The sequence below is a fragment of the Aythya marila genome, assembly GCF_965140915.1.
Source record: "Aythya marila genome assembly, chromosome: 17".
NCBI lineage: Eukaryota > Metazoa > Chordata > Aves > Anseriformes > Anatidae > Aythya > Aythya marila.
In genome coordinates this window covers 2,747,772-2,802,456 of record NC_139058.1, presented here as the reverse complement: position 1 = coordinate 2,802,456, position 54,685 = coordinate 2,747,772, and the positions used below count along the sequence as shown (strand labels likewise).

At 46.2% G+C, this 54,685-nt stretch overlaps 4 protein-coding genes across 7 annotated transcripts; 2 read left to right on the top strand and 2 right to left on the bottom strand.

The window, feature by feature from the left end:
- The first annotated feature begins 395 nt into the window (after positions 1 to 395).
- On the top strand, positions 396 to 11,575 carry LOC309884893 (calcium release-activated calcium channel protein 1). Of its 2 annotated transcripts, none has more exons than XM_082774338.1 (2): positions 396 to 691; positions 10,962 to 11,575. In XM_082774338.1, the coding sequence occupies exons 1-2, from the start codon at positions 578 to 580 to the stop codon at positions 11,526 to 11,528; spliced, it is 681 nt and encodes a 226-aa protein (XP_082630464.1). In that variant the 5' UTR covers positions 396 to 577; the 3' UTR covers positions 11,529 to 11,575. The 2 variants fall into 2 exon arrangements, with proteins under 2 accessions (XP_082630464.1, XP_082630465.1); XM_082774339.1 differs by lacking the exon at positions 396 to 691 and adding an exon at positions 3,159 to 3,270.
- A 2,795-nt stretch (positions 11,576 to 14,370) lies between these two features.
- MORN3 (MORN repeat containing 3) lies at positions 14,371 to 25,520 on the bottom strand. 2 transcript variants are annotated; one of them, XM_082774337.1, is made up of 7 exons: positions 25,159 to 25,276; positions 21,846 to 22,081; positions 20,702 to 20,857; positions 20,044 to 20,201; positions 18,348 to 18,507; positions 15,761 to 15,945; positions 14,371 to 15,386 (listed from the first exon to the last, which is right to left on the bottom strand). In XM_082774337.1, exons 3-7 carry the CDS (start codon positions 20,844 to 20,846, stop codon positions 15,318 to 15,320), a joined length of 717 nt encoding a protein of 238 aa, XP_082630463.1. In that variant the 5' UTR covers positions 20,847 to 20,857; positions 21,846 to 22,081; positions 25,159 to 25,276; the 3' UTR covers positions 14,371 to 15,317. The 2 variants fall into 2 exon arrangements, with proteins under 2 accessions (XP_082630463.1, XP_082630462.1); XM_082774336.1 differs by lacking the exon at positions 21,846 to 22,081 and having other exon boundaries at positions 25,159 to 25,520.
- Positions 25,521 to 27,398: 1,878 nt separating this feature from the next.
- TMEM120B (transmembrane protein 120B) lies at positions 27,399 to 40,907 on the top strand. 2 transcript variants are annotated; one of them, XM_082774334.1, is made up of 12 exons: positions 27,399 to 27,556; positions 29,876 to 29,994; positions 31,464 to 31,580; positions 32,553 to 32,612; positions 33,209 to 33,304; positions 34,373 to 34,462; positions 36,461 to 36,526; positions 37,382 to 37,443; positions 37,691 to 37,783; positions 38,229 to 38,293; positions 38,465 to 38,533; positions 39,455 to 40,907. In XM_082774334.1, the coding sequence occupies exons 1-12, from the start codon at positions 27,488 to 27,490 to the stop codon at positions 39,566 to 39,568; spliced, it is 1,020 nt and encodes a 339-aa protein (XP_082630460.1). In that variant the 5' UTR covers positions 27,399 to 27,487; the 3' UTR covers positions 39,569 to 40,907. The 2 variants fall into 2 exon arrangements, with proteins under 2 accessions (XP_082630460.1, XP_082630461.1); XM_082774335.1 differs by having other exon boundaries at positions 38,465 to 38,537.
- A 138-nt stretch (positions 40,908 to 41,045) lies between these two features.
- Positions 41,046 to 53,796, bottom strand: RHOF (ras homolog family member F, filopodia associated). The gene is made up of 5 exons (XM_082774340.1): positions 53,562 to 53,796; positions 53,168 to 53,255; positions 46,015 to 46,124; positions 45,134 to 45,268; positions 41,046 to 42,932 (listed from the first exon to the last, which is right to left on the bottom strand). The coding sequence occupies exons 1-5, from the start codon at positions 53,715 to 53,717 to the stop codon at positions 42,768 to 42,770; spliced, it is 654 nt and encodes a 217-aa protein (XP_082630466.1). The 5' UTR covers positions 53,718 to 53,796; the 3' UTR covers positions 41,046 to 42,767.
- Positions 53,797 to 54,685: the final 889 nt, after the last annotated feature.

Here is a 54,685-nt window from a genome sequence, read left to right as displayed (position 1 = left end):
CAAGCTTTTTGGGAAGGGAGGCTGGTGCGTGAGGGAGGGCTGGGGGGCTGCGTTCTGAGGGGGGGCGGCAGCTACCCCGTCCCTTTTTCTGTTTTGTGTGGATTCACCAGGAACGAGCGGAGGGGGCTGCAAGAAACTTCCTCACAAACCACAGTTCCCCTAGAATTAAGCTTTTCTTTCTTTTTTACCGAATTAAACAGCAACCTCCTCAGCGCGACTTCGCCTCAGGGGCCCGCCGTGAGGGCGGCCGTGGCGGGCGCGCTCCTCACCTCAGCGGGGCCGCCTCAGAGCCGCCCTCGGGCCGCCGGGAAGCGGGAGCGGGGCGGTGGCGGAGGAGGAGGAGGAGCAGGGCCCCGGGGCCGGGCCCCAATGAGGCGGCTGCGGGGCGGCGCTCGGCGGGCGCAGGCTCAGGCTCGGCGTGGCGGCAGGCGCGGCCCCGGCAGCAGCAGCAGCCGGCGGGCGCCATGGGGCGTTAGCGTAGCCGGTGCCCTCACCGTGCTGTAGGAAGGAGCCGCTGCAGCCGCCGGGTGCCTGCCGAGCCGTTCCTCCGCCCCGCTCCCTCGCCGCCCGGAGCCCCATGAGCCTGAACGAGCACTCGATGCAGGCGCTGTCCTGGCGGAAGCTCTACCTGAGCCGCGCCAAGCTGAAAGCCTCCAGCCGCACCTCCGCGCTGCTCTCCGGCTTCGCCATGGTGAGCGCCCGGCGGGAGAGGGGCGCTGAGGGGCCGCCGGGGCTCGGGCGGGAGAGTTGGGGGGGGGGGGGAGGCGAAGTGTGGCCGCCGTTTCCCCTTTTTCTGACCCAGAACGAAGCCCTGAGGCGACAGCGCTCCTTCCCCGGCCCTTCCCCGGCCTCCTGCCCCCGGGGCTCGGCGCTGAGGAGGCGCCTGAGGGCAGGGGGAGGCCCCGGGAGCGCCCGGCCGCGGCCCCGCCGGGTTTTGAGGTGCTCAGCGCTCCCCGTGGCTCTGCTTCGGGATCCTTTTTAGTTTTATTTTCCCCCTTCTTTGTGCTGGGTCTTACAGCAGGCGGTGTCCCTCCAACTTCTTTCGCTCCTCACGGGGCTTTTGCAGCGCCGCTGTTTCAGAGAGTGTGGAGGAACTCGGGGGCTGCTCGGTGCCCTGGGGTTTTGGGCGTGTTTTGGGAATGCCTCCTTGGTCTTGGTGTGCTTGGGGTCTGCTACAGGATCACAGCCTGGTAACTAACTGCCTCAAGTGAAAGCTGGATATGATCATAAATACGGTCGTTTATGGACTCCATCGCGTGTCCGGTCCCCTGACCTACCAAGCTGCCACCTGTGCGTCTGTGAAAATACTTCATATTCGTGCATTGGTTCTAGGATGATTTATTTTTGCCCCTCTTTCAGCAAGGCGCTGCCTGCCGTGCGATGTACCCCTGCCAGACCACTGCTCTAGCTGGAGGATGCTGTTTCAAAACACAACAGCCGCTCCGCAGCCGCCTTCTGACGGTCAAATAAATGTCACTGCCCTTCTTGGATGGCTAAAAACAGCCGCAGCTCCTCGGGGTGGCGGTGCCTGGGGCTCGTTTGACTGACAGGCAGCTGTGTTGGTGCAGCGGCATGTTGGGCTCGGGTCTCCTAGGGTGACACGCAGCTCACACGCTGCTGCTGCTGCTGGGTTTCCCTCATTGTGCGCTCCTCCTGTGTCAGAGCGGTTTGCCAGGCTGGCTGCTCGAGTCAGGATTTCTCACTGAGAGTGAGAGAGAACAGAAGGGGAAAGCTGTAGTTTGCACTGTGCTTTTCTCTAAATACCTGTTCTGTGGGCTCTTAGTGTCCTGTGGATGTATGAGGTGAGGCTTCTGCTGCTTTCCTCTCTGCAGCAGATCTGGGAGCTCGGAGTCCTGCAGCTGGAAGCATCTGCTTTTGACTTGCTCAGGGTAGTTCAGGAAAAAGCCACTTTGTTCTGATTAGCAAAAAGCTGTAGTTGGAAGGAGTGTTGCCTGTGAATACTCATCCCATTCTAATTTTTTTCAAGTTACCCCCTCAAAAGTTCAGCTTTGATGTCCAGTGTGACCTTGTTAAAGAAAAACAAACTTGTAGCCTCCTTGGTTTGGCAGCTAAGAGATTGTTGTCTGGCTGGGACTTCCTCATCAGTTTCCAGAAGAGCTGACTTGACTGTCAAATATTTTTAGATTTCTTTTTAATAACTTTGCTTATCTGCTGAAGTTGTTCTCAGCGATTTCTGCATTGAAAAGCAGGGCCTTCTCCCTGCCGCCACGCCTGTGCATTGTTTACCAGCTTCAGCAGATTCCTCAGCACCTGATAACTGAACAATAGGCTGCTCAAGTACAATCTAGTCTTGGATCTAAAACTTAGTACAGCAATTAAGTGTCATTGTTCCTCCCTTTTCCTTATCAAGGCAGGGAAGAAAGAGCCTAAAAGACACATTCAGGACCGCCCAGCAGATCGGTGGGAATTGTCAGGAGAGGAATGTGCACGTCTCCACGCCTGCTCCATTGATCCTTGTTCTTGTATTAAACAGCCTTTGCGTCCTCTAGTATGAGCTAAGTGTGTCCCCGCTAAACTGGTCCTTTATTGTTGGACTAATCTCGTATGTAACAGCAGCCCTTTTCAGAGCTCATTCCCTCAAGATTAGTTAAGCTTACCCCAGTTAAATGATGCATGCCAAAGTCAAGAGATTGCACAGGGCAGTGACGTGTAGAGCATGAAATGTCAGGTCGTGCTTCCACAGAGGAAATTTATTAAAAGCTTGCTCTGTGATCGGTTTTGTTTTAGAGCCTGCAAATCTGTATTTTATACTTAGTGTTAACCTCAGGGAGAGGGGTGCAGCGTCTGGTGGCTGCAAACTGATGTTAGAGCCACGCTCCCAGGAGTAAAACTCAGCATTTACTTCGGGCAGCTTTTCCTGTATTCTATCATCCAGTGCCATATGCCTAAACAGAGATCTATGAAATTTACAATGCTGCATCTAGTACGTTTTTCCAATGTATGGGGCCACTGAGTAATATCAGCCCCCAAACCTTTAGGGGTAAGGAAAGAAACTGGGGTGCTTACGTAGTCCGTGAAGGGAAGGAATGAAGTGTTTCCTCTGTATGTAGCTACAGGCATTGAGTATTTCTCACTTGTGTTTCATCTTCTAGATCTTGATGTCTGACTTTCTTTTCCGCATCTTTGTCTTAACCCAGTCTTATCTCAGGGCTGACCATCACCACCAGGAATACTTTGCAGAACATACCCAGTGCTGCTAATGCTGTCTCATCCACACCTGTAGTGGCAGTATCAAAATCTCCAGTGCAGGTGGGTTGCTGGCAGGTTATTTTTGTTGGAATAATTAAGCAGATGTGTTAGCATCATTTTGTCACCACAGTTGCATTGCAGTAGTTTGATAACTCCATGATGCTGGAGTTGCAAAGATGAGGGAAGCTGTTAAATCCCAATAGCCATCAAACTGGAAAAATCAATCATCACTCCCTACCCCTAAAAAAAAATAATAAAAAAAAAATTGACAGGCTTGGGTATTTTCATAGAGCTAAATTAGGGATCTACGTTATACAGCCATGGTAGTTGATTTAGTTATGTTTAGAATTTGGAGGATGTTACTTACGAGACAGCACACTTAACTTGTAAATGCCTCTCATGATTCAAGCTGGGCAGAGTGTCGTAAATAGTAATATATAAGCTTCAAATACTGGATATCGTCAAAGAGCTGTCAGCTCGTGCCTTTGAAATGTAGCCAGTACAATCTTCTGCAAAGAGCTTCAGTCATCTTTTGTAGAAGATCGACTGCACTGATACATGTTATTTCAGTATCAATTATTATGGAAATATTTAAGGTAGGATCCAGACCCTGCTGCTGCCAGCATTGAGCCGATAGCAAAGTCCTTGTCTAGTGAGGGTTACTCTGCTGTTCTGAATTACTCTGCAGTGATCTCTCTTCAGGAATTGTAGCTGTAGTTAACCAGGATTCTGGTAGAATAATGTGTAACAGCTGTGTTTTGTACCCTCCAGTAAAGCCTTACAGACCTGGTCTCATGGCTTCTGCCACCACTTGCCTTTTACGTTGCTGTTGTACCTGGAGGTTATGGCTTGCCTGGAAGAATCTTGTCTGTGTGAAAGGTTTCTTCTGTTCGCTTACAGTCATGAAAGCCACATTGTGTTGCTCCTTTGAGCATCCCTGTCTCAGGTTATAGATGAGGAAGGCAGCAGCGAGGAGTGCTCAGGGCTCTAACAGCAGCTGCGGGTGGCTGCTCTGATTTGGAGGATGTCAAGGTGACATTAAGCCGCTGTTTCTTCTCCCTGCTGTGCTGTCTAATCTGACCTTGTACTTATAAACTAAATTTATCGTAAGTTATGCTGTGTGGAGATGCTGCCGCCTTAAGATGTGTTTATTCCTCTTACGTGGGTACTGCATTTTCATGTTTACCAACAAAATAAAATTAAATCATGCACTTCTGTTCCAGTGGTGAGTTAGTGATTGTTGAGGCTTTGCCATTCTGCAGCATAACAAGCCACAGTCATGATTCTAGACAGTGCATAAAGGAAGCTCACTTTCTCTTCTGTGTAAAAAAAGCAGTAATAATGTTGTTATTTTGGCTCTTCTTTTTAAATTTCCTGTGACTCTGTACAGGCCAGAGACAGTCTTTGTATGAGTTGTTTATAGCTTGTAATGAATGGTGCAGAGACTCGGTGGAGAGCCTGGCTTTGCGCCTCTGCCTCTGGGAACGAGCAGCGCTGTCAGGAACAGAGACCGACCACTCCGGAGTGGGGAAAGCCGAAGGAGTGTGAGTTCCCTGCGATCCCATCCTGATCCCATCTCCTCCCTGCGGTCCCACACATAGACAAGCTGTGGGCTAGAGGGTGGGATTTGTTATTGAAATAACCTAGTGATCTGAGCCCGAGGCTTGGAGAGACCTCTCCTGTAGGGGGGCTTCCCGCTCAGAGCCGTGTGTGTTACGGAGTCACCAGTGCATGGAAGTGTTTGGACAGCTAGATGCAGCCAAGCTAGTCAGAGCTGCAGCAAGTGAATGAAAGAAAATATTTCTGCAGGTAGGTGTTGATTAAAATATTTTAGTGATTGCTGTGTGTAATTTTACTGGGGTATGTTCTGGCATGGTGAGGTGGAGGTGCCGTAGCTCTGGTGTGCTTCTCCAGGTCAGGTTTGCATCTCCTTGTGTGGATGAACCCTTACAATATGCAACCAGGAAGCTTTCTTAAAAACCATTCTTAACATACCAGGCTGTATAAAAATTGTCATCCTCTGAATCAGTTCCTTATCTAGGAACGGTAGCTGTGGCCAGGGAAGAGAAGGTAAGAGCAATCCTGTGAGGTTGTACAGGTAATCCTAGACTCGGACTCAGTAAGTGCCCTTAGTAAGACTGAAGTTTGAAGCCAGAGTCCTTCCCAGAAGGGTTTTGCTTGTGACGATCTGCGAGACAGCTAGCTCCGTGAGCAGTAGGCATATGACAGTATCAAGAGCCAGCATCTCAGGAGTATGCCATTAAATGTGTCATTATAAGGTTGTCTATGTTTAAATCCAGTAGCTTTTAATAATACTGGTTTCTTGCTCTCTGAATCTCAGATAAAAAGGACAGAAGACCACTTGCAATTGGAGCTTTAGTCAGGTCAGATAGCATTGTGTAGGGTACAGGAGACGAATCTACAGCAGTCCCATCACCTGGCTGTCAGTGGGCATTGACCGCAGCCCCGACTTCCAGAATGCATTTAGCTAAAATTGGGCGTTCAGTGGAGAAATGGCCATGGGTGGTCATCAGAGCTTCAGTCAGCAGCAAGGAATTTGAAATTGCTGTGGCTCTGCCTGGTTTGAAGCTCTCTCCGTGGCATGGGCGTGCTGCACTTGGCCTTGACTCGCAGCTGTATGTTTATGGCAGTACTTGCTGCTGCTAGAGGCAGACCGTAGCAGCTCACACAGTGCAGCAGTTACAGCGCAGGCTCCCTGCCCATGTTATGTTCCTGCCTGCCAGAGCTCAGGGCCACCTTTGTGGGGAAGGGGAGTAGAGGAAGTCATCTATAAATAGGTCCTAGATAATACAGATTTACTCGTATAAGATAAGGCATTTTATTTCCTTTTCTATACAGCAGTGGCTACTGATGCTGAAAAGGCTGTGAGCCTGTGGTTGCCAGAGAGCTCTCAGAAGCTGTTTGCTGCTGTTGCACATAAAAGCAAAGAGCACTGAGCACATACCTTTTTTCCACTGTCGAATCTCACGTGTCATTATGACCTGCTACATGGGTGGCTCTTAGTTTGTCTTCCCTTTTGTTTTCATTCTGATTGGTGTCTCACATTTTATTTCCTCTGAATACTTGTTGCTTTGGAGAAGGCGAACGTAAAAAGGGAATAGAAACTTGCTTTATTCTGAAATTGAAACCAACACACTGTCTGTAGCCTATAAAATTGGGGAATACTGCTGAAATGTGAAGCGAGCTGTTTATTGAGGTCCCACTACTGCAGTAAAAATGAACAAGTGGCAAGCCAGAACAGTTTCTCATCCTGCATTTCTGTGGCCATATAAGCTTTGTTTGCAGCTGTGTTTGGTTCTTTATTAAAAAAAAAAAAATAAAAATTGCATTATTGCTGGTGAAAATAGTTTTATTAATGGTTTTATTATCACAGCTCTCTTCTTGCAAAGCAGAGAAGTTGATAGTTTATAGAATCTGAGTCACAGCACCTGAATGCCCTGCTTCCTTTAGTTCTAGGAGAACTCCAGTCTTGAATCCTGTGATCACGAGAATCCCTTAGTTCTGTCAGGAAACTCCTTGTTTCAGATTTACAGCTTCATCGAGGGCTGCGGTAAATCTGTCAATTATATCTGTAGGATGATCTGACGTTAAAGTTAGCTCTTCTCTGAGCCAGGGATTAGACCAGATGACCTCCTGAGGCGTCTTCCCGCCTGCGTTAGTCCATGGTTATGCAGCAAGGCAAGGTAATGGCAGCAAAACGTAACGGAAGTCATGGAGGAGGAATGTCCTGCGTGGAGCACAGCATGTACGCATCCGACCGTGCACTGCATGGGCTTGGATCATAGCAGAAGTGCTCACAGGGGCCCTGGTATGGCAAGTGTAACCTTACAAGAGCTGTTCTGATCTGTGCACTGAAATCGCAGCGTGAGCAAAGGAGACAGGAACTTCTCTTGCTTTGCATCACTGTTTGAAAACAGACGCAGGGCCTCATAATGAGAAATGGAGCTTCTTGGTTTAGGTGCCTTGAGCCTGGCTCAGGCAGTTTGCTGCTCTTGGGAACAGAGGCTTGCAATTGAAAAGCACTGGCAGTTTTTTTCTGCTAGTTTATAGTGAAAGGGTTCCCAAATTAGCTTCGTTGACAGCTTGAGGAGACAGAAAGCACAAACTGATTTTTCACTCAGAGGTCAAGCAGGAGTTAGTCTGCCAGGTGCGAGCACAAGGAGGCTTTGCTGTGCCCTCGTGGAGAATTTTTTTTTCCTTCCAGGAATCAGGAGCTTGCCCTCCCTTGGTACGGAGCCTTTCTCTGGCAGGTTTTGGCTGTGCTCGGGTGCATGTGAGACTTCGAGGCAGGATGGCTGACTGCCCTGCCTCTTCTGTACTCACAGCTTGACTTCTTAGTGTCCCAAACTGGGGTTTATTGGCAGTGTGTGGTGGTGACTACTTGGCTGTCAGCTTATTGCACACGTTAGAAGACTTGTGCCTGGGTTACCTTTCAAGTGATGGCCTCTGTAATTATTTTTATAGAGAGGGAACGCTTGCAATTGGAGTAGCTAATTGCACGGTATGGGTTGAGCTGAAGGAAGTTACACCCTTCCTGCTCCTGAGTTTACTTGTGCCAAGCCTTAAGTAACAGCTACGGTCTTGACAGATTTCTGAAAGCACTTCTGAGAGGTGATTTGTGGGCCTACCAACACAACAGACATCCCGTGCAGAGCAGATTGGTCTTGATGCCTTTGTCAGCCATACACTGAAGCTTTGCCATGTACCTTGAACTTCAGGCAACTCACGTTCGTGGTCTGGACCTCTCCTTTTTGTAGACCAGCTCTCCCTGTGATTTTCTCTGTGCTTATATAGGCGCAGAACCATGAGTGGCTGAATGCTGCTTAAATGCTTAAATTCAGCTGGTTTCTTGTAAGATGTTGTTTTGAGTATGTGTATAATAAAGCCAAATCAGAAATGGGTGCTTTTGGATTAAATGTAATTTTAGCTGACACTGAAATGGAAAGAGCTCAGGAGCAGCTGTTACGTTGGAATTAAGAGTGTGACTAAACTTCAAAATCAGATGCTTGATATCGTTATTACATGGAGACATTGATTAATAGAAATGTAAAATGTCTTCAGTATTTGGTGAATTAAATACTTAAAAATCATCAGTTCTTGAAAGAAAAAGTCGTTATTTTTATGCAATTCTTTAGTGTCTTATTTGGTTGTTATCCTAATAAGTGCTAGGATGGAGGATTAAAATGTCCTGCAATAATGGGATGTTGTTGAGTCTAAAATAGATCTGGCAGCCTAGCTTTCAAATTCAAGCTATGCACCAGAAAATTTGCATGAAATAAATTCTGTTAAGTATGAAAATGAATCCTCAGTGGTGAAGGCTTGCAGTTCTGTGAAAAACACAGCACGCAGGAAGCCCAGTTTCCCGTGAGTGCATTGGTGCTAAGGAGCGATCTCCGCAGAAGCGAGACCCGACGGCTTTGTTTACCCTCTCAAATGTGAAGTTTTCCACAGCTGAGAAATGCTGTCGTAAGATCCTTGAACAAGAATTGTATATGTATTAATACCATCTCTTGTTGAGTTTCTTGTAACACTTGGATGCTGTTCACTAGCTGATTGGTTAGGCTTACGATGATAAAAGCTTTCAGTAAAGGAATTAAAATATTGGCAAAAGTCCTTGAATGCCTGCTGAAACATGTCTGAGCAAAGGCCCTGGTTGGCTTAATATTTGGTACGTTAGCAATAGGGAGTTGCAGTGTCGAGAATGCTGATTCTGTGCGTGCATAGAGATGAGATCCCAGACTTGGTATAGTTTGGCTCTATATCTTTCTGCATCCATATTACCTACACTTCAGGAAGTCTTCTGAGTGAGCTTTTGATGATTGTGGAGGTGTTGGAAACGTGTGCTGTACGCTGAACACCGTCTGAGCCACTGGTGTCATTTAGCAGTGGGCTAAACCTGACTCGGTGGGATTTGTGAGCTCATTTCTGTTAGGCAATACAATGCCTAACTGGTTTCATGGTCTTTTGAGAGCAAACTGGTGCGTTACAGAAGAGCTAGAGCTTAGTGCTGCTGAAAGTCTGAGGCCCTGGTACCACTGCTTCTCCCTCAGTCACACACACCTGTGCCATCTTCCCCATTCCTCAGAGGTGTTGCTGGAACAGCTCAGTTCCCAAGCTAGCAGGAGCTGACCACTTCTTGACCCAGGCAGTGATTGCTGGACAAGCGATCCGACTTGCTTCCATGAAGGATCGAGATCGGGCAGCCAAGGTGTGGGTCAGTCTGAGCTGTGCTGAAGGGCAGAACTCTGCATCTTCCTCATATGGGGTACACATGTTCAGGTTTAAGGCTAACATTAATTTTTTTCCTCTGCATTTTGAACATATTTTGTGTATTTAATGAGATCCTTTGAGAAAGATCACTAAACTTGGAGACACTGCTGCACTATCCCCTGTTCGGAAATGCTTTGTCTCAAAGGCAAATTTATCAGGAAAGGAGGGCTTTTCAAGAAGGTTCCTGGTGGTAGCATCACTCATCAGTTGCATATGCTTAAAATCACCTGATGGTTTTAAAAACTGTTAAAAGCATGCTATGTAATTTCTTTTATCAAAAATATTTCAGCTGTGTTTATAAATTTCCTGGTGCTGTTATTTAATGGGAATTTCTCCTCCTAAAGCACAGGCATGCTTGGAGATCGGGTTTATAAAAGGGCACGGCTGCATCGGATAGTAGAGGACTGGCCTTGGAGCATCTTCATGAGGTGTAGAGTGCTCACCCAGAGGTGTGGTTAGACACAATTTCCAGAGTTTTGTGCTCTCTGAGATGTCTAATATTGCTTTGTCCCATGAACTGGATGATTTCTGATATAAACACCAAATATCTATTAGTTCAGACAACAGAAACTGCTGTGCTCTCTCAATCTGGGATCTTAGCGTGCTGAGTTGTAATTCCTTCTTGAATCTTTCCCAAGTAGTTCAAGGAGTTGCTAGCAACGTCTGCTCTGTCCTCCGGTCTTCTCCATGCTTATTCCTCAAACAGGCTTAGTTGGCCACTACAGATGTTGTGGAGCCTTTCACATTGTGAACTGCTTTTCTGGAGTCTGCTTAAATACTTATTTTGAGTGAAGGCATATCACCAAGAGCCCCATGGAAAGGTGATCTTCCTAGTGAAAGGCTCCTGCTCTTCAGAACACAAATAGACAACATGAAAGGACCACCAGGCTTGTGAAGGGCAGCCTGCAGCCTTCCCAGGCCTTTGTGTTACTGATACCTACTTCAAAAGACTTAATACGGTATTCATTCTATGTATGCGTGGGGCACAAAACATTTCCTAATATCCAGCAAAATTTATAATCTGTAGTAAAAGATCAAAAGCTGCCACTACGATATAATACAGGAAAGAAGAAATCTTTGTGACCAACATACCTCGACTCCTAAAATCCATCTGTTTTGTTGGGATGAGCTGGAGGTAGCAAGGTAGTTGCGCTGTTAGTAGTTCAGCGCGTACTGATGGTTTGCTTTTCAACTGAGTAGCAAATATGAGAAAGGCGGCCTTTGTGTGATAGCTCAGATGTAAGATTGACATGAGAAGTTCAAATGTAGTCTATGATTTTGTTTGGATCAGATGATGTTCCGGAAATGTTTGGGCACCAGTTAAGTATTTTTATTGTTGAAGAATAAACAGAATTAGTATGACATGCTTAATTATTTCTCCAAAGAAAATAATTTGAAATTAGAATGATCAATAGCCAAAAAATATGTAACAGGTAATAATAATTTTCCTTTCCTTTCAGGTGGCTATGGTGGAAGTTCAACTAGATGCAGACCATGACTACCCACGAGGTCTCTTGATAGCCTTCAGTGCCTGTACTACTGTCCTTGTCGCAGTTCACCTTTTTGCACTCATGATAAGTACCTGCATTCTTCCAAACATAGAGGCCGTTAGCAATGTGCATAATCTCAACTCAGTAAAGGAATCTCCTCACGAGCGTATGCACCGGCACATTGAGCTTGCCTGGGCGTTTTCTACTGTCATTGGGACTTTGCTCTTTCTTGCAGAGGTGGTGTTACTGTGTTGGGTGAAGTTCCTTCCCTTAAAGAAGAACCCTAGTGGTCCGTCCCAGAACAGCAGCTCCACCATCACATCAGGACAGGCAGCAGCCATTGCATCAACGTCTATTATGGTTCCCTTTGGACTGATCTTCATTGTGTTTGCCGTCCACTTCTACAGGTCACTGGTCAGCCATAAAACAGACAGGCAATTTCAGGAACTGAATGAACTTGCTGAATTTGCACGGCTCCAGGATCAGCTGGATCACAGAGGTGATGCCATCTCCCCAGCTGTTACCCATTTTGCATAAACCTGTACTTAAAGAAAATAAACCCACTATCTTGCTTCTGCCTTTTATGTTGCCTCCCCCATGCATGAACTGGTCAAACTGTTGATTTTCCTTTAAAGAGAAGGCTTATAAATGTCGTTTGAACTTCATGGAGAAAAAAATGTTCTTGTCATAATCTGTTGGATCGCTGACACCTGAAGGAATGGATGGCGGGGTGCGCTTGCACCGCACGCGCATCCCTCCTCTTCTGAGCACTCTGGTTTGCTTCTTGTTAGTGCTGAATGGTGGCTTTAGAAATACGTGCTGAGCGACGCTGTAAATCTGGGTATTTGTTAGGGATGGATAGAGAATCTTTTTTCCTCTTTATTTGATGTTGGCATTTAGTAGAAGATACTGCTTGTCCAATCCATGTTGCATGGCATGATACAAATTACTTGGGATATGCAGCAATTAGCACTCAGTTTCAGTGCTAGCGCTGTTCCCTCTGGAAAGCCTGACAGATGGTAGAAGTGAAAGCTTTCCCACCACCTTCCCCAGTATGTTTTGCTGCCAAGTAATTAATACTTCACTGATTTCTCCAGCACCTTTTCTTATGGTAGTTACGCATTTTATAACTTGCTAAACACCCATGACTAGTCCTACTGTGATGTGGTATGGCCACATGAGTAGGAATGAGACTACTATACTCTTCTTTGGAAGAAAAGCAATAACTGTTCTAAAGTTCTCGTGAGCTGGCACGTATCGTATTATCTGAAGAGATAGAATTGCCTGTTTTCCATTTAGGAATCTTTTTTTAAAAAAAGGAGGAACTAGATGGAAATGATCACTGGATAAATTTTGCTTGAAAATCAGAACCACTGCTGTTTTTTCCAAGCCAAAGTAGTAATTATTTTATACTTTTATATTAAAATATATATTTTTAATAAATCCTCAGACACAAGCAGCAAAAGGTGCTTTCTCTGCATTGGATTCCCAAGTAATTAGCTATGCCTTGGTCTTCCTTGTTTAGAAAAAGTCTTCTGCTTGCTGAAGTGTTGTATTTAACAACTTCATACATTTTAATTTTTTTTTTTTGCTTCCAAAGGATCTGGAAGACTAATTCTCTCTATGTCAATTTATTTATGAAAGTAGATTATTTGTAATTAACATTGCTGCTTACTTTCAGACGTGCATCTGTGATAGGCTGCAGTGTCATTTTTCTGTTTTCTTCCTTACGAGGCCAAATGGAAGCTTTTGCTTCTTAGGTAAGAGGTGTGTCCAAGAAAGATGCAGCAGCTGTGTTGTGCTGCTTCAGTAATTCCAGCTATGTCTGGAAGTGGATTTTCTGGAATGCAGTTCTTGTATGGAGAAGCTTTGGGCTTTAATGGGTAAAAGCACTGAGTAAAAGCCTTTTTTTAAGACAAACAGGTTTCAAATCTATTGGAACAAAACTTGACCCCATACTGTAGCTAACACTGTGGAATATAAACCTGTGGTGTTTTTCTTTTTTTTTTTTTAAACCCAGATGGGTTACAGGGAGCTGTACCTGACTGAGCCTGGGCTGGATGTGGTCTCTTATATCCAACCTCCATCTCAGGTTATCCCGATGTACTTACAAACCATGGGATGTGTCGACAGGGTGGGTGGCAGAGTGTTGTGTTTACCAGGGAAGCAGCCCACTGAAGCGATGGGGACTGATCCCTCGTGTCAGCATTGCTGCAGTGTGAAGTGTTGACAAGGCTACCCTTGGTGTGTTTTGTGTTCTGAAAACTAACCATTAAAAAAGGACTTGGCGTTTTTTCAGCAGCTTTCTTGCTGGGTTACTCTCTGTCCACATGCAGAAAACAACTTTCCACTTGCCAGTTTCACGAGTCCTCCTGGCATACAGGAGCCAGGCAGGATTTTTGTAGCTCTGCCAATATTTTGTGTTTCAGGTATAAATATTCTATTACTGGTGTAAATCTGATGGTGAGAATTGTGACTAGAGTTCCTCAGGTATTCATTCATGGAGCACTGAGAAGATTAAATAGTAAAGGCATTAAATGCAACAGCATTCCAAAACATGAAATCTTCGCAATAGGCACAAAATGTATTGGCCCATCCTTCCATGAAATAGCAGTCCCATATTGGGAAGGAAGACTCAGTAAAGGAAGCAGATCTGACTCAATATTCATACTAGAACAAATGGTCAAAAGGGTGCTGTCAGGCTGAGACAATACACTTCTGTCTGTAAGTTATGTATTTTAAAGTTCTAACATTATTTTGAATGTAAGTCCAGAAAATGTTTTCCAAGCTTATTTTGTAAAATTATTTGCTGTCCTTGATAAGTTGCTGAGTTTCTTTTTATCTTGCAGCTCTTTTTAAAAGTGACAGGGAAGTGTTTATTTAGGAAATGCAAAATTAAAAACTTCTTGATTTTTCTCATCATGTAAGTTTTGAGCTAATGGAGCTGTTACAACAGCAGCTTTTCTAACTATTTTCAGCATTTCAATTTCTGATATCAAGTGTGTTTCTCTCATTTTCCAGCTCTGGAAATGATCATGAAAGTCATACCTTGGGCACTCTCTCATAACTGTGTGCCAGAGGCAGTAACCAGACCCAACCGCGTGGCTCTAAATGTTAAAGAGTGCACATAAAGTTTTGGTTTCATTTATACTAATGGTATTATGTGTTTACCTGAAGCATTTTAAACATCAATTGTTGTATATCACTTCTTTAGATATAAAATCACTTCAAATAATGAAATAAAATATGCTCAGTTGCTGCTCATTATTTGTTACTTAGATGCTAAAAAAAATGTTTTTCTTTACATCCATTATCTCTGTGGCTATGTTGTGCTAATTCTAACGGTATTTCCGAGGAACTCCATTAGTCATTTCAGTCATACAAAGATGAAGTTTCCTGTTCACACAGGTATAGGGAGCATAATGTTGGCAGCATGCTTTGCCTCCCACCAGCACTGCTTAAACCTTGATCCTAGGCATGTTTTGTTACTCTGAGTATTTAAGTAGGAAAGTAGGTTATCTTCCAGCTGAGAAAATGTGAAGAGTCAAGGGACTGCTTGAACTGTGAACAAGACGTGATACTCAGAAGCGCAGTTTAAATCAGGTGAACTAATTACATGCTCTCCCACAGTGCAGTTTTCACCAGGTGGCTGCAGTGCCACCTTCCTTCGTGTTCTCGTAGGTGACACTTATTGGTGCTGGCAGCTCTGTGTGGCCTCTGCCCCTCGGTGCAGGTGGAGCAGCCAGTGCAGGGCCGTGGGCTGGCACAGGAGCAGAGCCAGTGCTCGATGTGGTGCTTTGCTCCGGTGCGGTTAGGGAAAAAAGCACTGTGTTACGTGATGTGCACAGACAGCAAGTAAAGCTGCATTAATAAAAGTGCTAATTGAAACATCACCTGTTACAGCCTCCAAAGCCACTTGGTTCACCAGTATGTATCCAGCTAAGCTGAGGTGCATTTATTTGACTGTACTTCTCTAGGGTTTTGTTTTTATAGCACTTAATTGAAACCCTGTTGCTTTCTCTAAGGCACTGTTAAAGGCCTTGAAACCAGCAGGAGAGCTATTTCTGTGCAGGAGTAAGCCAGAGGAGGTGGCCCGAGTCACTGCCTCTTCCAGCTTGTGTTTGTTTTGTTGTGTTTTTTGTTTGTTTGTTTTTTAATAATGGTGGGTGGGAAGAGGCCTCATGCTGAAGCATACAGGGGCAGTTTTGAAGGACAAACGGGGTGACCACAAAGCGATATACCACAGCAAGGACATGAGACTCAAATGAGTAAGTAACCCAGGCTCACGTTCTTATCTTGCATCTCTTTTTCTTCAGCATTCGGTTATCAGTTTTGGCTGTCATCAAACATTGCTTGGGCCTCTGCTAAGACAGCATCTGGATCGGCCAGTTCAATCTAAGTAAAAAGAATGCAAATCAATTATGTAGAGAGGGCTCAGAGAAATCACTTGGTTTTTAATCAAATCCCACTATTGTCTCTGCAGCTATTGTCTGCGTTTCCCTTGTGCTGGGTCAGGTTTCAGTGCAGAAGTGTGTGCTTTCACAGGTGCAGGTGAATCTGAGGCTCCAGCAGTGGATTTGTACCACTGGACTGGCTGCTTGTCCCTGTGGGGTCAGCTCAATGCTGGACAAGAGCCTGAGTGTGCACCCCGAGAGCCTGGGGCTGGTGCAGTGGCTGTAGAGCAAAGCATGGCCCCAAGAGCTTCCTCAGACTCTGGTGAGTGCTGCTGGTGGAAAACATCGTTAGCAAAAACAATTCCTAGGAATTACCTTGGGGATTGGATACTGAGTAGGGGCAGGAGCTTCATCTCGGCAAAAGTCGATCATAATCCCGCATTTTGGTATGTCTGCCACCCAGATGCCTTCAAGCAATTGTCCCTTATCCAGGTAGAAGAATCGCCCTTGCCCGTGCTTCTTTCCATCTTTCCAACCTCCTTCGTACCGATTGTCATTTGCTGCAATTCAATACACGAACAGGCAGTGAAACGTGTACCATTTCATCACAGGACTAGACGTGAAACCGAGCAAGGCAGCAAACTGAGGTAGGAGCAGATCATCTGCTTGTCTCCCAGTCTGGCCCTTCCCAGGGAGCCACAGCACACGGTGCTGCTTTGGCACTGCTCCATTTGCTGTACTGCAGAGCGAGGAAATGCCTGGCAAAGGAGCCCACGCTTGTCACCAGCACAAGGTGTGTGTTGCCCTGCTTTGTTCTCCTCCTGCTGACATTCATTTTGTGCTCAAATCCCAAGCACGTGAGCTCGGGCTGGGCACCAAGCCACTGAGTCACCTTCACAGCCTGAGCACTGACAGGACACGAGCTTCAGGTCTGTCCCTGCCACACACCGCAGAGGGAGCCTGCCTCAAAGGGCTCTGCTTGTCCGGGCAAGGAGGAGCGGCAGCAGCTGGCTAAAATAATCTCAATTTCAAATACTTGTAGGTGGATTGTGTCTCAAGTAATTACGGCATGGGAGTTCCTGAAACGTCTGAAGGCTTCACGCAATCTCTTACAGGGTGTCTTTCCAGCTGTGTGGCATCTCTTTGTGGTTTTCTGCAAGTGGAGAAAGCGTGGGGCTGTGTGCTTCTCCCTGGGAATCCATCTGTCACCAATGGGAAAAGCTCCTTGATGATGCAGAGCTGCAAGGGGAGGAAAGCCACCTCATCCCAGGCTTTTGTTCGAGAACGAGATGTGCACAGGGTGCTGGTGGTGGTGGGAGGTATCCAGGCCACCCTGTTCTCACTGGGAGATTCCTCTGCCATCCCTTTTTCCCAGACACAGGGTTTCTAAGCCAACAAATGGGCATTTCTGACTAGGTGACTTGGTGGAAATATCTTTGGGTCTCAGCTGAACTCTGTCATTCCTTGAGGCAAGAGATGACGCAAATACCTAGGCAGAAATTGTGGGATCAGCCTGGGAGCTGCTTGGCTCCTGTTCTCCAGCCTCTGCCCACCTGGAAAACAGTAAAATCACAGGCTGGGCTGGGTAGGAGCCTGCACAGGCTGCACTGTGGCATTTCAGTGTCCCTATCCACTGCCCCATGTACTGTCCTCCCAGAGCCTCCGGGGCTGTCTCACCCTCTGCTGTGCTGCAGCAGTGGTGGCAGAGCAGCACCTTGCTCCTGGCCACGCTTGCCCTGCCAGGCACACTGCCAAGAGGAGCAATTTACCCCGAGCTGCGGCTCGTTGTGACCTGTGCTGAAGAACTTTTTCTTTCACTGCTGCAACGCTGCCAGCACACGGCCATGCTTCCAGCACCTAAGCTCCATGAGTTACCGGTTTGTGGGTACAGAATAATCACTCTGGCTAATTTTAGCCAAAGGAATCCAGCTCTTGGGGGGGGGGGCCAGGCTGTGCAGCTGGGCTCTAGAGCTGTGCAGCAGTGGTGGGTCAGCCTGGAGGGTGTCCGGTTTGTACTGGGGAGGGTGACTTGGGTGGGAGCAAAGTGGGGTAGTTGACTGAGCTGCCCCTGGAAGCATGTGTTGCTGTCATTGGTATGAGCCATCGGTCCAAACTGAATTTACAGCCAGCAGAGAGAGCACAGTCATGTACGCAATGTGCAGAGGAAGTTGTGCTTGTTCCTCCTGGCTGCTTTGCTTAGTTAATGACTGGCTTGAAGATTGCTTCCAAGATAAAAAGAAGAGATGAATAATAGATAACATTTCTTCAAATGTTCCTGGAACACAGTGTCTTATACTGCGAAGGACTGGGATTCTTGGCTTTGGGGAAAAATGTGTTAAATCCACAGCAAAATAAGAAAAAAAAAATCCAGATTTATGTTTTTATGATGCCCCCAACATTCCCAATTTGTGATACACTCAGTGTCATGTCTGGGAAGGGATTGTGTACTAATGAAACCCCTACTAATTTGCTCAATGTGAGCCAGCGTCAGAAGTATGAGAGAGGATAGAATGAGCCCAGAAAGACAGCTCTGTTGTTTTTTTGTACTGGAAAATGGTCTCCTCTTTGGTATGCAGTAGCTAGAAAGCATGCCTGGCAAGGCGCCTGGCTTGAAAAGAGATTTGCTCTTCTCTGACCTAACAGTGTATTATCTCTAGCCCTAACCATCCCTGTCATTTAAATGTAAATCATAGCAAAAGCAAGCTTCCATGTGTGTGGCCTTGAGCATTGTGGCACCCGCTCTCACCCAGCCCCTGCTGCCTCCAGCCCAGAGCCCCAAAGGAGGAACCAGACAGGGCAGCTGCCTCCATCCCGAGACGAGGCTGTGTGGGAGATGCAAGGCAGCACCCACTGATCTGGCTGGTGTCAGGAGAGTAGCGTGATGCTGATTATCTCTGAGGGAAGGACCATCCCTGCTCTGTGTGGGTTTTGCACAGGGACCGATGGACATTCTGGTACTTACACAGGCACAGCATCCCCTGCCCGCCTGGTTGGCCCGCCAGCCACTGCCCCTCGTAGACGGAGCCGTCCCTGTAGCACATCCGACCCCAGCCGCTCCTCAGCCCGCCGCTCCACTCGCCCTCGTAGCACTCCCCGCTGGGGTAGAACATGGTCCCGTAGCCCTGTGCGCAGCAGAGGTGGGCAGTTAGGAGCCTCGCTACTGAAAGGCGTCAGTGTTCGATTTGGGGATCTTAGTTTTTGGATACCTTTAGACACATAGCTGCCTGATGGCGGCACAGCTCAACCACCGTCCAGGTGCTGAAGGTGTGGTGAAGGAAATAGCAGTGATGCTACAGGACTTTTTTTGGCCAATGATATTTCAATGACAAAATCTCAGGTTTGTATCTCTGTATATTATTTTTGGCATGACTGCTGCTAATATTTAGCTTAAAGCAGGTTCTACAGGTATATAAACCTGCATGGGGATACACAATGTAAGACACCTGCCTCTGCAAGTGGGATTTGGTGTCCTTTGACCCAATGTCTTCTGCAGCCCTGAGCATCCCAGGCTGGCAACTCCTTCGCTGCCCTGGGCAGACTAACAGTCTCAGTGTTGCTAATGATGGATTTTGTCTTTTGCTCCATCCATAAACCCACACAGGTTTTGCTCCTCAAACTGGCTCTCAGCTTGATGCTGGTGGTAGATTTGGTGACCTTATGAATTAAACCCAGTGATTGTGTGCAGGCCAGAAACCCCAGGGAGGTGTTTGTCCTATGCATGGGCTTTCCAGGTAAGAGACATCCCTAAAACAAGGCATGATAACATATTTACATATGATTAATGAGTTTTCCCATAGGAAGAAAGCAGTAATTTATCTCTGGGGAAAAAAAAAATCAGTTACAGAAATAACTGATTTTTCTGAGCACTAATTCGATTAAACTGTATGGATATAAAGGGGAGGATTTTATAGGGGGGGGAAGAAAAAAAAAAGATGTTTGGATGTCATATTTTGCCAGAGCTCAAACATCCAAAATGCATTCTCAGGGAATGAGGAAGGAAGCTCCTGCAAAGAGGCTCAAGCCAGAGAGCTGCACGCCAGTTAGAAGCATAAGAGGCCATTAATTTAATTTAGGAGTGGACACAAAGGCGAATGCAAGGTTCCCATTGGCAGATCAGAAAATGCTCCTAAAAGGATTTTGCACATAGGATTGCAGTCATTTTTACCAGATGACTTCCTCACTGTGCTCCCTGTAGAAAAACCAGTGATTTATGTGACAGGCTTAATTTCCTAAAGAACTTGTGTTTTTTGCTTAATGCACTGTAAAACTCGCAGCACAGCGCTTCTAAGCTGTGTTTTCCTGCAGTGCTTGTAAGTGTGTTCCATCAGCAAGTTCCCTGCTGGGGCTGGGGACCACAGGCTCTGTAGGGTGAAGGATGCCACTCTGAAGCTTCCTGGGCTCTCTGGAGGGGCGAAATTTAAAGCAAAGCCAAGCCTGGAGATAGAAGGGCAGGGAGGGCAGGCAAAATTCCCCACTGTGAGACAGCTTCAATTTGAGATCTCTTGCTTTCATTTTCTTGCTCTACATATTAATTTCCCCCAAACCCTTCCACACCTTCAGTGCAGCCTCAGGGGACAGGCACTATTTGAAAAATCAGTATTTTAAGTTGTTTGATTTTTTTTGCATGTTTCAGGGCAGATGCTGGGAATCACACTTACACATTTTTTGTCGTTTTTCCACCAGCCTGTGTACACTTTCTTGTATTCCTTGGTCACGGGGTCAGGAATGCTGTATGAGCCATACCCGTCCCGCTTCCCAAACTTCCAGTCACCGCTGTAAATAGCACCAGTGCGCTTCCAGATCTGGGTGCCTTTCCCTGTTTCAACGAACAGGAAATAACAGGGAGGTCATCGCAGTGGGTAGAAGGCTTGACGCTAAATTAATACTACAGAAGCCAAGCACGTTTCAGTGCTAGCGATACAGCAGCAACCCTGCTTTTTTGGGCTGTTTCTGTGCACTGGGTTGTGTTTTCCCTGGGACCCACGCGGTGGGAGCCGAGAGCACTCTGTTGAGCACAGCTGCGTTTGGATGCACGGAGCTGAGTGCAGTTTGTTGGATTTTTAGAGGATTTTTAACAGCCGTAATCTACATGGTTCAGGTAATTGCCCTGCAGCTGAGTGCATGTAAAAGCTCTTGATGTTGCCTATCAGAAATATCTCTGAGCACATTTTTGCAGGGCATTATATCTAACACATACTGTCACACATGCGTGAATGCTGTTCCAGGAGTACATACAACCCCTGACTGTTCCCTGCCCCTCAGAACTTTTGTAAAGACACCTCTATCAGTACATTTTCTTCACACAATACATTTTACCATGCTTCAAGTTGTCCAGCCATTCTCCAGTGTACCGATCCCCATTTACAGCATAGATCGTATGTCTTAATCCACATTTCTGTGCCTTCTCGTCCCATTCATGCCAGAGAGGATCTACAGCCCTGGGGTATTTCACAACAGGCATTGTGTTTTCAGCTGGAGAGGAAAACAAACGACTGTCAGAAATAAATTAGGGTGAAATTACTAAGGCAGGTACCGTAGAACAGCCTATCCGTGAACTGTAATTTTAATATGCACCTGAGTCAGTAATTGATGTCTGTTTTTGACACTATATCAAAGATAAATTATGCATATAAGGATATGACGAACAGAAGGTATCTAAAAATACCAATGTATGAAACTGCACTATCTAAAAATAGGCTTGTAGTATGTTAGGAAATGCTAAATCAGCTTCAGCAGGATGGGTCTGCGATGGGCATCGGTCTCTGCACCTGCAAGAGGACTCTGGGACATGAGGGAAGGTCAGCCGTGTCCTGGCACAGTGGAGACCCGGACAAACTGCTTCCCAAGGCTCATCCTCCACCTGCTCCTTGCCAAGCATGAGCACTGGTTCAAGCAAATTGTTTGTTTTTAGGAAATAGCTCGCTGCTAGGGAGTAAAAGCTAGATGTATCTTAGAAAACAGAGTAACAGAGTTAGCATTCACCCTTAGTTTTCCACTTGGTCATTCAAAAATGATTTAGGGGGATATCATTGCCAAAAAATATATATATTGGTGTCTGAAAGTCCTTCCCACCCAAAACAAAGCAGCGTTGTGCATTGTGCTACCCGTCTTGCTCCTCACCCGTGGCACTGGGGCAGCATGGGGCAGGCAGTGGCAGTGGGAATGGAACTCATTGTGAGCTCAGGGGGGAGAAAATTCCTGCAGCCACCCTCGCCAGGTGGGTGCCAGCCCACAGCAGGGCTGCGGGCCTGTTCCTCTGTGTTGCCCCCACTTCAGCTTTGTGGTGAGCGAGACGAGGGTGCAAGAGAGCAAAGGGAGGGGGAGATTTTAGCAGCGAAGGTGGAGGAAAGCAATGCAGAGAAGTAATGCTGCAGGAAAGCCCACATGCTGGAGGTGCAAAGCACCCTCAAGCTGGACCTACGTTCTCCTGCCCAGCCCCAGCTACCCCATGGGCACCAACCTGCGCTGGGAGAGCGGTGTGGGCTGGGTGCTGCAGCTGTGCATGCCAGGGCCGAGTCGTCATAGCAACTCTGCCAAACTCCTGCGCGAAGGGAGATGGGAGCCCGTAGGGAAAGTCACCAGGAAATGAAAACTGGCTCCTGGCCCGCTTCGGCGACTCCAGAGATCTGAAAGTACAGCACGGTGACAGTGCCGTTGTTGTCAGGAAGGGGGGTGCTGTGCACGCACCAACATGCCCTGTAGGGAAAGGACACTTCTAAAGCACTGCCGGGTAACGCATAAATCAGTCTTGCAAGTGACAGAAGAAAATGGAGAAACCCCTAAAAATACACATCAGAAGTCCCATGCAGAAATCTGACTAAACCTGACACTTCCTGTTATTAAAAACGAGATGAAGATGTTCAGGAAGGATTTAATCACCCTTGTTCATAAAATGTTTCCTGGCTTTGGGCACAGCCTAAGAATCACCAAAGACAATTGTTCCTGTGTTTTACCATGGCAAAGGTACAGTGCTGGAGAGGGAGACAGGGATTTGTGGGGGAAATGAGAGAAACCCATGAGGGAGAAGAAAAAATGCTTACTGCAGCCCAAAAATTACAGTCTTAAATTGCAACCAGAAAAAGGCCCTTCTGGAAAAGTATTAATTATTTTGACTGTTTCAGCCACTATACTGCACTGCAGTTAACTGTGAATTTGTCAATTAAAATAATTAGCTAGCTCAGACAATTTCACTTGTTTATTTTTAAACAGTGCAGGTTGTCCAAGGATTTTGAAAAGCAAGTCCAAACTGTGTATCACCTAACCACAGCTTTTGCTAAACAGAAGATATATGCATGTATGTATTTGAAATTCAATATATATTTTAAACTGGTTTAGATGCAGCAAAGAATTTAAAAGGATTAAGATAATTAAGCAACAAATTAAAATTCACAAATTGGTTTCTTAACCTTTTTAATGTTTAGAGAAAGCACAGAGGCATGTGTAAGTAAACCCCATGGTAATTAAAATAATGTATGAGCATGTGCTGCATAGAAAAAATCCGAGTAGAGCTCTGGTCTCTCCAGCAAAGCACTTGCTAAACAGAACCAAAAGACACCCCAGGACTGAGTCTGCACCTTTCAACAAAGCAGCAATGCTCTCCTGCCAAGGGCTGATCCTCAAATGATTTAAGAGAGGGCTCTATTATATTAAAATATTATTTAATTATATTGTATTTAAAAAAATAAAATCTTTCTCCAAGTTCCAGCTAGGATTGTAGCTCCAGTACATGCTGAAAAACAAACCAAGCAATGGGAGGATGCTGGGGAAACATGCCCAGGTATCAGCCATTTGTGGAGCAAGGCCTCAAGATACATGAATATGCCTTATTTTTTTTCAGTTTAAAGAGTAAGATTTTTTATTGTTATTAAATAAACCCAGAGGACCTCGGTGTTCTACAACATCTGAAACCAATCATTTTCACAATGAAAGCAGACAGCTGCTCTGAGCTAAGTTTGCTCTCTCAAAGCTCAGGGAATCACTGAAGTGAAATGCCCAAACCAACTGAAAACTATCAGAGTCAATAATTTAAGTTTATTCTGGGAACTCTGTAGAATAAATAGAGAGAAACACTTAGAGAAACATATGCTGGAATTCTTTAAAGGTGAAGAATGTGACAACAACATACTGTGGAAGTAGGATGCTCAGATGTGTGTTTTATTGCTGCTATATTCAAAATAAAAGCCAGAGGAAGAGGTGGGAGGGTCTTGGACTCGAACCAAGCGTGTGTCAGTTTTGGCCGAATTAATACAGAGTGGGTGCAGCACTGAGGGCTCTTCCCCTCAGCTCTGTTTTGAAGAATTATTATTAGCAGGATTTGGGATGGATTAATGTAGAAGGTTTGAGATACAAATTTCACTGGCTGATTTTTGCTTAAATAACAGCCTTGAGGGAAGGTGTTTCTTTAAATCTCTTCCCTCCTGCTTGCTGTGAACAGCTCTCTCAAGATAAAAAAAAAGTGTTGCTTTTACATCCAAACAATCTAAAGTAAGAGCTCTAGGTTATCTGAAACGTTCAAGCACCGTCATAATCATGCAAAGTGAAATGTTTACTAGAGGGCAGCGGAAGCCAAGCCGATGCTTACCAGATACTCTCTCCCCCTGTACTTCATTCTGTTGCTGCAGATTTACAGTTAGTTGCCTCTACTTAAATACCTGCAACAACACTGCTCAAACTGATGTAAACCAATGAAGTTACCCAAAGCTGAGAATTATTTGCTGCACAACTGGAGAGTGCCTGGTAGGATCCTCAGCACTGTTTTAAAACGTGCAGATCGTGGTATGATGACGGAGGCAAGAGAAATTTGGCCATGCATGAGATAATGCCTCATTTGTTCCAAGTCCTTAACTGAGGAATAAATCCAGATTACAAAATCAGATCAGCAGTACCAATTCCCAGTTGAAACATGAGCTAAGTATTTTATTTACCATGGCTTACTGTCACCTGATGAGTGAATGGGAATTTACCATGTTTGCATTTTATCCTTTCCAGTTTGCACTGTTTTGCCGTGATCTTTAACTTGAATAATTAACTCAATTTCTTTGATATGTTTTCTGGCAATGAATGGTTGATGACTTCATGATTAATTAAGGTACAGGCAAAACAGATTTTGTATTTGTAAATTTGCTTTTCAAAGACCTTAGAAGAAAGGCCAGCCATTAAAAAGCTGGAAGGTTAGACTTGCAAGATACCTAAAAGCATTCTTTAAAATATTCAGGTTCAGAGGAAAGGTAACATTTGTCATGTGTTGACACTGGTGAAAGACACAATGAAAGACACTGGTGAAAGAGACAATAAGAAGTCTCTTTCACTGTTAAACCTGCACAGCCACATTTCTGGCTTCTGTAAAATGCTAAACTGAATCAAAGTCTCATCTATACCAGTGCTAAGCTGTGGAAGCAGGGGGAGGGCTGGGGACATAGCCAGTGCAACTGCCCAGGTCTTGACTGCAGTGGTGGACAGGGAGGCATCCTTGAAATCGAATATGAAAACTGTACATGATGGGGTTAATCAGCTGTTGACTGAGCAGCATGTGTGGTTCGTTAAGCTGGCCTGCAGGAAAAGTATGCAGAAAGAACGGAGGCTCTCTGGAGATAAATCAGACTCCAGAAAACCAGGCAGGGCTGTTGGAGCCCCAGCCCTTGGGGACACACTCTGAGGCATTTGCCCCACACTCCAGCTGAGCTGCAGAACCTGTTTCTAACACAGGGCAGGAAAGGTGAGGTGTGAAGCCAGGAGTGGCATTTTTAAAATAGCTTTTCTGCAGCAGACTGTACCTCTCCTAACTGTCACGGCAGGAGCTGTTTCTGCAGGCAGAGATGGACAGCCTCCAGCACAGCTGTACCGAGATGCGAGTGGCCGCTGCTCCTCTGGGCTGTCCCTTCCCCATGTCCTCGTCTGCTGGGGCGAGAAGATCTGACTTAGATCTGCAGTATTCATCAGGTATCGCTGTGAAGGATTTTTGGATTAGTGCACACCCTCTTACAGACCTACCGTGGATATCTTCATCCCACCAGGATTTTTGCAGGATCTCTATTAAGAAGACTGCCAATTTGAAATCTTGTTAAAAAGTTAAATTGGTGAACATTTAGAAAGATTTTTGAGTCTCTTCCTTCAGGAAATCTAATTTTGCAGCACATTTCAGTTGTTGCAGACAGAAAAGTGCAAAAAGCCTGAAAACTCAAGGAGATGTTCATATTTAAAGAAAATGAATGCAGAGAACTTGGATACGCAAATTTGAGTCTCTCAAGACCATATACTGTGATATAAATTACATGATTTTTCTTTTACAAGTGTTAACTAAGAAATCAGTCCTTTTATAATTGACATATAAAAATCTTCAGTTCTCAGCAAGTAAAAATATATACACTTATAATAAACAAATTGTTTAGTTTCTTACAAAAAAATAGAATCACTGTTGTCTTACTTCACTGATTTTATATGCAAAGATGTGATTTAATTAATGAGATTACACAAACAGCAATAATCTCCCAGGAGATGTAAATAGACTCCAGGTAATTCTGAAATCTTTTGTAACTGCACAACTTTAAATACTTTTAGAACTAGCAGTGCAGATAGCCTCTCGTGTGTAATGAAATTCTTTTGTGTTACTGTTTTAAAGAAAACACAGATCTCTTGAACAAATATAAATAATTAGCACATTTTAGTTAAAAGACTTTGAAAGAAATCTTTTGGGGTTATACAGCCTCAATACCTGTAAGCATTGTTGCTTGTCAAGAGGCAAAGGGAAAGAATATTAAAGCTTTGAATAAAGTTCTGGTGATCCCTTCTCATGTCTCTGTTCACTGCTCTACAGGACTCTACAGCCTGGCTCTTGGTGGGAAATGCTCACAATTTCCTGCTTTTGTATGCACACCTTCCCTGGGGGCTTTGCCTGCAGAAACACAGACTCTGGCCCCAACAATATGTAACAAGGCTGAAAAATTATAGCCCAGGGCAAATATCCAAGAGTGATATTAAGATTTTTTTTTTTTAAGGTTTATAGATAACAAGTAAAATAAATAGTTTTAAGGGTTATTTACAGTATTTTCTCGAAGTACCTTCTTGAATGTTAGTATTGGCAAAAGTAGTCCTATAAATGTTGAAGTGCTTCTACTTAAATGTTTTTACTTAATGGCAATTAAGTCAATTTTGAGCATCCCGGTCTAGTGGAAGGTGTCCCAGCCCATGGCAGGTGGGTTGGAATTAGAAGATCCCTTCCAGCCCAACCATTCTATGAACTGACAGCAGTGATCTGCCTGCTTTTTGGTCAAATTACCTCTGCAAACCCCACTGAACACCTCACAGCCCACCAAGCACTCTGGCAAACCCCGTCCTGGGTTCACCCAGGTGTGCAGGAGGCTGTTAGCAGCCCAGCCTGTGTGTGCCAGGAAGGGATGGGATGCAGCCAAATGCTTCAACAGTGTCTGTGTGGGCTTCCTCTGCTCATTAGATTTTACCCCATAATGACAATCCGGTGTGCCCTGACCCCAACACCTCAACATTTTCACTGCTATTGACATTTGGGTGTGCCCAGCCCCCAGTACCTTGCCATTTTCCCTGATACCGAGGACCCGGTGTGCCCAGACTCTAACACCTAACAATTTTCCTTCCATATTGGCAACCAGGTGTGCCCTGACCCCAGATATCTCCCTATCTCCCCTGACACTCACGATGTGGAGCGCCCTGACCCCAGCCCCTCGCCATCTTCCCCGCCGTGACAACCGCCTGCGCCCTATCCCCAACCAGCTCCCCTGGCCCCCAACACCCCGTTGAATCCCCTCAGCCACCAGATCCCTTTGCGGGACACATCCCCGGGGCACATCGACTCCACCAGCGCCCCCTTGGAGCCTACCGAGGAGCTTTTAACCCCCGGGGGCTGCGCGGGGCCGCGCTCTGCCTCAGCGCCGCCATCGCCTCAGGGGGGGGGAGGGCGGAGCGGGAGCCTCAGCACCGCCTCAGCGCCGCGCCCAGCCCCGCGCGATGACGTCAGGGGGCGCGCGTGGCCCCCGCGGCCCCGGCTGCGGGCTCGCGCCGGCGGAGCTCGCGCCGCCTTGCACCGCCACCGCCCCCCCCTTCCCGCCTCCCGCCGCATTGCACCGCGCCATGAGGGTGCAGCTGGAGCGCTGCTGCGGCGAGTGGCGGGAGCTGGAGGAGGAGTTCCGGCAGCTCCAGGTGAGGCGCGCGCTGAGGGGCAGGCGGCGGGAACGGCCCCTGAGGGGAGAGGGCGGGAAGGAGGGGGGGGGGGGGAGCGCGAGGAGCCCGGCCGTGAGGTGGCAGCGCCACCCGGGTGTGTGTCCGTGTCCCCCTCAAGCACGTCGTCCCCTCGCGTCCCCTCACATCCCCTTACGACCCCTCACGCCTCACACAGGCATCCTCAAGGCGATCCCCAAACCCCAGCGGCTGTGCTGTGGCTCCTCACGGAGACGCTTCAGCTCGTCTCACGGTGGATGGTTTAGCTCCTGTCCCCGACACACCGCCTGAGGTGGCAGGGTTGTGTGTGGTTTTGGCGAGGTTTGGGTCGCTGGGACAGCGCCTCGCCCTCCAGCAGGAGCCTGAGGGAGAGCTCGGGGCTGTGGGGCATTGAGGTTTTGGGGCAGGGACGGCTGCGGCTTCGTAACCCTGCCTGTGGCCCCTCTGTTGTGGGAAAACGCCAGTTGTCCCGCAGTGACTTATTAATTGAACCCTATGTACAAACACACGAAGGCAGCAGTGGTGGTGTTGGATGTGCCAGCCCTTGGTCTGCAGGCAAACCGGGCAGTCACGGCCCCAACTTTGCAAAACTTGTACACCAGAGTGCAGGGATGGCTCCCATGTCCCCTCCTGGGGAGCTCGTAGACTTGGGACAAAAATATCTCTCTCTTTGGTATACAGGACCTTTGTTTTTCAAGGCACGATGCTTCCTAGGTGGAGAGCTGTGGCCACGCCTGACCCTGCAGGAAGGTATTTGGCCCATGGATTGTCTGTGTTAGGGGAAAGACAGCTCCTTGTGCTGCCAGCGGGTCCCCTTTGTGTGCAGTCACTGCTATTGATGAATAAATAACTGAAGTATCAAATGCTGTGTTGTTCTAAATACCAGCATCACCTTTACATCGTTATCCTGATGTTTTTGGCTAGCGGTAGAGTTCACCAGTTCTCAACTTGGCGTGTTTGCATTTCCAATAAATAGGTGAGCTTTTTCGGCAAAGGGCTTCTTACCCCTTTCAGCAGCCTTTCCAAGGACACGGTTGCAGGACATGCAGAGAAGCAGAAGGAGCTGCTGGGCGATCCGCTGAGCCCCGGGGTTCTCAGCAGAACCAAACCAATCCTGCGGTGATGGGCGCTGCGGTGCGTGGACACGGTTAGGTTGGTCAGTGAGGTTTTCGGATGGGATAGTGGAGCTTGTTTTATATCGCTGCTGTAAATAATGAACAGCCAGGTCCTAGCGAGGAGGAGAGCAAAGATTTGTTTTGTGTGGCTTTAGCGCTGTGTTTATGCCTAAGGAGAACTGGCAGCAGTTTTTTGTGGTGTTACCTGAGATGTGCTGGTAGATAAAGCAAATGGGCATTTAACCCCTCCGTTCCCTCCTCGACACTGACTCTGCAAACTGTCTTCTGAGTTTTAGCTCTTAAAAAGAATATTTTTCTCCTTAAACCAGGGCTAATGTTGAACTTCCACGTGATGATAAGGGGTCTGGCTTTCAGAGGGCCCTGATGCAAACCACAGCATGCCCGGACAGGGACCGAACTTGTACGGGTTTGTTCGTGGTGTGGAATCCTCCATGTCGGCTTTAGTTGCTAACGAAGTCCTTGTGCACCTCCCTGCAGTGTTGGAGTGGGTTGAATGCAGGGTCCGGGACCTCCTGGGCCTGTTGCATCCTTTTCTCTGCTGGACGAGCTGTGGCATGGTTTTGGATGTGCTGGAGGAAGCAGTGGGCTGTGCTGGAGCAGCAAGTCATGGGGCTTGGCGTGGCCACAGTGGCCAGGAGGCTTGTCTAAATGCCCAGGTTTTGTGGTCACTTCTGTAATGTTTTTTTTTTTTTTTTTCCTTCTTCCTCTGGGTCCTCATCTCCTTTCCTCTTTTTTTCCAGATTGAATCTGGCAGTGAAATCAGAGTTCCTGAGCTGCGATTTCTCCCCCTCCCCCCCATTTACGGGGGATGGATGGGATCAAACAGATCAAACATCTGCTTTGTCACAGGGTGGGCTGGGAAAAAGAAAGTCCCAGATGGGGAAAGCTTGGTAGGAAGAGGAAATGAGATGAACGGGGAGAGGATGCTCTCTCTTTTGCAAGAACTTTTGTTAGTGTTCCTTTGAGCTGTGCTGGTTTGGTATCAGCCCTTGGTTGTCTGCCTGATGGATTGGAGGCTGCTGGAATGGGCTGCCATGGGAAACCCCTCCCTGGGTGCCTGTTAACTCCCCAAAAAACAGGGCTTGCTTCCCTCACATGTGAGAATCCAATACCACCCGTAACCCAGAAGGGCTCTTCCTACCAAACCTCTCTTCTTCTCCCGCAGGAAACGCACAAAGTTTACAGGCAGAAACTGGAGGAAGTCACCAGCTTGCAGACAGCCTGCAGCAGCTCCATACACCGGCAGAAGAAGACTTTAAGGGATCTGAAGCACAGCCTGCAAAGGTAAGGGGAGGTCTGAAGGGGGGAGGAGGCAGGACTGGAATGTTTCTGCTTCCCAAAGGGTAGAAATGTTTGTGTTTTTAGCAGTTTGATATGTAGTCTGCGTCACAGGGGCAATTTTGCTCCATATAAATCTTGAGTCACTTCCATTTATCGCAGTCAGGTAAAATGTTTGTAACCACACGAGGGATCGAGTCCTATAAATAAAGAAGACCCAGTAAATCTTTGGGGGAGGCCGACTGGGTTTGCATGCCTGCAGTAGGTGCAGGATTTGCAGCAGGGACTGGCTCTGTCTGTGAGGCTGCTCACCGGGAGCCACCAGCTCAGTTCCTTGCGTACAGACCTCAGACACCACAGCTTGCTGACCTCCCTGTGCTCACCCCTCTGCTCTCTGTTTTACATTAATTGGTAAAGCTGCAATTTGCAAGTAAATCATCAGCTCTGCGTTTGTTACATCCTGAAATGTTTTATGTCTGGAGAGCTGCAGCCTCAATGAAAAGTTTTGCTGAGCTGGGCCTGGCCAAGACTTCTAAAGGTCCCCTGGGTCCCAAGCCTTATGGGGTTATCGGGGATAACTTTGGGGTCTCCAGGGAGGCACAGGCTGATGCCTCTGCTCCCTGCAGTCTTTTTTGTGTGTTGTGTGTGATGGTGGTGTCTGCAGGCAGGCAGTTTGGGGGTTTTGGAGGGCTGGTTGCCACAAACTTAGCTTGTAAATCCCTTCTCTGCAGGTAGAACAGCAGCAGTGAAAGGTAGGGTCACGCAGAGCCCTCCTCTAGCCCAGCACTGCCCAGCTGCACCCCCTGCCCTTCCTAAAATGCCTGATTTCAGCAGCGCGAGGGCAGCAAGAAAAGCAAATTGGAGGTCCCTTCCCCCAGCTGCTGTCCTCTGTCCAAGCTGCCATTGATTGCGTGGGGGCTGCATCAACCTTTCGGTTTAAATGAGTTTGACATCCTTTCAGTGGTGGCTCGGAAGGATGCGTGAGGTCTTTTTTGTTTTGTTTTTAGAGGCCGTACAGTGAGCTTTTGTCCTTCATGAGGAGTTTATGGGGTCTGGACGTAGAGGCTTTCCAACCCCAAAGGGAGTTTGGGGAGGATCAGTTTGGATGCTGTAAGGGAAGTGCCTGAAACCGCACGCAAACTTCCCAAAGTGGAAGGTGCTCCTACAAAAACAGCACAGTGTGCCTGAACAGCTTCCCAGTGGAAGAGGTGCAGAGTGCTGACACTGAGCTGAGGTGAAAGAAGCTGGTTTGTACACCAGGCAGGTGAAATAACCCACGATGACACAAAACAGGCAGCGAAATAAAATCAGGGCTAAGCCAAATGTTGCTATGGAAAAACGGGAGAGAAGTGCACAATGGCATAAATTTACAGATAGCTTTTTACCAGCGTGAACTTTCTGACAAAGTCCTTTTCCCTTAAATAAAAAGGAGGTAAAAATATAAAAGGGAAGATCTTGTTTCTGTGTTTCTGCAGGTGCAAGCCCAGAGCTACTCCTGAAGAATTTGCTCTCATACAGCAGATCAGCACCCAGATCAAAGAGAGGCAAAATGCCTTCTTTGACATGGAAGCCTACTTGCCAAAGAAGAACGGGTAAGTGCTTTGCCAGGAGGGGCACGCACTCCAGGAAAGCTGATCTTTGAGTGTTCACAGCGGTGTTGTTCCCGCAGGATAATGTGCATGCTGAAGAAATACATGTACAACTGGATTAGTCATAAATCTCTTGCTGAGCTGCTGTGTCAGTTATACACAGAATTCATTAGCTGGAAGTGTATGTAAATGTGCTGTGTGTAGGCACAGGTTTTCTTGTTAAAATAGTAGTTAAATCTGCATCTGCGAGAGCTCATGGAATTCACTGTTCCACAGTGACATTTTCCTGTGCTAGTTTTTCAAAGATAATCAGTATGAAATTTCCCCCCTTTTTAATTTATTTAATTTTTCTTCCTCCCAAATATTGCTTTCAACTGACTTAACGTTTGTACTTTGCTTTAAGTGGGGTTGCTGGGATGTATTTTGTTCAGTTGTCAAGGGCTGTGCAACCCTGGCGGTCAGGAGATGCTGATGCAGAGTAAACCGAGCCAAGGGACTTGATTTCTACCCTTGATTTGTTCCTTTCCCCTTCCCAAGTCTGCTGCTTCTGTGTCTGTGTGGTGAGATGAGCGTTTTGGGTGGAAATACCCTGGAGTGGGGAAATGATGTGAAATCAAGAAGATGGTAAAAGGTGCTGCAGCATTGCGGGTGGAGTGCTCTGCTGGAAACTTTTCTTCCAGTTTCTCCACGTTCTTTTTATTTTCTGATAGTGTATAATAATTATCTCACCCTTAGACTGTAGCATGGAAAAGGGACCAGGAAAAGAAACCTTTTCTCTAACTTCTTGGAAATGCTGACTGAACTTCCTGCATTTAAATCTTCTTTGGTGGTCTGTATTTCCAGTTTGCTTTAATTAAAAACCTGCAGCAAAATGCGTCTTGGGCCGCTAAAATGATCTCTTCAGCTCTGATCTGTGTCAGCTGTGGTGTTCAGAGCAAACAAGACTTAATGTGGGTCTTGTTTTTTGTCTTCCAGTTTGTACTTAAATCTCGTGCTGGGAAATGTGAATGTAACCCTCCTGAGTAACCAAGCAAAGTAAGTGAGCGTTTCCATATGGGCGCATTTGGGGCTAGCAGGGGGTGTTTGCTGAAGTCCAGGGACAGGAATGGTTTTCTCTTAGACCTGTTTCAAGGTCATCTGTCAGGATCAGGTAAGTCAGACTGAGACAGGCCAAACTAAAGCTTCCTGTAAAACTCCAGTGGGTTTTGTCCCTCAGTCACTTTTAAGCCCAGTCAGGGCTGTTGCCTTAGTTATAAGGGAGATTCAGCTGGGTTTTGCAACTAAAAATAATAAACAAAAATAATATTGTGAGTTCCAGGCACGCAGGGCTCCAGAAAATGGAGATTTCTCTTTATATAAATATGAGAAATAAAGAGAGCTGCTGCTGCTTAACCTGGCAACCTAGAAACCAGCTCTTAGTTGTTTTGCAGCATCACAGTCATTCAGGTGAAATGCTGATTTTCATCACTGCTAGCTGATTTTCTAAATGTTTTAAACAAAATCTCTTGTCTTTTGGTTTGTGATGTGGATTTGTATCTGGGTTGAAAAAAAGTGAAGCCACATTCAGTAAAACCTTCATTTACACCCATGTGATGCGTGACGTTCCCTGCTCTGTGCTTTTTTCCTTCCAGGTTCGCCTACAAAGATGAGTATGAGAAGTTCAAACTTTATCTCACAATCATCTTGTTACTCGGGGCTGTGGCCTGCAGGTTTATTCTTCACTACAGGTAAGCCTGCATTTTTTTACTTTCAACCAAGTGTTTTGAATACAAATGTGCTGGATTAGCAGCTGATTCATTTGAACTAATTGCCAGAGACCAGGAGATGGGTGCAGGCTGTATTTGGGCTTTGAATAGTTGTGGTTTCCCCAGCAGGGGATCTTGTGTACCTGTTTCTCAGTGCAGGCAGGACCTGTATTTTAGCTGCTTGTTTTTTCTTGATTAACATTTTAGGAATTTGCTATAACCAACAGAAAGCACAACACGATAATCCTGATCTGCTGTTTTTCTGGTGTTGCATTGTGCTTGGGAAAGAGTGGTGTGTTTTGTTTGCAGGTTGTCCCAGGTAGGTACCAGCACCGTGCTGCAGCTCTGGGGTTGCAAACACCACACAAGAGAGCGTTTGCATCAAATGGTTAGACCAGAAATGTAATCTTTAGGTCACAATAACGTATCACCAGCAAGCCTCCACTATTCCTTTTTGCTAAAAAAAAAAAAAAAAAAAAAAAAAAAAAAGACAAAAACAAAAACCAGCCAGGTGTTTTAGCTGGACCCTTCCATCAACGTCTCTGTGGATTGTACCAGGGACTGGTGCTGTCTTGTATGGAGGCTGCCCCAAATCCTTGTGGCTTCAGGGGGCTGCAGTGGCAAAATAAAGACTCCTTTTACCCCCAGAGTGTAATGCTCTTCTGTTCTTTTAGTTGATTGGATTTATAGAGATCTCATTGAATTAGCCTGGAAATGCTTCTCTAAATTGGATCATCTGGTGCTTCCATGGTGTTTTCTCTCCTTCAGAAGGAATTAATGTCATCTCTGCATACCTGCTTATCGGCTAAAGCTTTGCGGCGTTATATCATTGGGCACTTCCCAGGGTAAAGGACTCTCAACTTGGCAGCGGTGCCAATACCTGTGGCTCTGCGTGTGGATTAGAGATTCCCAGGACAGGGGCTTTGTGTCCATGACCTTACTTGGGCAGGCTTTCATCCTCCCGAGGGAAGGGAGGGAAAATAGGGGTTTTGAAATGTTTTTCTGTAATTAACAGGATTTCTTTTTACTGTGCTTTTTTCTTTTTAACAGGGTGACAGATGAAGTGTTTAATTTTCTGTTAGTGTGGTATTACTGCACGCTGACGATACGGGAAAGTATTCTAATTAGCAATGGATCAAGGTACTGTGCCACCTGCAGAAACTATTTAAAGCATGAAATGTCCATAAAATTAAAACAAGCAACAAAAGCAGATTCAGTTTGGTGCTGAAGCCCAGCAAATCTGAGATGTTGATCCCTCTCTGCAGGGTCTGTTGTCCCTGTTCCTCTCTACATTTTCTTCTAAGGGCAGATGTGGCTGTCTGGGGCTTGCGTAGGGAGGAGAAGGCACAGTTTCTTCAAGTCCATAATTTCTTGGTCCAGGGTGTTGGATGTTTTTGGTAGCTATGGGTTAGTTGTAGATGTGATCTGGGATGTAATTATGCGTGTTTTCAGTGACATGACCAACCCAGATGCTGACTTTGTACCTTCTCATGTCTGTAGTGGTACCTGTAGGTATGTTGGTACGCTGGCATACACTCATGAGAAAAAGGGAGCAGGAGCTGAGTCACTCTGGTTTGTGCCATGTGGTCACCGTGATTGCTCTGCGGGTCACTGCAGCGTGTCCTGAAGCGTTTGACTAAATTACAGTTGTGTCAAAGGAAAATTGGTGGCTAAGAGGAAATAATTGTATAAAGAGCTGGGAACACGAGTTAAGTGTTGGGAGAAGTAAACTGAAGGGTGATCCTTGCTCCAAGCCCTCATTTCTTATGACACCTTTAGTTGGAGTATCCTAAACCACCCCTCTTTTATCTGGATTTTATTCAGATGATCAGATTTTCCACTCTCCTATTCCCATTGCATTTTGGCACTGAGCTCACTGCTCATGCAGCGTACGGGGTTATCAAGCGCACCCTGAGCATTACTAGAGCAAGAGAATGCTGGAAGGAGAAGTTCAGCTTTTCTTCTGAGACTTTTACCTGATTAGTTGTGTAGCCCTGCATGCAGCTCTTGAGGAGCTTGGGTGCTCCCAGCAGGGCAGCCCGTCAGAGGAGGCTGGCACTGGTGATGGTGCAAGGACCGCTGGGTGTGCGAACCCTTCTCAGGGCGTGGGTGAGCCCAGAGAAGTTATAGGAAAAATCAAAATGAAGCAAACCTCAAGCCGGCTCTTCCTGCTCTAGCTGCAGTTGCCTTTCTGGCGCTGTTGTCCCTTCCCTCCTCCCACAAGGCCTTGGAGCAGCAGGAATTTCAGGGCGTCTTCTGACTTCCCCAGCAGCCTGGGGAGGGAGTCCTTGTCCTGGCTGTGGAGAGCGATCACTCGTCCTGCCCCTGCTGTGCCTCTTGCTTTCACTCTGGGGGAGCTTGAAGAAGTTGCTTAAATTTGCACTTGCGTAGCCTGACCTGGAGCCTTGTCAGAGATCTGAGCAATAACCTGAAGGTTGTGTCCCCACTTTTCATCATCCAGATGGGCTGGCACAGGGCGTGGGTAAACCACAGCCATCACCACATCTCTTCCCAGGCATGAGTCTGCCTACAGGCTTGCTGCTGGGTGAGTGGCTGCTGCTGCAACGCTTGCAGCTCCCTGTGGCATTAATTAACGAGGCTTCTGATGTGTCTCACTCGCAGTGCATGTGCCTGGTACCAGTCCTGGGGAGCAGCCGTGATGGAGATGGGGTGGCAGCAGCCAGTGTGCTCCATCCAGCCCGCGGCATTTGTAAAAGAAAATTATTTCTGTGCAGTTTGCTGGCGTCACAGCTAGCCACTAAAAATGAGGGAGGCATCTCCCCACTGATCACGGAGCTTGAGGCAGTGCAGGCATATGAGAGCTGAACACGGCAAGCTCTGGGAGGTGCAAAGGAAAAGTTTGCAAGGACAGAAATTGGCTTCCCTGTGTCCAGCAGAGAAACCTCTGGTTGCCGTGGGCTGCCTCGGCTGCCCCTGCTTGTCATCTGGTAACAAACTCCTGCTGTCCCTTCTTGGTTTCTCGGCAAGTCCTTTGTTGCCACCGACTTAGTTTTTGTTTGTTTGCTTTGGGCCATTTATTTATCCACGATCTAGTCAGGATTATTTTTTGTCTTTAAAGCCAGACCTAAAGTTGAAATTCATGTTCTTCGTCTAACTGCCATATTTTTTTCTGTTCAGGATCAAGGGCTGGTGGGTGTCTCATCACTATGTCTCCACATTCCTGTCTGGAGTAATGTTAACGTGGTGAGTTTGCTTTCTCCTGCTCATGGTGCTTTAAAATGTGTGCGTCATCTGAGCGTATTAATCCAGTGTGACCACGTAGCTGTGTCTGCCCAGGCACATAGCGAAGCATCACACTTGTCTGATGGTACGGATGTTTTCAGTGATAAATACAACACTCTGCAAGTTTGTTTTTACACTGCTGGTTTTAAAAAAAATGCCTCCCGATTTGTATTTCTGTATAAGCTGAGCAAAACAAGCAGCATTTCTCTTCAGAGAGGGAGAGTGACGCCAAATGAATTTTTTGGTGCCTTATCACCCAGACTGTAAACAAACTATAAAGCAAAAAAAGCAAGTTACATTCCAACGTGGTGGTGTTGGTGAAGCAACACAGCAACGCACCCTGTGTGTGGTTCCTGCATGACCCACTTCAGCTTTGTTTGGCACGAACTGATTAGTTAATAAGTAAGAATTGTTTTAAAATATGTTTTTGTTCTGAATCTCTAAGGAGTTCATACAGTCACTGCAGCAAAAGGTCTGTATCCTGAACTGGTGTTAAGATAAGGAGCACGAGCACCTGTGCTCCCCTGCTTTAATTCGTAATGTGGATGCTGCTGAATGGCTTTGATTGCTGCCTAGAGGAAATTGCAACAGGGAAATCAATAAGAGGGGGCAGCCTAATCAATCAGACCGTTTGCTGCCTGCCAGGGCAGTGATGTGAGGCTGTAGCACCCTTTCTGGACTCCGGATGGGATGGAGCGGGCTGGGCACCAGCTGCTGATTTCATTTTCTAATGGGATTTGTGGCTGACAAGGGGCTGGGTGCTGCATTGTATGCTTTTCATCAAACAAATAGACTTCCTTTGTATTTTGCTTTCAGGCCAGATGGACTCATGTATCAAATGTTTCGCAGTCAATTTTTAGCATTTTCAATATTTCAGAGTGAGTATATCTTACCTTGGTATTTCATGGGCTAAAATAGTTTTCTACCTGGTACGCTTAGAAGAAAACAGATCTGCTGCTTAAATACTGGAGTATTACACTGTGCAAGTATAAACAGTATCATACAACAGATAGACAATCATAAACAATAATTAAATGCTATTGGATGAAATATATCAAACTATTTTAATAATGTTTCTAATACTTCTGAATAGCCAGTGCAATGATGCTTCCATTTCTTCTCCAGGTTGCGTTCAGTTCCTACAATATTATTATCAAAGGGGCTGCCTTTATAGACTCCGTGCTTTGGGGGAAAGAAACCACTTGGACCTTACTGTAGGTGAGGTTGTCTGCGATGCCTTGTTTGCAAAATGGGGTTCTGTCAGACAGAAGGGGCAGGTTCGAGAGCCAGTGATACCGAGATGGCTTTGTGGCCATCAGAGATTTCAGATTTGCACAGCTGTTACCCCCCTGCCCTGCTGCCTCTGGTACAAAGGCAGAAATGGTGGCGAGTCTTTTATCATTCTCCTTGGGTCCTGAGGAGTGGAAATGGAGTTCTCTGATTTCCATCAACTCTTGAGGGCATTAAGATGGTTGTGTTGTTCATCTCCATCTTCATCTTCCTCCCATTACCACCCCTTCAAGTTTTGATTCTAACCTAGCTGATTATTGCTGAGCAGCAGAGGAATAATCCTTACGGGGAGGTCTGGTTGGGATGAGCTGCAGCTTGGGATGCGTCCTGGCTTGTCTGTGCTAACTCCCTCTCTTCTGTTAACCTGTTGCAGAAGGATTTCAGTCCTGGATGTGGCGGGGGCTGACGTTTCTCCTTCCATTCTTGTTCTTTGGGCATGTAAGTTGGGCTGTTCTGTTCCCTCCTTTGCCATGTGGGGCCTGGGGAGGGTGTGCTGGTGGTGCTGTGGTTGCAGTACGGTAACAAGGTGCTTCGGATAACGCATACCTGTGTCAAACAATTCTAAATTTTTGCTGATAATTGTTTTTTTTTTTCTTTTTTCTTTTTTAGTTCTGGCAGCTATATAATGCAATCACACTTTTTGGATTGTCAAGGCATAAGGAGTGCAAAGAATGGCAGGTGAGTGTTAGTTCTGCTCAGAAAAAACACAGCAGGGGAAGACGGGTGCTTTAACTACATCCTTAAAAATATTTGGCTATCTGACCCCAACTAAATATCTCAGGATGATGTGGCACAGAGCCTATACAAGAGAATTCTAAATAATTGTGCAATACAGTATGGAAACTTGCACCCATGGGTGACCACACAAAATGTAAAGCAGAAAGCGTAGGGGAAAGAATATTCATTTGGGTAAATATCTTGCCATGTTTTTCATGTACATGGGCATTTAACAGCAGTGGCTGCCGAGTTGGTGGCTCTTTTTTATGGTTAAATCATGGGTTAGGTGCTTAAAAACAAGGTAACAAAAGTAAAAAGACAATGAATCAGTTCAAAAATACATTATCCACTTTACTGCCCCAATGTTAGTGTCCCTTCCGCGTCTTTTCTTAGTTGCTCTCACCCATTAAACATATCTACCCATTTTCTAGCTATCCAGTTACTTCTGTAGAGCCAGACTGATCACAGATGATGGTGCATTTGACCATGTCACATCCATAGTGGTGCAGATAATCTTTATTTTGGTCAAATCCTGCTGTAGCTTGCGTGCTCACTTTGTCACATAATGCTAATCCAATAGATTGGATGTAATAATTTGATTTTCCTGTCTGTAAGAGTCCAGATGTTGAATGGAAATAATTTTTAAAATGAACCATGCCATAATATTAAAAAGCAATAAATGCTACTTAATCATGATAAAACATAGTTCCCATTTATCAGAACTAGATGCGTGGGTGTGTGTTTGCCTCCAATCTTCTTTCCTGGTGTAATAACAGATCCCTGGACTTGCTAACCAGACCCCATCAGAGCCTGCTTACACTCACCTTTTTTATTTTTTTTTTTAACCTTTTCTGTTTGTTTTCTCTTACCCCATTTCCTCAGGTTTGTGTGTTGGCTTTCACGTTTCTGCTGCTCTTCCTCGGGAACTTCCTCACTACTCTCAAAGTGGTGCACACTAAGTTGCAGAAGAACAAAGACAAAGTAAAGAAGCTGTGAACCTACCAGGATGTGCTGGGTGCCAACATGGGAACTCGGTGTCCCAGCGCCTGCAGCAGGTGCTCGGCGTTGGACGGTGCCTCCTAAACCTCTGCTACGCTGTGAACGGACTTGGAAGGACTCGTCTGTCCCCATGCTTGGTGAAGGATGTGGACTCTTCCAGCACAGACTCAGTATTAAGCAAGCATGGCTCTCCAGTCTGCAGTCCTGCTATTTATGTATATTTAATACAAAACGTGTTTGCATTTGGTTTTTCTGTGTGTATATATAGCAGCATGCACCTGCCTGGCAAAAAGCCAGCATTGGGGGAATGTGGGATTTACTGTAATTCCAGTCCTGGAATGGTATTTAACACTTTCCAGTTTTATTATTTAAACTCTGGGTATTGGATTTTTAAAGCTTTATGAACACTCCAGATTGCTCAGTAATACAAACTGAATGCTGTTTTCAAAAGCATTTGTTTAAAGCATATTTTCAGTGGCAATACTAACCTATGTGTACTGTGAAAAAAATGCCCATCTTTGTACCATACTGCTGCTATATACACTTTTAAAAAGCTATTTAAAGAAGAGAAATCCTCGTAAATAAGCAAGCAAAAACAGTTACGAAATGGCAGGGAAGTCTGCTAGCCCTCTTCCAGGGAGATCAGGTAATCTGCCCAAGCCTAGAAAACACCTGAAAATAACCTGTAATTTGCAACTGCTTTATCCCCTTTTTAATAGCCAACACACTGCCCTTTGAGTGGTTCTTTTGAGACAGCATTTTTTCTGAAAATAGTCTTGATCAGTGGCAGTAGGTGCAGTTGCACTTCAGTTCCCATTTTCTGTACTTCTTTGCTCCCAGTGCCATTCTGGAAAGGTGAAGAGAGGCTAAGCAGAAGTATGAAATGCTTCATTTAAGTACTGTACTTGTACCAAGCGTTAAGAGAATGTAAACACTTGTTTGGAAGGACAGCTGAGGAGAAATACTGACTCCCATCCCACTGAACTCCTGCTTCTTGAATTTAGTTGAATAAGCTTGTTTTGGGGGCTTTAACATCTGCAACTCTGAAACCCAGCTGCAGGTTTGCGAGCTGCCTTGTGCAGCCCGTTTCTCAGCTGTGCTGCCTTCCCTGGAGCTAGCACAAGGCCCAGACTGGGCAAATGGCTTTGGCAGGGTGATCTGAAAATTATGTCCTTCTCCCACTAAGTGTGCTCATGAAGAAATACATATGCACTATATACTTTAAATGGTTTCATTAGTTATTTTGTTGCTGCAAGGCTAGCAAAATTGCCTTTACAGTGTTTGTCCTGTGGGCATGAACAATAAATTGCCGTTTGCATATTTTGAACAACTTTCACGCTAGCTGGGCTGTATCTTGCTACATTAACTTCTGAGTTCTGCATACCATGTGTTGATTTTTTCTTTGTCTTTGAACTCTCCATTTATGAAATGTAAATTATTTTATTTTGAGAGCAATGCTGGAACCTGCTGGATCTGAGCAGTGGACCTGGTACTCCAGGGGTGAGGGAGCTCTGCACATGGCAAGTAACTTGAATTCTGCAGCATGAGAATCTTGGATTGTAAAAGCAAGGAAAGATTCGAGCCGTGGAGCTGAGGGTACATGTGGTAACTTCCTGCATCTCAATGTTTCAGTCGCTTACTGGGTAAGGTCATGTGTGGTTCTCTGTCTTTCACTGACAAATGTCTTCTTGTGGAGAAACGGTTGCACAATTCGTGGATTTTTTTCTATAGTTACTAAAGATGTGCAGAAACTGATCTTTTTTAAAAAGAAAAAAAAATCATTTTAAGCTTGTAGGGATCCATGTGCCTTAGTTAATTCAAAGCAAGTTAGGGAGAAAAAACTGAGATTTCCAAGATCAAGGGCTATCCCATATCTAAAATGATGAATCATTCCAAAAGAATTTTCCACCAGCTGGTCACATAACCAGCAGAGGATAAAATTGCATGAAATCTGAATGATGTGCAGTTATCAGGCTCTACATGGAAGCGTTTGTGTAACAGTAGATCCCTGGCATACAATGCCCAAGCTTCCTGACAAAAGACTGTGTATTGTAACTGTTAGGCAAGTCATAGAATCAGAAAATCAAAGTCTGTCTTTCCCTAAGGATGGGCAGGAGTTTGCCTTAGAAAGAAAACTTTTAACACCTGTACTGTAGAAACCTCCTTCACCCTCCCAGCTTTGGTTTACAGTGGCTACAGACTAGCGACTGAACCTGAAATCTGAGATCTCACTGCAAGAGACCGTGCAAAAGAACCAGGAAATTTGAGGCACATGTGCTAGATTTTTCAGTGGGAGCATCCATCATCCTCAAACAGACAACTGACAACTTCGTAACAAAAGGGAAAATGTAATTTACAGTTGTAGAGAGAAGATTTCAACAGTTACTGAACGTGAGTTACAGCCAAGTATTTCCCCTCTCCCTAGCATACACCAACATTTGCATGTCATATTAAATAAGCTATATAAGTTTATTGTAAAAAACTGCTTTTATTTTACAAATAGTAGCTGACTGGAGTACTCTTTGCATGCTGTAAATTATTTTCTCTGGTGCTCTACGTTTGAATTGGAGCAACCAATGCATATCCAAAGATAAAGGCCACTTTCTGTTACAGTGCTGGGCCTTGCAAGGAGGCATCTGAAGGATCAGCTCTACAAAGCAGGCTCACAGGGAGTGGATGCTTTGGCTGTGCCCTGTGGTGGCAACTTGAGGCTAACTCACAGCACTGCCACCAAGTCAATTAATTTGAGAACGCTAATACCAAACTTAATTCCCGTCTCTTCCAAGGTGCTGGATGGGCTGCTCTAACAAAACTTCTGGAAGATGTGTCTTTTCTCCTTGAAAAAGACTGTAAATTGTAGCTACAATATGCCACAATTTTGCAGAGGAAAAAAACAGAAGCCATAGTAGCAGTCACTGTTCATTGCAATTTAAATAGTGAATCCAAGACCTCACCGGTGGTGGTGGTTTGCAGTTGGGAGCAAAAGGCAGACAGACAAAGACATGCAGCATCAGTTAGCCTTGATAAAGAGCCTTCAAAACTTTCTGAGAGCAGTGTAACAAAAGTACAAAAATATTTAAAGTTTAAAATTTTTAAAATAAAATTAATTGCAAGAATATAAATGGGGAAAAAAAGAGTCACGTGCTAAAATCTGAATCATGGCTCTTGTGCAGCCAATGCTCTCTTGCAGTCCAGATCATAACACTGAGCACACTCTCTGTTTCTTTTGGCGCTTGGCTTTTTTCATAGCACTTAAAGCAATGGTTGTTGCTTCTTTAAACACTTTTTCTATGTTCTCACGACATTTTGCTGAGCACTCCAGATAAACTTCTGCATTTATCTGCTGGCAAGCTGCTTCACCCTGGAAAGAACAGGTAAGAAAAGATGTAAATTTAATGTATGAGAGGAGAGGAAAAGTGAGATGGGAGAGAAAAAATTATTTTGTACGTCTTCATAACAGCAGGTCAGGAAGAAAGAAGCTGCCTCTTCTGAGTGCAGCACAAGGGCTTTGGAAATAAACTGAGGCACTTGCTTTCTGTTGTTTTTCATTTCTTTTCTCTAAATTGGTCTAGAAGCTGGCCTGCTAATATTGTGGACGTGGTCTCAATGTTAACATCCTTTAAAGAAATGCTGAGATAGATGCTCAAGGGAGGATAAGCTAGACATCTTACAAGAGGAAACTTTTTCCAGGCCTGACCTTAACTATTAAGTGATGTCACCTTTAGTTGGCATGCTTCAGCAATGAATGTAGCACGTGAGCGCACGGTCTGCATAAATGTCCTGCTTTGTTTTGCGGGTACGCATATTGGAATCCTAACTGCCACTTTGGAGCATCACAAGGGCCCATCAGAAATCCTAGTACACACAAGTGAATGTGTGAATCCTCATAACCAAACACATGCAATGGAAGCAGAGTAAAATCTAAAGTATTTGCATGCAAACATGGCTGTGTGAAATCACTCCAGGCAAAACACAGTGATTTCTTACTTGTGATCCTTTTTCTTTTGTCATTGCAGTCAGCCCCCAGTTTTGAGTACTTCTGAGCTCTGGAGTGTGGATTCCAAGTCTGCAACCCACAGCTCACAAAGTTTGCATTTATTCATTATAAGCCCTGGGAATGCGGTCACTTGAGCATTCAGATTTCTATAGGGGGATTTTTTTCAGCGTATTTAAGTGAAGTTTGTCTTCTTCCAGTTGTTTGCAAGCTGCAGTGCTGGCAGATACTGTTCATCTCTGTGCCGGGCATCAGAAGCATCACATCGCATGACTCGAGATGCTCTCAGCTGTAAGAGACTGAGGTAGTGTATATATTTAAGGGGAGGAAAATCAAGTGGGAGGGCTCACACAGGCGACAAGGTTTTGTGCATCTGGTGGGCCCTGGAATTTAACTGCATGCATGCTGCTGCCCACCACAGGCGCTAGCTTCACTTCACCTTCCCTCCTTCAGGCTGGTGCTTCACCTCTTTTGTGAGCATTCATCTGGTGAGCTGCTGAGGCAGGAATGATGCCTCAGCTGGCTCCTTAGAGGTGTCAGTTGCTTGTCCTGAACCTCACACGTGGGGAGTGATGAAGGGAGTTATTAATGCAAGTGAGGGAGGATTTGCAGCTGTTCACAATGTGACAGGGCAAGCATCTAATCTTGTGCGCATGGAAGACAAGCTGAAGGTCCTAGCATGATTTAGTGGTGATGCAGTAGCAGGTTCTTTTCACGCTCTTTAGAAGAAGTGATTAATTCAGGGTCTTAGTGCACTTAACCTTGTTCCCTAGACTTGTGTTTCAAATAATTGTCTGAAAGCTGCTGTTCGTGCTCTGACAGAGGAGAAGGATGGCTTTGTAGTTTGAAAGAAAAAAAAAATAAAGTGGAAGATCAGAACAGAAAGATCATGTGACATGGGACAAACTGTTCCACCATTGACTGTTCCTTCTGTACCTAGGACAGCAATGCCCACCTCGTAACAGCAGTTGTAGGTCTCAGTGCTTAAATTGAAAACACTTGACAATACATATATATATTTTTAGATTAGAGACCTCAAGGAAAAGTTTATGTTAGAGAAGTCTCACAGATGGGTTTTGTTACTGTCCTTGGAAGTATTTACTTCTAAGTAGGGTTTGCAAAACACTTTTTCCAGAACGGTCAATATTTTTAATCCTCTAATGTGAGGGGGAAAAAAAAAAGTTAGGACATACAATACCAATCAAAGTACAAGTGATGGAACGATGTACTGTAATAAAACTTATGGAAAAAGTCCAAAAAAGTTGTTGAGGCCTACAAATTTCTAACAGTAATAACCCAGCTGTGAAGGGGAACCAGTGAGATGTAGCAAGCTTAGAAGGCCTAGCTATTGATGTCCTTTCAGACACCCTGAGATATGCAAAAACAGTCTTCAGATGTCTCTGTTTTGGCACTAAAAATGGGTGGTGATTTGGCCGCTCAAAAAGACTTACAGAAACTGCTGTTAAATCTGACAGTCGGTATTTATCTGGCCATTCTGACTACCTAATTTTGGACGATCTGTTTATCTCTTGCAAAGATGACAGCACTTTAAATGCACTTATATTTACCTGGTTGTAGGTAATGGGTTCCTGCTTAGAAGCCCTGAGCTTACGCAACTGCTCTTTGTCTTTCCGAAGGTCTGTCTTGCAGCCGATCAGCACGAGCGGGACACCTCGGCAGAAGTGATTCACTTCAGGATACCACTGATGGTAGAAAAACAAAACTTTTACATCTTCTTTTTTTCCTTCTAAAATTTAAAACGAGCCAAGGAACAGAGTTAGCACTGGATATACGCTACAATTTCAGTGTTTCGGAAGTTGTTAATCTAGTGTAAGAGGCCTGACATGCACTATTTACATTACAGAATCATTTAAAAGTCCTGACCAAAGTCACACACTCCATAAAAACATAGATGGTGTCTACCGCTATGCCAGAGTGCTTAACATCTGTTTAAACTCCAAAGTGCTTCCCTAAAGTCACACATAAGAGCAGAACTAGGACCGAGCCTTGCTTTGCTGATGCTATATGCAGGAACGCTTACTTCTGCTTAGGAGCACTACAGAAATCCTACTACAGACAAGTAGTTGCTTACATTTCTTTCCCCTCTAGTTAAATGTGCACATGATGGACATAGACCTGAATCTGCAATGCTTATGTGCAGTGGTTGTGAGACATCACTACAGATGAAGATTTCACAGCTGTGAAATCTTGTGATCTTTTCAGTATCCAGTGGACTTGAACCCAGTTCTGAGCACCTGTGTGCCATGGGGAGGTGAGTTTTAGGTCTAAGGTCTGTGACCTGCTCAGTGCGTGACGAATGATCTGTGCATCTATGCACTCTGGGTACAGGACTACTAAAAGCAGCAGCTTTTTTAGTCTTGACATCTTGTCACACATCAGGCATATGTAATTCGTTTAAAAGGTTCAAGCAATTATGAAAGGCTCTTACCTTAACCGCTACATTATCATAGCTGGTGGGGTTCATGACATCGTAACAAATTAACACTACGTTTGTGTTCTGGTAAGAAAGCGGTCGTAGCCGATCATAGTCCTCCTGCCCTGAAACACAGAGAACGTTGTGGATAAACGAAATCTCAGCCCTTAACGAGCAGTATGACGGGAATGCGTAAAGATAAATACTTGAGATCAAGGGTACTGTAATGGCACAGGCTGAAAGTTTTCCATACTTGTAAAATTCCTTCCCTTAAGCGCAGGATATTCCTCTTTACCGACCAAACTGATTCTTTAGAATATAAAACATGTCCTTGGGAAATTTTAATACAAACGTTGCTTTGTCCAACTCATAAGTATTTAGAAGCGCTTCTAATCGCCAACTGCAGCTCTCAAACGAAATCAGCAAGAGAAATGAGACAGTTATTAAAATATTTGCAATTTGGCAGTGGCTCCATTTTCCCAAATACAGTTGCACATGCAGTATGGTGATGGGAAGAAACACTGTATTTGTTAGAAATGTTAGAAATGAAAATCTTAGCAGCAAACTCGTGTTTCCTAGCCCAGTGAGCTAAGAGGAAGCAGTGATTAGCACGCTGTTCCTTTAGTACCCTTGCTCACTACAGCAGAACACAAATGATTTTACAAGACATGCACCAACACAGCAGGCTTAACTGTTCTTTGAAGCAGGGCATTGCTGCAGGTCTTAGGGATGCTGCTGAATACTGGAAAAACGAGATTTTTTGTGCTTCTGATTAGTGATACTGCAGCATGTGTCTGACAAGAGGAAGTTAATTTGCTTCACACCTGTGCTCTTCCCCTTTGCTTGCGGTCACTACTGTTGTCCATGTGACTGAGCTGTAATCACTGTGTTGGGGTCTGAAGGTGTCTTGCTTTTGAGAGACCATGTTCAAGAAAGTAGTAATTACCAGGCATAGTTGACAGCTCAAGAAAAAAAAAGCTTTTTCACTTGAGATGTTATTCAGAGACTTATTAAGAAAGAAAAAGCTACTGAAGCAGTCTGTAGAAGATCTATTTACCACCTGAAGGCTGCCCCTAGAATCAGGTATATTTCCATCAGGCACCAAAATGAGAGGTGGGAATGCCAGTCCTCTTCATGATCACCACACAGCATGAACTGTGAACTGTACGCAGCCCAGAACTGTACACTGTCCTACAGGAGAGCAGTACATCTCCAAGCTTTGCACTGATGTTTCGTATAAAGGGATGCTGAAAACTTCAGCGTGCTCCAACTTCATATCAACTGTTCCTGTCCTGGCACCCAGCTTGGTCCCAGTCACATCCTCATCCCTCTGGCCAACACGTTCATCTCTGGGATTGAGGGATTGTAGATACCAGCAGCCCACCAGCTACACGACTTTGTCACCCTCTGCGTTAATTTAAATGATGGATCGAGATACAGGTTATCACAAGGTGATTACAATGCATTTGATAAACCATTACTCAGAGTGCTTGAGGTGTTTGTAAAACAGGAGTATTAGGTTCAGACGGTTCTCTGTGTTTGTGCTCTGTGGGTGAGGTGCTGAGCAAAGAAGGATTGATCCCTCAAGGTTTAATCCAGAAATAATAGATAATCCACAAAATTATGCACATTGTATAAACATGCAGAGCAAAGACTTTACTGCTTAGCCCTTCTTACTCTCCTAAATCCACCCTCTTGTTTGCGACCAATTTGCCGTTCTGTTGTTTAGATAATCCTCTAACTGCATTAAACATATCAGGTGCCAAGTGCTTTTTCTCCGAACTTCCTCTAGTGTTACGTGCCCTGTATGATTTTCCCTGCTCACGTTCATGCCTCTGAGCCTCTGCAAGGGTATCTCATAAAATCCAGAGGTGCTTCAAGTTAGTGCTGACAATTTGTGAGACAGAACAGTCCCCTTGGAACAAATCTTATTGGCTTGCCTGGAGTCAGGATGTAACTGCTAAAACCACGTTCTCCTGGATAGGATAACAGAAGAGGTGTCTTCAAAGATGAGACACAAATGTGCTGTATTTCAAGTCAAAAACTATAGAAATGGACCACGCTGTGACCTGTACCTTTCTCTTCAAAACCAACTGTGCAGTTTTGTAAGCAAACAAAATAAATGTGTAAGAAAATATGGTGCTGTGAAACGCACACTTGGAATTTCAAACACAGAGCACAGAACAAGGTAAAATGTTCCCCCTGTGGTGGGGCAGTCAGACAGTATGTTGCTTAACTTGTATTATGGTTGGATAATTGAGGCTCTCACCTGGAAGGAGGGGAGGCCATTCTTTCAGGGCTCAGATGCAGTTCTTCAGGTGCTGTGGATGTAGCGGGACCCAGCTCCAGCTGTGTCTGAGCATTGACATCCCTCTCACCAAGACCTCACTGAAAACATTTCCTTTCATAGCCCGTTCTTAAGTGCTGCTGCTGAAATGCAAGAAAGGGCCCGGGAGACTTTTTCTCTGTCAAGTTGCTCAGGCTGTGGTCAGAGTTTATTTGGCACAGATTTAGGTCTTCTATAGCAGAGGTTTTAAGTGAAGGCAGAGAGCTGAACCTAGGCAGTTACTGACTGCATGTGCAAAGCCCCTGAGGGCAGTTCTGCAAGCACTCATTTTTTCCCCCCACGTAACAAAAAGCACACTGTGAAAGAATCGGTCAAACAGATGCCTGGGTCTGAGCACATCTGTGGTTCTCTTCTGCCTTCTTCAATTCATTGTAGCATTAGAGACAGCTTTTAAAGCCACCAACCTACAATTTGCTAATTCTTTATGAAGATCACCTTCCAGCATGCCTCTGTGATGTGCTGCGTAACCCCTGAGGTGGGGTGAGACCTCAAGCAATGGGTGAGGGAGAGCAGAGGAAGTGAAACCACAGGTCTCAGGCTCCCATGCACACTCGCATTGCTCTTCCTTTACCAAATCACCCCAAGGAGGTGCCAGCCTGCTCGGTTCTCAGCCCGACCAGGAGCTCAGCAGCCCCTCCTTACAGCACGCTGCCAGGGATCGCTCAGCCCAGGGTTCCTGGGTTTGGTCGGCTTTCTTCTCCAGTGGATGTTGTAGAGAAATGTCCAACACAGAATGTCTTCCTTCTAATCCATTAGTGGCTTTTTCTCTTGTACACTGTGATGTGGTATTCCTGGCGGCTCCCTAATGGCTGAGTGAGGGATGAAGGTGGACGTAAGGGGACGCTGAAGTACTGGGTGCTGCAGGTCCCATTCTCCAGTGTCTTGCACGAGGCCTCTGGGGACAGCCCCAGCAGGACTGACCGGTATTGTGCAGGTTTGTTTCGTAACACACGAAATACCACGTCATGAAGTGGCAGTGGAAAAATGCACCCAGCCCTGCCACCCTGTCAGGGCAGGGAAAGGCCTGAGACAACAACCCAGAGACCTCTTGGAGCAGTGGAAACGTGTCTTAGGGACAAACTCCCTTACTGACATATTGCCATTGACGGGAGATGGTAAAAATAGATTCAAAATGTACCAGCAGCAGTCTAGGAGTCTACCAGTAAGTGCTGCTCAGCTTGCAGGAGCACCAGCTACTGCCACCGATAGCCAGTGTGGAAGGAAGAACGTCGTATCCCGTCACCCCAACCAGCCAACCACTTCCTACATGTCAGCGTGTTGTCTTCTAAAACCCTACTCTCATTATTTAAAATCAGCATGTAACCACAGGGAGGGGAGCCCTCACCGATACACAGCAATGCACCAAACTCTCTGTGCACAGCCCGCGAGAATACCACAGTTAGAAGCTCGGCAGCTACACTACTTTGCTAGACAGTTTTGAAAAGTTTGAGAAGTTTGAGAAGCAGACTTCTTGGCAGGCACAACGCCAGCAGAAGAGGACACTTGAGGTGGGATGAGGGGCAACACATTTCAATTTCAAGCACTGCATCCCTTGCCAAGCTTTGAAAAACTACTCTTGAGTGTACTGGCTCTTAACGTCTCTCTGAAGGCCTCGTGCTGTCGTGCATCTGTCACTGCAGACCTGAAAAACCCCGTTGAAGCTTCAAGCATGCTTCCTGCCAGTCAGAGCGAGCACCCACAATGATGAGGCATTACTTCCTCCCCAGCCTTCCCCAGCCCAACGTTGCTTCTTTCTTTCTTCTGAGAAACTCCTGCGTTGAGCAGCATGAGAAATGGAAACCCGTGTCTGAATCGCAGCTCAGGCACCAACCCCACCGGGCTACTCCCTTAGCATGCAAGCAATCACAAAGCTCATTTCTCTCCTGATTCCTTTGTTGAGCACGGCAAGAAATGGAAATTTTTAATTGAATATGCAGCTGCAAAGCCTGTTTGCAGACAAGACAAGTGATATTACAAAGCTTTTACACATTGCATATGTATACCACCAACTTCCTGCAGCAGCAAGAGGCGTCTCTGATGAGGAAGGTAGAGCAGCGCGATACAGAAGTCTCTCCAAAAATTGCTCTTCTGGCACACTGTAGACTAGCTCATTAATTCCAGTTGTTACCAAAATTCGTGCCAAGAAAAAAAATACCTTCTGTAGCTTGAAATGTTTGATTCTTAGGCGCTTTGTGTGCGTGTCCTTTGCCTTCAGTAAGTAGGACAAGCTCCAAGTCTCAAACTGAGCGGGACTGAACAATACAAAGAATCCTTCTAACCTGAAGCAGCCCCCAGAGCTGAACCTGTCCTTCACCTTCCCATGACTCTGACGTACATGTGGCTCTATTTAGTGTTGCTCTTAGCTGGATCCTAAAAATATTGAAGTCCTTTCTGCAGTGGGCGTATGATGAAGATCCAGTTACGCTTTTTAGAACAGATTTGCCTTCTCCTCCCCTGCACTGCTGCGTGACACTTAGCTGAAGCCCTTCGCTTCAGAAATAGATTTACATCCTTTTGATCCCACTTAAATGATTTTACAATCATCTGAATGATTTGGGGGCCTTTCAGACTCCGAAGCAAAACACAGGTGTAAAGCTTACATTTTATAGGAGAGCACAAACAACAAATTCAGTAAGTCAGAAGACAATTCAATAAACGTGGCTGATACGCTGTACTGTTAATCTGCTGTACTTCCAGTAATAAGCTGTGTGTTAGGACTCCTCCTGAAGCTCTAACTGCTGCCGTAGACCTCTGCTGCCCCAGAGCAACATCACCCAGCTGAGACAACAACCTAACGAGCTGCTGCTGCCTGACAGAGGCAAGTCAATGCAGTCAAATGCTGATCCCGAAACTGCATCTCCCACTCCGCATCCAAGCGACAGAGGGCCAGGAGCTCTCTTTTGTGCTGAACTGGACATCCTCCCTTGAACTGAGAGAAAAGGACGCAGCCCTTCGTTCTGGTCTAACCCTTGAGGAACTCAGGATCAGTTTTGTTTTATTAAAAACAGGATGGGATTAAAATGTGTGCTCAAGAGAGTTCTTCCTCTAGCATAACTTCCACCTTCAGAAAGAGGATGAAAAGCTACTTGAATTACAGAGTATGACACAGCCCTGCAACATAAAACTATGTAAGCAGCTTTGAAGTATAACCAAAACTCAGGTCTTTCCCCCTTCCAAGTAGATGCCTTAATCAACAAGGCAATGTCCTCCCTTTCTTTACGTCTCATAATCTTGATGTGTCTCATGCAAAGCGAAAGAAATGTAACAGGAAGGGAGGGCTCTGTGCCAGCAGCCTCTAGCGACTCGTAGCCTGGCAGCCATGTCACTGTATTTAGGGAGGTGAGGTATGTCGGGTCTCAGGGTCTGCAGGTAAGGGATGGAAATCAGCTGCTCCTTCGTGGCAAGGAACCCTGCCAACTAGGCAGCAACAGCATCTCCACTTCCTGAAGCGTCTTATGAAAGAAAATATCCCCACTCTGTTCTTTGACAGGGCGGTGCTCTGGTCCAGGACAGCATTGATAGCCGTGAACTAGGCCCGGAAAGGTGGGCACTTTCTGCTAAGTTTATACCCGAACAAAGAAATGGCGTGATAAACCCTCAGCACCAAGTTCAGCGAGCGTTCTCCACGCTGCTGGTGGCTGTGGACCTTGTGCAGAGTTGAGCTCGCTGCACAACGCAAGGAGCTGGGCACTGATGTCAGCCTTGTGGTTGTCACTTGTGATGTGACACATCTTGGGGCTCAGTGCCACAATACAGAGCCTGCCCTTCCTCCTGTCCCTCCTGAATCCAGCCCACCTTTCTGCAAGATTGGAAGAGACTCCAAAGGCTGGAAGAGACTCCAAAGGCTGGAATCTGTACCATTGTGATTTTAAGTGAGAGGGCCCGATATCAAGAATGGTATGAGGGGTTAAAATCCTGCACTGACAGTGGACAAACGTAAAAACTCAACAAGTTCGCCATGGCAAGTTCACACTAGATTTCAGCCCTTTTCTCTTCAAGACTTGATTTAAACAGAAAAGCTTTGCCACTCAGTAGAAGCTAAATTATCCAAATCACTGGACTCAAGACACTGACACCAGAAGACAAATTGGCAAACTGAGTGCTCAGGATCTTAATATACTGCAGTAAAGATTGGTAAAAAACAGAAACAAAAAAAACAACAACCTTTTATATTAAAAACCTTTAAAATTATCTATTCAGATACCATATATGGTATGCAAGAGGGTACTTTACTATTAAAAATTACTATGAATGGCATTCAGTTCTTACTTGTGTTGGTGTTAATTTGGAACAACTCTGCAGACCTGAATGCGATTTAGTGAGCTGAAATGGAGTGTGTGTCAATTTTAGGGCTCGTTTAGGAATGCAGCTGGACAACCGAGCCTGGGAACTTTGAATGAAGTTGGACACAAATCAGTTCACAAGTTCCTGATACGAACACAAAGGAACTATCAGCATTTTCAATTAACTTTTAACACTATAGCCTTTTTTTAACACAAGCCAGCTTTTTTCTCCTTTACTATTTGATCACACATGGCAGGAGATTAAAATACTTTCTGGGTTGACTGCATTACGCATTGCGTTTGGGAGCTATGTTCTAATACCTTCAGATATGTTCGCTATTTGAAGTGATTTTCCTACTAAACTGGGTTGTTAAGATACCGAACAAGTCCACGGGTAGAGTGGCCACCAGAAAAGTGACCGCTCTGCCTCGGCTGCACCTTTACGTGTTACTCGGTTACCGTCCCAGGGCCCTGCATCAGCTGCCTCTGGTGCTTCAGCACCTAGAAAATCGAGAGCGCGGGGAATAGACGCCGTTACCTGCGGTGTCATACAGGTTCAGGACGACTTCCTTTTTGCCAATCGTAACGCTGGTGGTGTACTTCTCAAACACGGACGGCGCGTATTGCTGCAAAGGGGAAAAATAATTCTGTTTAGGGAACAGCAACGCAGGGTGCCAGGGGCCGGCGGGGCCTGGCGGTGGGCTCCCTGCTCTGCCTCTCCAAGCTCCTTGGGTCCCTTCAAGCTCCCTGGGGTCTCTCCAAGCTCCCTGGGGCCTCTCCAAGCTCCCCGGGGCTCCTTCACCCCTTCCAAACCCACCAGGACCCCGCAGCATTTCATCCCAGCCACCGGCCCCCAGCCCCTCGCCCTGCTCGGGCTCCTCGGGGAGGGCAGGAGGGAAGCGAAAGGAGTCGAGCAAAGCCCCGAGGCTCACCTCGGGGAAGGCGCCCTTGGCGTACACCATCAGCAGCGAGGTCTTCCCGCAGCCGCCGTCCCCCACGATCACCACCTTCACCTCCTTCTTGCCCGAGCCTCCTCCCCCCTTGCTGCCCGCCGCGCCGTCGCCCAGGGCCCCGTTGGCCGCTTCCATGGGGAGCGGAGCCGAGCCGGGGGCTCCAGCCCCGCCGGGCCGCCCAACGCTGCCGCCGCCGCCGCTGCTCTCCGGGCGCCCCGGGGCCGTGAGGCACCGCCCGCGCCCCGCCGGGGATTGGCCGCGCCCCGGGCGCCAGCGCCTCAGGTGGCTTCGGGCTCCGCCTGGGGCCGCGCTGCCGCCACCGAGCCCCGTCAGGAGAGGCCGCGGCTCCTCAGGGGAGCGGGAGCCCGTCGTGAGGTGGCCGCGACGCCCCGGAGCTCCCTCAGCTCCTGCAGCCCCCTCAGCACCCTCAGCCCCTTCATCCCCCTCAGCACCCGCAGCCCCCTCAGCCTCTTCAGCCCCTGGAGCCTCCTCAGCACCCGCAGCCCCCTCAGCACCCTGAGACCCCTCAGCACCCAGAGCCCCCTCAGCACTCCCGCCCGCCTCTCTCCTCACACGGACCTGGTGCCCCCATCCTCCAGGTGAGGCACCGAGGCCTTGCTGGTGGGCAACTGGGGGCCATCACGCCCCATCCCATGGAGCCTCCGCCTAAATCAGGCTGGGCTCGTGTTCTCTGTCTCCTCTCAGAGCTCCTTCGTTTCCACAGGGACCCACTGGCGCCTCAGATGTTGCATTGGTTTACCTCAAGACACCAGCAGCTGAGGGGCAATCTTCTGGTTCAGCCTCAATTTTGGACACCACACACCCGAACGACAATGGATGAGGGAAGGACAGTGGCAGAGAGGGCAAGAGGTACCCCCAAAATGCATCTTCTTGTGGGCCTGGCAGATATTGTGGCTAAATACTTGCTTTCTGCTGCATTACCTTGGAGGTATTTTCCAACCTTAATGGTTCTATAATTTACTGCTGAAGTAGGAACCAGCAGCTGTGCTCACTGTATGTTCACCTGGTGCCATTCATTCCAGGTGAGCTGCGATAAAAATCAAACAATTTCACGTTTTAATTACAGAGATATCAGGCCTGCA

Bases quoted from the DNA above. Each gene is read 5' to 3' on its own strand.
- LOC309884893 (XM_082774338.1), top strand. From the start codon at position 578: ATGAGCCTGAACGAGCACTCGATGCAGGCGCTGTCCTGGCGGAAGCTC. The intron at 692-10,961 runs GTGAGCGCCCGG...CTTTCCTTTCAG, and splicing joins TGCTCTCCGGCTTCGCCATG to GTGGCTATGGTGGAAGTTCA.
- TMEM120B (XM_082774334.1), top strand. From the start codon at position 27,488: ATGAGGGTGCAGCTGGAGCGCTGCTGCGGCGAGTGGCGGGAGCTGGAG. The intron at 36,527-37,381 runs GTGAGTTTGCTT...TTTTGCTTTCAG, and splicing joins TCTGGAGTAATGTTAACGTG to GCCAGATGGACTCATGTATC. The intron at 38,294-38,464 runs GTAAGTTGGGCT...TTTCTTTTTTAG, and splicing joins CATTCTTGTTCTTTGGGCAT to TTCTGGCAGCTATATAATGC.
- RHOF (XM_082774340.1), bottom strand. From the start codon at position 53,717: ATGGAAGCGGCCAACGGGGCCCTGGGCGACGGCGCGGCGGGCAGCAAG. The intron at 53,256-53,561 runs GTGAGCCTCGGG...TCCCCTTTGCAG, and splicing joins CCAAGGGCGCCTTCCCCGAG to CAATACGCGCCGTCCGTGTT. The intron at 42,933-45,133 runs GTAAATATAAGT...TGTTCTTTCCAG, and splicing joins AACCCATTACCTACAACCAG to GGTGAAGCAGCTTGCCAGCA.
- MORN3 (XM_082774336.1), bottom strand. From the start codon at position 25,321: ATGAATACTGCAGATCTAAGTCAGATCTTCTCGCCCCAGCAGACGAGG. The intron at 20,858-25,158 runs GTACAGTCTGCT...TTTCCTCTCCAG, and splicing joins TGCCGTGACAGTTAGGAGAG to CTGAAAACACAATGCCTGTT. The intron at 18,508-20,043 runs GTAAGTGTGATT...TGCTGCGCACAG, and splicing joins GGAAAAACGACAAAAAATGT to GGCTACGGGACCATGTTCTA.